Source organism: Heterodontus francisci, unplaced genomic scaffold (genome assembly GCF_036365525.1).
Source record: "Heterodontus francisci isolate sHetFra1 unplaced genomic scaffold, sHetFra1.hap1 HAP1_SCAFFOLD_124, whole genome shotgun sequence".
NCBI classification, from domain to species: domain Eukaryota; kingdom Metazoa; phylum Chordata; class Chondrichthyes; order Heterodontiformes; family Heterodontidae; genus Heterodontus; species Heterodontus francisci.
In genome coordinates, this window is record NW_027140322.1 from 4,070,173 (window position 1) to 4,142,261 (window position 72,089).

The window sequence follows — 72,089 nt, forward strand, 5'->3', positions numbered from 1 at the left end:
TTTTTCCATTTTATGCCCGCCAAAACAACAAACACTTCCTACATTTCAATACTAATTTCTTTAAGTACTTCACAACCCCCCCTCCCTGATCTCTACACCTACATCGTCCATCTCCATGGTGAACACAGTTGAAAAGTAATCCATGAAAGCCGCATCTGCGTCCTCTGCCTGCACATTGCAGACGGTCATTTTGGCTCATACCCGGTCCTAATATTTCCCTAGTTATCCTCTTGCCCTTAATATACTTAAAAAAATGCCTTGGGAGCTCCCTTGATCTTCCTCACCAGTGTTTTCGCATGTCCCCTCTTCGCTCTCCTAATTCATTTTTTAAGTACCCCCTATACTTTCTGTACTCCGCTCGGGAGTCCGCTGTTTATCAGCGCTCTGAATCTGCCATAAGCCTCATTTTTGTTCCTTATCCAATCCTCCATATCCCTTGACATCCACTACATCCCTGGACTTGTTGGTCCTGCCCATCAACTTTACAGGAATATGTTAGCCCTGAACTCTCACTATTTCCCTTTTGAAGGTAAGAGCCCATGGGATCCAGGGCAATTTGACAATTTGTATTCAAAATTGGCTTAGTGGTAGGAAGCAAAGAGTGATGATCTATGATGGAGCTGCATAAAACGCTAGTTAGGCCACAGCTGGAGCACTGTGTACAGTGCTAGGACCTGCACTGGAGGAAGGATGTGATTGCACTGGAGAGGGTGCAGAGGAGATTCACCAGGATGTTGCCTGGGTAGGAGCATTTCAGTTATGAAGCGAGACTGGAAAGGCTAGGGCTGTTTTCTTTAGAGCAGAGAAGGCTGAGGGGAGAACATGATTGAGCTTTACAAAATTATGAAGGGCATTCATAGGTTAGATAGGAAGAAACCTTTTCCCTTTGTGCAGGTGTCAGTAACCAGGGGGCATCGTTTTAAGGTAAGGGGAAGGATATTTAGAGGTGATTTGAGGGGAAAAGTATCACCCAGAGGATGGTTGGGGTCTAGAACATATTGCCTGAAGAGGTGGTAGAGGCAGGAACCCTCACAACATTTCAGAAGTCATTTAGATGAACACTTGAAATGCCATCGCATACAACACGAAAGGCCAAGTGCTGGAAATGGGATTAGAATAGATAGGTGCTTGATGGCCGCCCGAGACACGCTGGACCGAAGGGACTGTTTCTGTCCTGAATACCTCTATTACTCTATGACTCTATGACCTGATCTCCTGCTTGTGATCGTTTGCAAATGACTGCCAGACTAGTGAGGTTACCAGGCTCCAGCTTATCAGCTTTCGGACCGTCTAGTTACAGAGACTGTTCTGGTCGGGTCCTTGGCAGAGACAACAGGCCTATGCTGTCCTAGCTACAGAATCTTTCTTAATAAGCGAGAGAGAGAGGTCTATTTCGATAGGAACTTTATATTATTATGAAAAGTGTCATTTATTAACTGTCCCATTTCTTATAATAAATCAGGAGTGAGATGGATGGGTGAAATATGACTTGAAGCGTTGTTTTGAATGTTGAATCGCCGCTGGTGAATGTAGAATGTCCTATACAAGTATCACTAGTCAAAATAACAGACAGACCCGGTTAGACAGCTCGATATTGGATGCCCAGAGCCGGAATCTGAATGGCTGGAATTGATACCCAATGGATGAAGGAAGATTAACAGTCAAATAAATTGCTGAATGCACAGCCCAAAAAGTTCAATTAAACGTCCTGATCCATTGTTACAATCAGTAAATTCTTTCAGAATTTCATGTGTGATGCGATGAACTCTCATAGTGAATGTGGACACTTCAAATCACTCTCCATTTTAAATGTTACATTTTACTAAATCCAGAGCACATTGAATGGAGAAAATCAGCAAATAAATATTACAATGTGTTTCTAACAAGGCCACTTGACATTCCATAGAAAGCTTCAATGAACGAGAGTTTTGTAAGTATATGACACAATATCTGGGATCTTTTGTTGGATCCGCGGTAATATATGAACCTCACCTCTTCTGATTGACTTTTTCTGTACAACCACCATCAGTGAGATCAACAAACAGATTAACAGGACTCCGAAGAAGACTGCTGCTAGGATGGAAGTAGTTTTATATCCCTGTTCTTAATCACAAAAATACAGAAAGGTTTAACACAGACACAGTCCGTCTTGCATGATAAAATATTTATAATAAGTATTTAATAATTATATCCACTGCTTCTGGGCAATGAGTCGGGCTGAACATTCCACAGTATGTGTGGTGAACATTGCACCAGAGGAAAGTGTGAGGCAATCTAAATTACAGAGACAGTGCCCGCCCCCCCCCATGTTTCTGATGAGTCCAGGACAGTTCAGGTACAGTCAGAAAATGGGATTAGCAGAATTTCAACCAGACCATTTGAAATATGCAGTGAGGAAAAAATGTTCCAGTCAGTGAGAACGTGCTCATAGTATCTTGAGAAAATGACAACAATACAATTTCAACTAATATAAACCCTAACACTAGCTGGAATAGTAATAATGGTAAGTACCTGCAGATGTGGACGGGAAAGCAGTTGGAGGCACATCGAACCCTGTGGAATATATTGTGCAAAACGTTCAGGAGGATGAAATTTCGGCACTTTCCATTTAAATGATAAATACTGTTCTTAGTTTCCCGAACTAATGAGTCAATTTAACAAAACAAGGAACCCTAAACCCAATCTCCAAACCCTGCCACCCTCACCGGAACAAATCACACTGGCATCTTCCTTGTGATCACAGTCAGATTGAGCCAGCGATGAGGAAGGACAGTCGGCCAGAGAAGATTCGCTTCCAGTGCACTTCACCTCATCCAGCCAGATAACACCGTCACCCTGGGAAAAAGTAGCCCCTCCTGGCGCCAATAGAGCGTGACCACAACCCAGCTGTCTGCAGACAACATTGGCATCGGCCATATCCCAGGAGTCATCACACACCGTGCCCCAGCTGTTATTGCACAATATCTCCACTCTCCCGGAGCAGTTGGTGTTACCTCCAAACAGGCGCAACCATTGTCCCAAATCTATCAAAGAGAATCAATGATTACTATTGATGTAGTATAAGTCAGGAGTACAAGTCAGATAGTTGGTATAATAAAGAGGAAGTAGCACCTGGTGAAAGCCCACGTTTACAATCATATTCTCGAATGCAGTCCTCTGATCTATGGAGCTGCTCCTTCGTTACTTTTGCTTCTGTTGAGAAGAGAAACATGCTGACTGTATCAGACACCAATGTTTGAAATGGCACTCAGGCATTGAGAGGTTTGTTGTGTTACCTGAACAAATAACACCAGCATCCTCCCTATGTTCACAGTTGTGTTTACCCCACGGTTCTGTTTGACACTGCCAAAGGAACGATTCGTGTGAAATACACTCTATTCCATCGAGCCAAATGGGTCCGGATCCTGCTCCGAATGACTGAGCGGAATAATCGATAGAACTGAGGGTACCACACTCTAGCTGTTTACAGATCACTTCTGCATCAGGTCTATCAAGTGTATCCGAGCACACTGTTCCCCAGGTGCCATTGTAGAACACTTCCACTCTCCCCTCACAGCGATGCTTCCCATTCACCAGCCGCAGATCTTTGTGCTCTGTCAATGGCACAAGAAATATCCAGATGGTTAGATTGATAACTCGCTGTGTGTTTATACTGCACAGCTCAACACATGCTGCACCGGTTGTGTTCACTGATTTCCAGTAATTATTTCAGAAAAGTGATAGAAAAACACCGACAGCCCAAAATGCAATAAAGAATAATCAACACGGATTTCACAACAGAAGGACAAACAACGTTATTGAATGCTTTGAAGTAATTACAGAAAGATAATGGGGATGATTCAGTCGATGCAGAATGCATGCTCATTTTTCTGTCAAAAGGCCTCTGACAAGGTTGCACATAGTAGGATCATGACTGGGGTCGGAGCATGTGGATTCAAGAGATAAGTGGATAATGGTTGAAAACTAGCTGCAAAGCACACCGTCATTGTTAAAGCTGGTAACCCAGAATGGTGGAAGGTGGCAAGTGGTGTGACACAGGGCTGGGATTATTGCTGCTTAATATTTACATAAACGATGTGGATTTAGACAAGGGAGACATAATTTCAAAATTTAAGATGGCACCAATATGGGGATATAGTTAACACTACGAAAGACAGAGACAAAATATGGGAATACGATAATAAGCAGGTCGAATGGGCATACAATCGCCAAATGAGTTGAATCCAGGTAAGTCTAAGGTGGTCAGTGCTGATAGGAAGAATAAAGAGGCCACGCATTTCTTGCACAATAAGAGTGAAAATGATGTAAAGCGGCAAAGAGATCTCGGGATACAGAGGCACTAAACACTTATAGAGTGACAGAGATTGAAGCTAGCGATTATAAATATAGGATAATCATGAATACATCTAATAAGAAATTCAGGAGAACTTGTTTTTTTTTTACCCAGGGAGTGGTTTGAATTTTGAATTCTGAACACATGCAATGGTTGAGATGATTTGCACTGATGCCTTTAAGGTAAAGCTAAAAAGATACAAGAGGGAGAAATAAGTAGGTGGATATGCAAAAAGGGTTAGATGCAGGAATGTGGGGCGATACACGTGGACAACATAAACACCACATTGAACAGTTAGGGCGAATGGCCAGATTCTGTGCTGTCCATTGTATGTAATTCGATGTCATATCTTCCCTGTGAAGCCACGTGCACAAAACTAAGGAAAATTGGCACATGGAAGCATCCTTACCTGAACACATGATCCTCACATCTTCTTTATGAGAACAGTCATGGTTACCCCACGATGCTGAGGGACATTCCCAGAGAAACGATTCGCTACTGGAACACTTCAGTTCATCCAACCAAACTAGCCCTGTGACTGGTCCACAAGATGCAGGAAGTGCCAGGTCCATTGCCTTTCCACAACCCAGCTGTTTGCAAACCACGTCAGCGTCTGCCAAATCCCAGGCATCATCGCAAACTGAGCCCCAGGTCCCATTGTAATAAATCTCCACTTGGCCAGTACATCGGCTTCCACCGTCTGACAGCCTTAACTGCACGTGGTCTATTGGACAACAGTACAGGAGGATTATACTTCCAATAGACATTCACCTCATCACTCAATACAATCATTGCACCATCACCAGCTTAAAAAAGGTACTCGTTAAATGTGCCTTTGACAGGTAAATAATACTAAACAACGGAATTGTTTACACTTACTTCTTACATTGAATGCAAAGAACATAAATGGTTCAGATAGCCTTCTACATCTGGCTTTGACAAGCTATGGTCTCCAGTTCCCCTTTTATGTGTTAAACACTATGTGTGTTGTTGTGCAGGCAATCGCTCGCACGAGTGACAGTCAATTTATACTCATGTTATATAACTGTATCTGTTCCTGGTACATGTATGTTACCCTTATTTGTTATCTTGTTCAGACATTTCATGCCCTCTCCTATTTCCTTTACTTTGAATAACAAGTGAATTGCATTTATCTAGCGCCGTTGATGTGATAAAACATCCCAAGGCGCGATACAGCAGTGATATCAAAGACATTTTAGTATGGAGCACCAAAAAATACATTGGGTCAGATAACCAAAATCTTAGTCAAAGAGTTAGTTCTTATGGAGCGTCTTAAAGCAGGAAAGAGGAGTTGCCATGCAGAGAGATTTAAGGAAGTAATTCTGCAGCGTGTGACCTCCGCAGCTAAAGGCACGGCCGAAAATGCTGCGCTATTAAAATCAGGAATGCTCAAGAAGCCAGAACTGGGAGCTGTCAGACTGGAGGCGATTGCAAAGACAGGAGCTGTGAAGCGAAGAAGGGATTTGAAAATAGGATGAGAATTTTAAAATCGCGCATTGCTGAACAATGTAGGTCAGCGAGTACAGGGCAGATGGCTGTTTGGCACTTGGTCGAGACAGCAGATTTTGCAGAGCTTGTAATGAGGGAAGCAAGCCAGGAGTGCATTAGAATAATCGAGTCTAGAGGAACAAAGCAATCGACAAGACCAGATAAGGGTAAAGTCGGGTGATGCTATGGAGGTGAAAATAGACAGTGTTCATCATGTGATAGGGAACTCACGTCGGGGTCAAATATAATTCAAAGATCACAAGCAGTCTGCCTGAGTCACACACAGTTGGCATCGAGAGAAATGGGGTTGGTGGCAAGGGAACAGATGTAAGGGGTACTGATGGTTTCTATCTTTTGAACACTGAGTTGGTGGAATTTTCTGCTGATGCAGGACTGAATGTCAGACTGGAATTCTGACAGTGTACAGGCTGTGGATGGATCAAGAGAGTTGGATGGAAGGGAGAGTTGGATACTGTGTGAGATACATGTGGAAACTAAGGTTGTTTTTGCAGATATCACTGAAAGGCCGCATGCAAATGAGAAATGAGGTGTCGAAGGATAGATCCTTCGGTGACACGATAGGTGACTTTGCAGGAGCGGGTAGAGAAGTCATTGCAGGTAACTTTCTGACTATGACTGTGTCGATAAGACTAGAACCAGCTGAGTGTAGTCACACCCAGCCGGGTGATAATGGAGAAGGGTTGGAGCAGAATTTTATGATCATTCATATCAAAAGCTGTTTGCAAGTCAAGAATAAGGAGGAGGCATCATTTAGATTTGTAACAATCAATTAGGATGTCATTAATGACTTTGATAAGAGTTGTTTTGGTCTTGTGGTGTGGCTATAAATCTGATTTGAGGAACTGAAACATGCAGATCCATAAAAGATGAGCATGGATTTGGGAGGCGGCAACACATTCAAGGACTTTGGCGAGGTACGAACAGTTAGATTGAGTTTTTTGACAAGGTGACCAAACAGGTGGATGAGGGTAATGCCGTGGATGTGGTCTATATGGATTTCAGTAAGGCGTTTGATAAAGTTCCCCACGGTAGGCTATTGCAGAAAATACAGAAGTATGGGATTGAAGGTGAATTAGTGCTTTGGATCAGAAATTGGCTAGCTGAATGAAGGCAGAGGGTGGTGGTTGATGGTAAATGTTCATCCTGGAGTATAGTTTCTAGTGGTGTACCGCAAGGATCTGTTTTGGGGCCACTGCTGTTTGTCATTTTTATAAATGACCTGGATGAGGGTGTAGAAGGGTGGGTTAGTAAATTTGCGGATGACACGAAGGTCGGTGGAGTTGTGGATAGTGCCGAAGGATGTTGCAAGTTACAGAGAGACATAGATAGGCTGCAGAGCTGGGCTGAGAGATGGCAAATGGAGTTTAATGCGGAAAAGTGTGAGGTGATTCACTTCAGAAGGAGTAACAGGATTGCAGAATACTGGGCTCATGGGAAGATTCTTGGTAGTGTAGATGAGCAGAGATATCTTGGTGTCCAGGTACATAAATCCCTGAAAGTTGCCACCCAGGTTAATAGAGCTGTTAAGAAGGCATATGGTGTGTTAGCTGTTATTGGTAGGGGGATCGAGTTTCGGAGCCACGAGGTCATGCTGCAGCTGTACAGAACTTTGGTGCGGCCGCACCTCGAGTATTACGTGCAGTTCTGGTCACCGCATTATCGGAAGGATGTGGAAGCTTTGGAAAAGCTGCAGGGAAGATTTACTAGGATGTTACCCGGTATGGAGGGAAGGTCTTACGAGGAAAGGCTGAGGGACTTGAGGTTGTTTTCGTTAGAGAGAAGGAGGATAAGAGGTGACTTATTAGAGACATATAAGATAATCAGAGGGTTGGACAGGGTAATAGTGAGAGCCTTTTTCCTCGGATGGTGATGGCAAACAGGAGGGGACATAGTTTTAACTTGTGGGGTGATAGATATAGGACAGATGTCAGAGGTAGTTTCTTTACACAGAGAGTAGTCGGGGCGTGGAACGCCCTGCCTGCAACAGTAGTAGACTCGCCAACTTTAAGGGCATTTAAGTGGTCAGTGGATAGACATATGGATGAAAATGGAACAGTGTAGGTCAGATGGTTTCACAGGTCGGCGCAACATCGAGGGCTGAAGGGCCTGAACTGCGCTGTAATGTTCTATGTTCTATGTTCTAGATCTGGGACAGTAATTTGCATGGACAGGTGGTCAATGGTTCCGTTCTGAAAAGAGGTGTGTGATGACAGATGATTTGAAGGGGAGGGGGCTGAACCTGAAGAGAGAGAGAGAATCTTTAATATTGTCAGCTAACATGGGAACCAGGAAGAGAATGTGTGCGCTCAGTAGTTTGGTAGAAATAAGATGTAGGCAGCAAGATGTGGATTTCATCAACAGCACAGGTTCAGAGAGAGCTTGAAGTGTCAAGTAGAGAAACAAGAAATGCGAATTCAGGGTGATGGTTTGGAGTGGGGTGGGGAACAGTTAGGAAGTTAGGCCTGGTGGGTTGGGGAAGGAAGGAAAATAGGGCAAGGCGACTGAACAGATATTTTTGAACGTTGGAACAAAAAGTCCACGAGCTCCTCTCACTTATTTTTGGAGTTGAGGGTGGACGAGGCAGGGGAGTGGTTCAGGGTGAAGATTTATGATGGAGAAGATATGCTGTGCATTTTCCTTGCCTTCCTGGATGATCTTCATCTAACGCGTGGTTTTAGTGAAGAAGAGTAGGACCCGATGATGCTTTATGCGATTGATCCATTCAGGATTATATAACCAGACAGATGGCCAGATGTCACCGTGCCTTTCTGTTTTATTTTTAATTCTTGCAGGGGTTGTGGGTGTCACTAGCAAGGCTAGAATTTGTTTAATCTACCCTATTTATTACTTCGGCTTAATAATGGAGAATGTAACCTCCAGATGTACTACTCTTAAACATCAGCTTTGCAATATGCAGTATCTTCGTGTCGAACTATGTTTGAGGATTGTGTTCATTATAACATTATCATAAATCAATTTAATGTTAATTGCATAACAGAATCACTTACATTTGCAAGGATGGGACTCTGTCTTAGACAATGAAGACATTTGAGTAATTTTAGAGATAAAGCACACGTCTGAACAGAGAATATGCAGACCTCTCTGTTCAGACAGGCTGGTGCTATTATGTTCAATGAGCAAACGAAACTTGTGAGGCACATTATCAATTGCTATTGTCTGTAAAAGATCAATGAACTAAACTACTAATTATCAATATATGACTGTTGGACCGGACCAAAGAGGGCAGAAAACAGGATCTCTCTGCAAAATGTTGGACAGGATCAGGAAGTTCCCATGGACAATTGAACTCCAGATGTACAGACCTCCTGGCTGAGCAGGAAACCAGTATTTAAACTGGTGTGGACAAAACTGATTGGACTAATTACGTCAGGCACTTTGCAGAATCAAAATCAGCGATGTGACCCATCAGACAGAGAAGTTGAAGACAAGGAGAAGACACATGGCTTCTGTAGGCGGACATAACTGCTGGGTAGAGCTTAACATTTACCGAACTGAAGAACAAGATGACATACACATACTCTACTCTATCCAGTGACTGAGTGTGTCATAACCATTCGGCACTGTAAACGTCTGACGTGAAATGCTGAAATGTATTGATCACAGATGTTGTAAGTTCTACTCTTTCATATGTAAATAAATGCTCGTTCGAACAACCCCAAAGCACCTGTCCGCACTTGCATTCTGCATAATGCAACATCTCCAGAACATATGCCCGTATTTACATGCTGCACAATGGAACTTTCAAGCATATAGTCCAAAACAACTGTCTACTTTTATGCACAGCCGAATGACACTTACAACAGAACAACTCCCACCCAGTTATCTCCACTTATATACTGTACAATGCAGCTGATTGCAAGCTCGGTGCCGGATTTGATACCAGAGCTGAGATTCCAATTTCATATTCTCTTTATCACAAGGCCGTTATCTTTCACCTCTCTCATCATTCACCCTCCTTCCTGCCTCAGCCCATCTGCTGCTGAAATGTTCACCCATGCTTTGTTGCCTGCAAACCCGAATATTTCAATGTTCTCCTGGGTGATCACCCATCCTGCACCCTCCAGGAACATCAGCTCATCCAAAGTTTTGTTGCCTGCCCCACATGAAGCCTCTCTCAGGAGCGCCACTGCATTCACTGGTTTCCCAGCCACCAATGCCTCGAGTTGTTAGTTATGATCTTCATGTTCAGACACCTTCATGCGCTCCCCCTGGCATCAGTATAACCGCCTCCAGCCTGAATCATTTCAAGAGCTCTGCTTTTCTCTGAATCTACCTTCTTGTACATTACGCACTTCCATCCCCGACAACTTTCAGTCTTGCTTTTAACCATCTAAACCCCAGATCAGAATTTCCACCGGAAACATCTCTGTGTTTGGCTCTGTGTCAGTTTTTTGTCTAATTGCACTCCTGTTAAACTTCTTTTGATGAATGCTTACTGAAAGTTCTGTCAAAAATAGTTCTTGCTGGTTAATTGTGTCCGTGTCCTCTCTCTCTGCACACCACGCCATCCAGCCCCAGCTCCCCCACCGCCCACCATCCTCACCCACTCTCCTCGAGTGAAATGACTGGCTTGAGACACCCAGGAACAAGTAACCTATATTATCACTTTTCTCAGCAGATTAGACATTTCACTTTTATGTTTTTGTAAAAGCAGTGAAGAATTTGTTCACCTGAACACAGGACCCCAACATCCATACTGTCAGTGAGAGTCGAATTCAATGTGAATAAGCTGCAGTTCTGGAGCTGCAATTCGTTTCCTTCACATTGGACATCATTCACCCAGACGGGTCCTTTACTCTCTCCGTCCTTTGAATAGTTATAAGCGGCTGTCGCTTCACCGCAGCCCAGCTGTGTGCAGACCACGTTGGCATCATTCAGGGTCCAGAGTCTATCCTGAAATCTCCACCAGCTGCCGGTGTGGTAAATCTCCACTCGCCCATCACATTGGCTGCCTCCGTTAGTCAGCCTTAGTGACCAATTTTCATCTACAATATTAAACACATTGAGAATGGTGAAATGGAAGCAAAATGTCTCATAATTTACTGCCACCAGAAAAGTTATTAATGTTAATGGTTACTATTTCTGTCATCATTGTACAGAAGGCTTGTCAGAAGATGTTATTCACCATTACCTTTTCTCAGTAAATACATTTTAGTGGCATACCGAGTAGCTTCCGCTGACTAAACTGAGCAAAAAGGGTAAAATTAAGTGGGGTTGAGCGCGGCAAATACTGCCTATAGATAAGTGATGAGATCGAAGGGTGGAATAGGGATTTTAAATGGCTCCTGACAGATGACAGTTCCTTTTAACCAATATGGAGAGAAACAGACAAGTTTAATTTGACACAATGCTTCCGATAACGTCTTAAACTGCCTCACAGGCAATGAAGCACTTTTGATTTGCAGTCACTAATGCAGTAGGTGACAGACCCGCCGGACTGAAGGTTGTCCTCCTCTCCACATGTACTGATATTTCCTGCTCTCGCCCTACACTTGACAATATCATCAACGTTTCTTCCAATTTCTCCTCCTTATCTTCACATGGTCCATCTTCAATTCTTCCATTCCCTTCCTCAACATCTCTGTTTCTGATTCTGGGGATAGGTTATTAACCAATATAAAGGGTAAGCCCAGTGACTCTCACAGTTACCTTGTTTATGATTCCTCACACCCCGTTTCCTCTAATGAATCTATCACATTCTTCCACTTTCTCCACCTGCATTGTATCTGTCTGGTGATGCAACCTTCCATACCAGTGCTTCCAGATATGTCTTCCTTTTCCCTCAACCAAGGACTCTCCTCACCTCCTCATCCACCCACCATAGTTGATTGGGCCTTCAAGCACGTCCATTCCATTTTCCATACTTCTGCTTTCACCCTTTCCCCCCTCCCAGAACCATGAAAGGATTCTGCTTCTTCTCACCTTCCACTCCACCAGCTTCCATATTCAACACATGATCTTCCACCATTTCCACCACCTTCAATGTGATGCCATTACCAAGCACATCTTCCCCTTCCCTCCACTTTTAACATTCTGAAGGGACCATTCGCTCTGTGACATCCTGATGCACTCTGCAATCATTCTCAGCACCCCTTCCCACAGGAGCATTCCATGAAAGCGCGAGAGATGCTGCCACTTCCCAGTTACGTGTACTTTTCTCACACCCAAGCCCCCAAGCACTGCTTCCAAGTGAAACAGCGATTTACTTTTAATGCTTCCTCGTTAGTATCCTGCATTTACTCTGTTGACTAATCATGATGCTATCTCCTTTACATTGGCAGACCAAACACAATTAAGTGATTAGTCTGCAAAACACCTTTGTTCAGTCTGCAAGCTTTACCTTCAGCTTCCAGTTGCCTGTCATTTTCATTCTTTATTCCACTCCAACTCTGACCTCTCCATCCACTTTCCCCTACACATTCCCAATGAAGGTTAACATAAGTTTGTGGAACAGCACTTCATCATTCCACGAGATTCCTTACAACGTTTGTGATTCAACCCTGAGTTCAGCAATTTCAGATCTTATTCCTTACCCCTTTTCCTACTTCCAATGTACACCTATAAATGTGCTTTTTACTTGGCCCATTCCAAATCTATTTGCTTTGCATTGTCCCTTTTGCCATTTAGTCTCTCCTGTCTTCTACCATATCGCAGCCTATTCCTTTTGTTCTTTCCTTGCTTTCCCCTTTCTTTAACAACTGTTAAATCTCTACGTTCAGATTAAAGATCCGCAAAATGAAAGGTTGATATTGTTTCACTCAACATACATGCTGCCAGATCTTCTGAGTATTTCCAGCACTTACTGTTTTTATTACCTATATTTTAAATTGTGAAATGTGGGAGCACTTTTGCATAGAGCAATGTCCCACATACAGTGATCAGATAACTGAGCAGATAATCTGTTATATGAGGGTGCTGGCTGAGAGATAAATGTAATCCTGGAAACTGGCAGAATTGTAATTTACATCAAGTTTGTGAAATAATCCAAGACATAGCACATTGGTGAAATAACGAGTTACTTCACTCACTATAATTTTATTGCACTTGGTGTAATGGAAATTAACATTTATCTTACGCTATTTAGCTGGAATAAAGTTCACAGTGTTTTCTATTGTACAACTGATCTTTGCTGAGAATTCCAGATAATTCATATTTGAACGGCCAACATTGATAACAGTTTCAATGCTCGAGCAACATTTCCATTCTATGGCAGTGGTCCTGGGAGCATCTTGCTGATTCTATAGCCCTTGAATAATGCCCTAGATTTACCCGGAAAGAGGTATTATATGACGATAAGTACTAATAACGAGACATTGTATGCATTCAATGTTTATTGGAGTGAAGCTCTTGGATGCATTTGTAATTTAATTCAGACCAATAAACCCACAAACACATCTCAGAATCTTAGTGTCAAAGGAAACATGGGATCAGCAAAACTAGTGAATCAGCGACCTGTGGAAATAGTCAATGATGCTTGACAGCAGAACATTTGGTGTATTTCAGTTCAATTGACTGAGATGACTCACCCGTACAGATGACACTGGCATCATTTTCATGTGAGCAGCTGAATTGATCCCAGGATGAAACAGGACAATCCCACAATCGCGTCTCGTTTCCCCGACACCTGTAATTTTCCTTCCACATTGGACCGGTTCCTTTCCCAAAGTGAGCTCCTCCTGGGATTGAGTTTACTGTCCCACACTGAAGATGCTCACAGACCACGTTGGCGTCTTCCATATCAAAGTAAAGGTCACACAGCGTCCACCACTGGTCTCTGTGTAGCACCTCCACCCTTCCAGAGCATCTGTTCATCCCATCAACTAATCGGGGTCCATGTTTCCCTGTATTGGAAACAAATCCAGATCCAAATAATTTATAAATCATCCTCCACATAGAAACAGCAAAACGGAAAATAGGTAAAAAGTTGTATCTTATCTACCACGATCATCTATCCATACTTTACACAAATTATCTGTTCAAAACAATTCAAATTACGACAGCAGCTCAAAAGCAAAATACTGCGGATGTTGGAAATCTGAAATAAATCAGAAAATGTTGGAAATACTGAGCAGGTCTCGCAGCATCTGTGGAGTGAGCAAGAGAGTTACGTTTCAGGTCTGTGTCCTTTCATCACAATAATTACTGCAGAACCTCGTTAAGAAGTTGGATGAACACTCAAAAATTAAGAGCTCTTCTTGCAAACGTTAATAGATTGTTGGTCTCTATCTCTTGGGTCTTGCAATATAGAAGTCAGAAGGATGTGATGTTTCTGTTGTATTTGTTGCCGCTTTTGGGCACCGCACTTCACAAAACCATTTGCTTTGGAGGCGGTTCAGGACAGAGTCACCAGAATGACAACAATGCTTAAAGCGTTACATTATGAAGACAAGTTGCATAAACTTTGTTTGTCGTAGATTAAATTTAGATACTTTAGAGCTTATCTAGTTGATGTGTTTAAAATGTTTAAGGAGTTTGACAGATGCGCGATAGAATATTTGGAGAACGAATATCAAACAAGGCCATTTAGGAGCTGCATTTCTTTTTGAGGGATGTGGGCATCACTGGCAGAGGTGGCAGTTATTGCTCAACTCTATTTGCCCTTGAAACCGATGTCAGGACCTTCATTTTGTACTGCAATTGTCTGCAGGGGGAATGTTCTTCTGCAATGCTGTTCGGCAGTTGCAGTTAAGGCAAAGGGAGTAAACAAAAATTGTACCTTTTGCTGCATGTGTTATAAACAGAGTGGGAAGTTTATAATTTGGTAATTAGTGGCTAAGACTGAAATATGGCCTTAACATTTAGAATTTAACTTGAACTTCAAAACAAACTGCAAGGCAGTTCATTGTTAGCAGTTAACAGTGCAATTCAGGTGAGCAGTGAGAAGTCAATCAGCTGTGATTGCCCGAATAGAGGTAAATACTGTAAGCTGGAATCTGTCTAAACTGTGGCAACTTGAATGTGCCCGAAAAGACCGATGTAAGTAAACTTCAGGTACGGTACAGAGCGTAACCACAGTTCAAAATGTTGATTGAATTCATTAGGAACAAAGTGGGAAGTTGGAATTTGCTGAGAGTAAGAAGAGGGGGAACATTCTTTTTTTATTATTTCACAGGGGATGGGGTGTTGTCGAGGCTGGCATTTCCTATCCATCCCTAATTGTCCTGGAAAAGATTGTGGTGAGCCGTCTTCTTGTACCAATGCCGTCCAAGTACTCTCGCTACACCCACAGATCTGTTAGGAAGGGAGATCCAGGATTTTGACCGAGGGACAGTGAAGGAATGATGATATAATTCCAAGTCAGGATGGTGTGTGCCTTGGAGTGGAAATTTCAGGCGGTGATGTTCCCATCCATCTGCTGTCCTTGTCCTACTAGATAGTAGAGGGCGTGTGTTTGGATGGAGGTGCTTTGTTTTGTCTGTTAAGCTTGAGTAAGTGAATGGAGTCACCGATTTAAAACAGAACCACAGCCAGCAGCAGCAGAGTCCATTGGGAGAGGCAGATAACAGGCAAATAGAGGGGAAACTCCTTCAGTGAAGCAATTGTTAGGTCAGAGTATGAGAGGGCGTGGGTAAGTTGCAAATCAGTATTACGTTAATTGGTGAGTGCTTCGTGTTTTGGCTTTAGCTAACCAGTAAAGTAGCTTTCAAACTAAAAAGCAACTGCACATAATTTTACGTCTAAAATAAAGAAAGACTAAGTTCTGGCAAACCAGTTTTTTTTCCGGATATTGGAAATTGTGAGTAACTGAACTGTCCTGAGGGAACATGTCTGTAGCAGATGTCTCTATCTGGAAACTCTGTGGCTCAGGGTCATAGAGCTGGTGTGGGAATTGGAGAAACCCCAATGGGAGCAAGAGGTGCATTGGACAGTTTGCTGCAGATTTCAATCACACCTTGTAGTGAGCTGCAGGATCAGAATGAGTTTGTTGCAGATTATAGTGCACAGTAATGGAAATCCACATGAGATGGAGATCGAGGATATGCAAAAAGTGAATCTATCCAACAGGAACAATGTACTGGCTATTTCTGAGGATAAGGATAAAGTCTGTCAGAAGGACAGCCAGAATGTTGACCTTGTTACCTTGGAATAGGAAGCAGTTCAACGGGAGGAGGAGTGGAGCATAATGTGATACTTTTAAGTGATTCAATAATTAGGGTATTAAGACTCCCACACAGTATTTGCCCAACTTGTGCAAAGTGAGGGATATCTCAAAGCAGATTGCAAGAATGGAGGGGAAATATCCATTCCTTGTGGACCATGTATGGACTGATCGCATGGGAAAGAGGAGGCAAGAGGTTCTTTTCAGAGAGTACCAGGAGCTGAAAGAAAAAAGAAGATCTCAAGGATTATTATACAAGCCGCTTGCACATTGACATAGAAAAAAAGATGAGGGAGATGAACACGTGGTTGAAGGTTATGGTGTTGGAAAGAGGTGTTACGTTTTATGGGACGCAGTCACCTGTACTGGGATATTAAAGAACTATTCTGCTGGAATGTGCTTCACCTGAATCGGGTTGGGATCAGGGTCCCAGAATAAAGGATAAATAGGGTTGTTACAGGAACCTTAAACTGGCAAATGGGTGAGGGGAGGTTGGTGGGAGACGGGGTTAATGGGTAGAGCACAGTTGGAAATGTAGTATATCTAGGTAGTACAGGGAAAGGGATAATTGAAAGATGCAACATTTGAGTAAGACCATTTTACGGTTTTACATCACGTGCATTTGCGCTGAAAATAGCAGTTGCTTTCTTGATAATAGAATTGTTAGAAATATTGGCAGACCTCGACGTTTTGGGCAGTGCACTCTGTCCATTGTCTGGAGAAATAGTTGGATCTGGTGGAACCTGTCCGTTTATATGTAGTGCAGAACGGGAATGTGGACAGGATCTTACTACTGATAGGTTGTTACATGTTCCTGTTCTGGCTGTTATTGGTCTGTTAATTATATTCCCTGGCGGGCAGCCATAAAGGCGGGGCTAAAGTGTGGTGAGTCGAAAAGACTTAGCATTTGGCAGGAAAAAAGACAGAAGCGTAAGGGGAGAGCCAACTGTGAAACAGCCCCGACAAACACATTGTTCTGCAGCACCTGTGCAAGAGCCTGTCACTCTGGAATTGGCCTTTATAGCCAGTCCAGGCGCTGCTCCACACACCGCTGACCACCCCAGGCGCTTATCCGTCGTCTCTCGAGATAAGGAGGCCAAAGAAGAAGATGATAGGTCAGTATATGCTATTGTTCTTGCTGCTGATTGGTCAGCTATTGTGCATCGTGGCAAATCAATCCATACTACTGTTCTGGTGGTGGTATGTTGGTGGCAGAGCAGGTGTTGGTGCGTTTCTTGTGTAGAAAATGCCAGATATTCACTGAGGAACAGGCCACTGTTCGGGGGACAGTATGGTGTTTATTGATCTCCATAGCTTCCCTAATGCAGTGAATGGGACAAGACTGCCATCGTCAAGCAAGCTCAACTCAAAGACCACCGCATTGAATGGTCCAATTCAAAACTCCACCTTGTCTATACTAGACCGGCATGCAAGACACAACAAAATCAAAATCATGCAAAAATTCAAAAAAACAACATTGCTCAGATCCTCGTGAATGGCAGCGATACAAAGAAAAACAAAGGATGACAAAACAGATCACAAGAGCTACAAATTTTGACAATAACTTCAGAAATATATTGTCATTAAGAGCAATGTGGTCTCATTACAATGGCAGTTGTGATATAAATGAAAATAAGGAAATGGCAGGAATTATAATAATTACTGTGCTTCAGTATTTACATGGACAGAACTTTTATTAAGGTTCCTTGTTGCCACACGTGGCCACATGCTGCCCTGACGTCGAGGACAGTCACTCTCATCTCAGTGCAGGAATTTATCTTTCTCATTCATGTTTGTACAAACGGTGCAATGAGGTCTGAAGCTGAGTGGTCCGAGAAAACCCAAACTGAACATCAGTGAGTAATTTATTGGAAAATTCTGCTTGATAGCACTGTAAACAACACCTTCCATCACTTTGTTAATGATTGAGATCAAACTGCTGGGACAGTAATTAGAAAATTGCAATTGTCACACGGCTATTTGAGAAAGGTTAGCGAGGGAAACGAGGACATTATAGATTGGTTAGCCTAACAGCTATTGTCAGGAAATTGCTAGAGTATACGTTTAAAGATGGAGTGTCTGATCACCTTGAAAAGTTACAGCCAATCAGTGAGAGCCAGCATGGATTTGTAAAAGGTAGATCATGCCTGATGAACCTGATCAATTGTTTTGTGAAGGTAACTAAAGTAGAGGACAGGGGAACCTCAATGGATGTTATTCAGATGAACTTCCAGAAAGCACTCAACAAAATCCCTCATAACTGATTGTTGGCTAAAGTTGAAGGTCATTGGATTCAGGGCAAATTATTAACTGCTCAGGAGGCTGACAGCAGGGATAATGGGCAGACAACCTAACTGGCAGGATGTGATAGTGCCGTCCCACAGGAACCTCCACTATTTAGCAATGATTTAGATGGCTGGAAAGAAAGCCACATATCATTGACATATTCAATATTGCCATTGAAAAAAATCAGCCATATTGCAATCATGTATATTTTAAGCATAACTTAACAAAAAAAATCAGTAACTGTGTAAAACTATTTCAAGATTGGCAATTGTGAGGTGTCCAATTTGGACTTTAAAAGGTTACAGAACTTTCTAAATGGTGAAAAGCCGGAAGCAGCACATGGAAAAGAGACTTCAGGCTCATGGGCAAGTACGGGAACGAACATCAAAACAACTAATGGAATGCTGGGATTTATATCTAGAGGATTGGAATACAAGGGGCTAGAAATGATGCTACAGGGGCAAAACAAAAACCCTGGTCTGGCCACATCTGTTGTAGTGTTCAGCTGTGGGCAATACATTGTTAAAAAGGATATATTGACCAGGGAGAGTATGCAGCATAAGAGATACTGGAGTTCTGAAGAAGGATCACTGACCCGAAACGTTAACCCTGCTTCTCTTTTCACAGATGCTGCCAGGCCTGCTGAGCGGGACCAGCATTTCTTGTTTTTATTATACTGGAATGATTCCTTGGCTTCAAGTGTTTCTGTTTTTTTAATCAATCATGAGATGTGGGTGTCGCTGGCAAGGTGAGCATTCGTTGTTCATGCCTAGTTGCCCTTCACAAGTGAGTGGCTTGTTCGGCTATGTCAGAGGAAAATTAAGAACCAACCACATTGCTGTTTTTCTGGAATCACATGTAGGGCAGACCAGTAAGAATGGCAGATTTCCTCCACGAAGGACATTAATGAGCAAGATTTTCTTTTAATGGCAATCGACAATAGTTTCATGGTCACGATTACTGAGACTAGTTTTCAATTCCATATTAATTAACTGAATTTAAATTCCACTAGCTGCGGTGGTGGGAATTGAACCAGTGTCCCCAGCATTAGCCTGGGCCTCTGGATTGATAGTCCAGTGACATTAGCACCACGCCACTGCCTCCTCTCATTATGAAACAGGATTACAGAAACTGTGGGTGGGTTCCCTGAAATGTGTAAGAGCCTTGTCCTTTAATATTCTTAGCCTATGCCGTTCAGCAGCAGGAATGTCTTTGGGAATTCTGCAGGTGAGCTACTTGCCACAGAATACCCATCATCTGACATGCTCCCGTCGCCTCAGCATTTTTCTGAATGGTGAGGTTCCCTGTCACTGACAAAACCCAGCAGGATTTTACAGTGGTAGTGAATTCACTGATTATAATAGCTAGGGGAGGTGTTATTCTCTCTCTTGTCAGAGATAGTAATTACCTGACACGGAGGTGGTGAGTGTGTTACTTTCTACTTATATACCCAAGTCTAAATAATGTCCTGATGTAAGTGGTCATGAACTGTTTCCTTATTCGAGTAATTATGAATGGAACTAAAGATCATGCAATCAGCAGCAATTTGCCCAACTTCTGACATTTTGATGGTGGGCAGGTAACGGACCAAGCACCAGAAGATAGTTGGGCCTCAGAGAACAAACAGGAAAGACATTTTTATATAATTGTAGTGGAAATCTGGAGCATTCCCTAACAACTCCCAAAGTAAAGAGCTGTGGATGTTGCATTCAATCTAAATTTTCAAGACTAATATTGACCGATTTTTGTTAGCTCGGTGTATCAAGGAATCTGGTTCAAAGCCAGGTAAAGAGACTTGAGGAACATATCAAGTATGATCTGATTGAATGCTCGAGTAGGCTGGTGCAACTGACAGCTCTGTACTGATCATGTGGATATGTGTCTGATCCTGTCATATTTAGCATATAAAATGCACACATTCTATAAATTAACTTTGCAATCTTTCAATTCAGGCCTGATTGCACTGAGCAGTGCTAAAGAACAGCCGTTCGTTTATACCCTGTAAGTGTTAACGTGGGCAGGGAGGGTTGAAAGGCTATTGAAATGTCGGATCATTCGTGGTGCTCACATTAAAGTATCTAAATTGGCCAGTGCATGTTAATTTAGTCAACTCCCGACTGTTGCAGCCAATATGCAATTATAGATATACATTCGGTGCAGTGATAAATAAACTTGCGGAAATTCTGCTTCTTGCAGAATAATGTTCGGATTTAGAAACATCTTGTTGATCAACTATTGTGGGTATCTTGAACCACGTTACACCAGACCCACAGCAGTAATGGTAAACTATAATGACTCGTTTAAATATGAACCTTTTAGACAGAAAGACGGCAATGTCACCTTCCTCAGTTTTCCAAATATTAAGCAGGAAGTTGTCTGCTTTTCAGTAAGTCTGTACTCACCGGAACAGATCACACTGGCATCGTTCCGATGGCTGCACTCCTGCTGAGTTCCTTGAAAAAGACGGCAGTCCAATAAACTTGTCTCGTTTCCGATGCATTCAAAGATATCACTCCGTATGAGCCCAATGCCCTCTCCAAAATGAGCATATCTTGGCGCAGACATGGCGACTCCACACTGCAGCTGACTACAGACCACATTAGCGTCTTTCAGATCCCAGTCAAGGTCACACACTGTTCCCCAGTATTCACCATACTGGATCTCCAGTCTGCCTGAGCATGGAGAGTCTCCGGATGTTAGTCTAGGAGATCTGTGATCTGAATAAGCGTATTATATCATAATAAGTATAATACATTAATAATCACAATAATACAAATATTTATATTTCAATACACATCCGATTAATCACAGATCTGGCACTATTCGTTCTCAGATCGTTCCATTCTTTTCAAAACTGATGAATCTGTGTTTTCTGTATCACTACTGCTTATACTGTGACAGGACCATAATGTTTAAAATTTTTATTTATTTATTTATAACTTACCCAGTCGCCGTGACTGTAACTGAGGAACACGCACTGTATCAGCAGTTGGAACTGGGTAAAAAGTATTGTGTGGCAAGAACTGGTACAAGGAGTCCTGTTGCTCATGTTTAACATAAATGGTTCAGACTCGTAAAAGGGAGGTACAATTATAATATTCATCAATGATATTTTCTTGGGACAATAGTTTCATACGAAGGCAGATTGTGATAAAAATACATGACGTTAACGAAATTGCAAATGAATTTCAATGCAGATAAATGTACACTTATGCATTTGGGTAGGAAGACTGAGAACACAGATTCCTTGGACAATGATAATCTAAATTGCATCGAGGAACAATGGGATTCAGAGGTACAGATATAAAAATCAATAAAATAGCAATAACAGGTTAACAAAGCTATAGAAAATACAAAAAAAGATTGATGTTTATTTATGAGAAATACGTTGAAAGGGGAGTCATACCCAGTACAAGGAAGGATTTGCTGTTGATGGGAGTTGTTTGATTGGGTGCTAACTGGTCAGTGTTTCCCTGCTTTTCTCGACAGTATGTAACAGGGCAATTTTCCACCATATCAGTTGAATCCTAGTGTTGTATCTGTACCGGATCAGCTGGTCTAGAGTTGTAGCTTGTTTTAGAGTACTGTTCTTCAGCACTACAGCTATAATGTTATCGGGCCCTAAACCTTTGCTTTGTGCTGTGCGCTCAGCTGCTTCTGAATGTTGTGTGCCGTAATCTTAGGAATGGACCGAAAAATAGAAAGCATTTGCACAGCGATAGACCATTGGCATGGATTCTCACCTTTTGTCAGTCTGAATGACTACCTTTAACCCACACTGTGTTGACTGTTTTGTAGCCATTTTGATACAGTCTGTCATGATCACCTTTCAAAGCTCTTCATGTGCAATTAATTACCTTGAAACCACATTCACAGTTTTAAGTTTAAGAACTGGACAGACAGTTTGTCACCAACAAGATGCAACAATCAGCATACAATCATAGAATGTTTACAACACAGAAGGAGGCCATTCAGCCCGTTGTGTCCATGCTGGTTATCTGCAAGAGCAGCTCAGCTAGTCCTATGCGTCTGCCCTTTCCCCATAGCCAGGAAACGAATTTATCTTCAGGTGCTTGTCCATTTCCGTATTGAAAGCCACAATTGAATCTGTCTCCAACAGACTCGCAGGCAGCACTTTCCAGATCCTGAAAACTCGCTATATAAATAAGTTTTTCCTCATGTCACTGTTGGTTCTTTTGCCATCCACCGCATAACAGTGTCCTCTGGTTATTGACCTTTCTGCCAAGAGGAGCACTTCCTCTCTATCTACTCTGTCTAGACCTCATGATTTTCAACACCTCTATCAATTTTCCTCGCAGCCTTCCCTGTTCTAAGGAGACCAACGACAGTTTCTCGAATCTATCAATGTAAATGAAGTCTTTCATCCTTTGAATCTTCCGTGTAAATGCTTGCTACACCCATTCTAAAGCATTCACATTCTTCTAAAATGCCGTGTCCAGAATTGTCCAGAATACAATACGGCAGTTGAGTTGAAGCCAGTGTTTCACAAACGTTCGTAATAACTTCCTTACTTTTTTACACTATACCACTATTTAAAAAGGCCAACATCCCATTGACTTATTAACCACTTTCTCAACCTGCCCTGCCACCTTCAACGATTTGATCACAAATACTCCCATGTCACTCTTGGCTGCAGCCACTTTATAATTGTACCCTTGAAAAGGGACTGGCAGCTAGCATTAAGAGAAATCACACAGTTTTCTATAGACAGAGAAATAGTAAAAGGGTAGTAAAAGGAGGAGTGGGGCCGATGAGGAATCAGAAAGGTGATTTACATATGAAGGTATTAACTGAATTCTTTGCACCTGTCTCTGCCAAGGGAGAAGATGCACTCCAGGCAATGGTTAAAGAGGAGGTAATTCAAATACTAGAGGGGTTTAAAATTAATAAAGAGGATGTATTAGATATACCCTGTTATATGAGAACATACATATGAATATACGAATTAGGAGCAGTAGTCGGTCACTCAACCCCTCGAGCCTGCTCCACCATTCAATACGTTCATGGCTGAACTGATTACTCCACATTTCCTCCTACCCACGATTACCTGCCACCCCCTTGGTTATCAAGAATCTACCTACCTCTGCCTTAAAAAAATTCAAAGAATCCGCTTCCACTGCCTTTTGAGGAAGAGAATTCCAAAGACTCACGACCCTCTGAAAGAAATAAATTCTTCTCATCGCTGTCTTAAATGGGCGACGCCTTATTTTTAAACAGTGACCCCTCCTTTGAGATTCTCTCACAAGGGGAAACATCTTTTCCACATCCATCCTGTCAAGACCTCTCAGGATTTTATATGCTTCAATCATGTCGCCACTTCCTCTTCTAAATTCCAGAGGATGCAAGCCTAGCCTGTCAAATCCTTCCTCGCATAACAGGTCACCCATTCCAGATATTAGTCTAGTAAACCTTCTCTGTACTGCCTCCAACGCATTTACATCATTCTTTAAATAAGGAGACCAGTACTGTACACAATACTCCAGATGTGGTCTCACCAACACCTTGTATAGCTGTAGCATAACCTCCTTACTTTTGTATTCAATTCCACTTGCGATAAACGATAACAATCTACTGGTTTTCTTTAGTACGTGCTGTACCTGCATACTAATGTTTTGCAATTCATGCACTCGGACACCCAGATCCCTCTGCATCTCAGAGCTCTGCAATCTCTCACCATTTAGATAATATACTTCCCTTCTATTCTTGCTGCCAAAATGGAAAATTTCACACTTTCCCACATTAAACTCCATTTTCCAGGCCTTTGCCCACTCACTTAATCTATCTATATTCCTTTGCAGACTCCTAATGTCCCCTTCACAAGTTACATTCTTACCTATCTTTGTGTCATTAACAAATTTAGCAAGCATACCTTCGGTCTCTGCATTCACATCATTTGTATAACTTGCAAAATGTTGAGGCCCCAGCACAGATCCCTATGGCACACCACACGTTACATCTTGTCAACAAAAAAAAAAGACCCGTTTCTGCCTACTCTCTGTTTCCTGTTAGCTAACCAATCTTCTATCCACGTCAATATGTTACCCCCCACACCATGAGCTTTTATTTTCGGCAATAGCCTTTGATGTGGCACCTTATCAAATGCCTTCTGGAAATCTAAGTACAATACATCTACCAGTTCCCCTTTATCCACAGCACATGTAACTCTTTCAAATAATTCCAATCAATTGTATAAACATGACTTCCCTTTCACAAAGCCATGTTGACTCTGCCTGATTACCTTGAATGTTTCTAAATGCCCTGCTATAAGTTATTTAATAATAGCTTGTAACATTTTCCCTAAGACAGGTGTTAAACTAATTGACATGCAGTTTCCTGATTACTGTTTCCCTCCCTTTCTGACTAAAGGAGTTGCATTCGCTATTTTCCAATCCAAATGAACCTTCCCCGAATCTAGGGACTGTTGGAAAATTAAAATTAACGCATCAACTACCTCACTAGCCACTTCTTTTAGCACCCGAGGATAAAGTCCATCAGGTCCCGGGGACTTGCCAGCCTGCAGCTCCAACAATTTACTCAGTACCTTCGCCCTGGTGCTTGCAATTTTATTGAATTCCTCCCTCCCTTCCTTTTCCTGACTTACAGCTAAAACTGGGATGTTACTTTTATACTCAATAGTGAAGACCGATGCCAAATATATGTTCAATTCATCTGTTATCTCCTTATTTTGCATTATTAATTCCCCAGACTCACATTTTAGAATTTCAACGCTCACTTTGTTGCCTCCTTTCTTTTTTAAATATATATAAACTCTTGCTATCTTCCTTTAAATATCTACATACCATTCTCTCGTACTCTAATGTTACCTGCCTTATCAATCTTTTATTCATTCTTTGCTTCTTTTTAAAAATATTCTGTCCAATCTTTTGACCTGCCTCCCATCTTTGCGTAGTCATAGGCTTCTTCTTTAAGTTTCATACTACTTTTGGCTGTTTTACTTAACCACGGATGGCGGGTCCCACCCTTGGAATGTTTCTTTCTCGTTGAAATGTGTGTATTCTGACATATTCCCTCAAATGTCTGCCACTGCATCTCTATTGACCTATCCCTTAACCTAATTTGCCAGTTCACTTTAGCGAGCTCTGCATTCATACCCTCATAATTGCCCTTATTTAAGATTAAAATATTAGTTTTGGACCCACTCTTCTCTCCTTCAAATTGAATGTAAAATTCAATTATATCATGATCCCTGCTACCTAGGGGCGCCTTAACTGTGAGGTCATTAATTATTCCTATCTCGTTGCACAGTACCAGGTCTAGTATAGCCTACTCTCTGTTTGGCTCCATAACGTATTGTTCCAAGAATTTATCCCGAAAATATTTTATGCAGTCCTCATCTAGGTTACCTCTGCCCAACTGTTTTTTACAGTCTATATGTAGGTGAAAATACCCCTAGAATTATCACTGTACCTTTCTGACAAGCTGCCATTATTTTTTCATTTATACCCCGTCCCACAGCCTGGTTAATGTTAGGTGGCCTGCACACCACTTCTGACAAGTGACTTCTTGCCTTTATGATTTTTCATCTCTACCCGAACACTTTCTACATCCTGGTCTTCTGAACTTAGGTCATCCCTCACTATTGCGCTAATATCATCATTAATTAACAGAGCTACGCCTCCACATAATCGTGGCTTCCTGCCCTTCCTAAATGTGACGTATCCTTCAATATTCTGGTCCCATTCTATATATATAAATGATCCAGACCTTGGTGCACAGGCACAATTTCAAAGTTTGCAGATGATACAAAACTTGGAAGTATTATGAACTGTGAAGAGGATAGTGCAGATCTCCAAAAGGACATTGACAAGTTGGTAGAATGTTGGATGAAGTTCAATGCAGAGAAATATGAAGTGATTCATTTTGGTAGGAAGAACATGGAGATAAAATATAAAATGAAGGGTTCAATTCTAAAAAGGTTACAGGAGCAGAGGGACCTTTGTTTAATAGTGTATAAGTCATTGACGGTGGCAGGCCAGTTTGAGAGAACGTTTAATAAAACATACATTGTCCTGGACTGTATTAATAGGTGCATGGAGGACAAGAGCAAGCAAGTTATGTTGCAATTGTATAAGGCACTAGTCCGGCCTCAGCTGGAGTATTGGATCCAATTCTGGCGCCGCACTTGAGGAAAGATATGAGGGCATAGGACAGAGTACAGAGACTTTTCATGAGAATGTTTCCAGGGATAAAGAATTTCAGTTAGGAAGATAGATTGGAGAAATTAGGACTGTTTTCCTTGGAGAAGAGAAGGCAGAGAGTTGATTTGATAGAGGTTTTCAAAACAATGAGGGTTCTGGGCAGATTCGATAGAGAAAAACTGTTTCCACTGGTGAAAGCATCGAGAAGGAAAGGGTACAGATTTAAAGAATTTGGTAAAATAAGTTAAAGTGACTTGAGGAAAATCTTTTTCATGCAGCGAGTTTTCCAGATCTGGAATGTTTGCCTGAGAACGTGGTGGAGGCAGGTTCAATTGAAGCATTCAAAAGGGAATTAACAGTTATATGAAATGGAAGATTGTGCAGAGTTATGGAGGGAAGGCAGGGGAATAGAACTGAGTGAATTTCTCTTTCAGAGAGCCCATGCAGACATGATGGGCCGAATAGCCCCCTTCAGCACTGTAACAGTTCAGTGACTCTGTGATATTGCCTCTCCTCCTTGTTCCAACCAGAATGTATCAGTTCACACTTCTCTGCATGAAATGTCATCTGCCACGTGTCCGCCCATTTGACCAGCCTCTCTTTGCCCTCTTGAAGTCTATCACTATCCTCCTTACAGAAACCGGCCAGGATTTCAGGAAAACTTGCCAATTTTCTTCCAATAGTTGAACGATGTTGAGTTTGATCGTTCAACTACTTCCTGAACTATCTTAGCTCCTTTTTTTAATATTCTGTGCATTTCACTTCCTCAATATTTCCCAAAATGTAAATGGCAAAGCGTAGGCAGCGATGGGATCTTAACGCGCAGTTTCCTCTTGTGATACCCACAATAACTGCAGACCCATTACTTCGGCTCCCCGAGGCAGAAAAACCTGCCTCCCTCCCTCCCCTGCTCCCCAGTCTCAGCTTCACAATATGTGTAATATATCAGATCCGAGGCCAAGCTCTCACTGCAGGTGGACAGCCGGGCTGACAGTGCATGCCCGGTAGCGGCTGCTGGGTTGATGAATGGAGGGTTTGAGATTGCGAAATTTCCTGCGATTCAGATCATTCACTGCGGAATTAGGGAAAATCTCAATGGAAACTTCTCTGGCTGTATTGTAAATGCGCTGAGTATCAGGTATTTGCTGCTCCTGGTGGAGAACATTTATTAAATATAGTACTAATGATATAATTTTAAACAGTGATCCTAATATTAACATTAAATCTAACCAGAAATTACTGGAATTATTATCATCTGACTTTCCGGGTACCGACCGTCCCGGATTGTTTTACTTTCGCTTCTTCCCAGATTCTATCAGCCGCGGCGGGAGATGAGAGACTGAGCGAGCTTTTTACCTGAGCAGATCACCCCTGCCTCATGGGACTGTAGCCTGGAATAGAGACCCCATTGCTCTGACTTACAGTCCCGGAGAGCGGCCTCGGTCCCGCTGCACTTTACAGCCAACGTCATAATGGTTCTGGACCCTTTCCCAAAGTGAGCTCCACCCGGTGCAGAAACTGCGGACCCGCAGCCCAGCTCCCGACACACAACAGCGGCGTCTGGCAGGTCCCAGAGATAGGAAGCCACAGCCCCCCACTGTCCCCTGTAGTGAACCTCCACTCTCCCAGCGCACCGACTGCCCCCATTCACGAGTCTCAGCTTCACCGTCTCTGTAAAATATCAGAAATATCATCAAGTGGTGATAGTGTGTTAAACCCACATGGTCCTAGCGCACGGACCATACACCTTCACCAGTCTCAGCTTCATCGTCTCTGTAAAATATCAGAAGTACCATCAAGCGGTTATAGTGTGTTAAACCCACAACTTCCCAGCGCACGGACCCTCCCCATTCACCAGGCATGAATCGATAGGAACATCGGAGTAAATATTACACATGAAAAAAAAGGAAAGGTAAATAGTAATAAACGGTGCAAACGAGCAGGGAACCGGGAGGCAGCCGGATATTCCCACCAACACAGCAGCTGCAAAGGGAATGGGGTGGCGACAGGCTCAGAATATATTTAACCTGCAGAAGTAGGGACATGGGCGTGGCTGTAATGATCACATGTTTACGTGCTCAGTACTGATTGGACGAACACAGTGAGATTCCAGAACCAGGAAAGAGGAAATTGCACTCTCACCCACCACAGCCAATAAAGACAGGGCTGGATGTTGATGTGATTTGGATGTCAGTGCAGATTGGTGATGTTGGCCTTTGGATCGGCAGCACTGCCAGTGGAGCTGATCATTCACACTCTGCTCTTCAGAGACCCTTAGTTATTGTCCCGCCACATGAAGACAGCAGCTATCTCTCCGCTAGGTAACAGTGTCAATGGAGCTGATTCTTCACTCTCTGCTGTTCAAAGACTTCAGTTATTATCCCTCTGCATGAAGGCAGCAGCCATCTCTCAGCCAGGTAGCAATGTGAGTGGAGCTGATCTTTCACACTCTGCTCTTCAGGGACCCTCAGTTATTGTCCCTCCAACATGAAGACTGCAGCCTTCTCTCAGCTAGGTAACAGTGTGAGTGGAGCTGATCCTTCACACTCTGCTCTTCAGAGAGCCACAGTTATTGTCCCTCCACATGAAGACAACAGTCATCTCGCAGCTCGGTAACAGTGTCAATGGAGCTGATTCTTCACTCTCTGCTGTTCAGAGACCCTCAGTTACCGTCCTCCGCTTGAAGACAGCAGCCATATCTCAGCTAGAATGAAAGACCTTTACTAACACTACGAGGGACACATTCCCTTTCTGACTGGTAACCGCGCAGCGGGTTAATCCGTGATCAAAAAGGTGCTGAGATTGTTGCCCAAGCTTAATACTTAATGGGATGGATTAGAGCAGACAGACATTAGACAGTGTGAGGATAAAGGGCGATTACCTGACGGGTCAGCCTGACTGTTCCCGGGTCTGCCTGAAATGAGAAGTTAACAATTAAAGTTTACTGGGGCAAAAAATGAACGAAACTGTCAGAAAGAAAAGACACAAATATAACTAACAGCAGGGTCATTATTCCCGTCGCTTTGCAGAAGAAATTATACCAGGATATGTGATTTCATTCCTGAAAACCGAAAATACAGTTTTTGCAACAAATTAATATTGGTAATGGGCCAAAATGTATCCAGAATTGTTTTCACATATACACACACTGACACCCGGATACACTCTCTACTTTTGGTAACGATGGGTGGGTTCCATGTATTACCAGTGTGAAGGTGCTCTGAGAAGGCGGTGGTGATGGTCCTCTCCCTTATAGAATCTTACAATGAAACAGCACAGAGGGACGCCATTCAGCCCATGGTGCCGATGCTGTCTCTTAGTAAGAGCTGTCTAATTAGTCCCACTCCCATTCCCAATCGCTCTTTAAATTTGTGCTGATGGTGCTCTGATCATTGATGACCCGTATGTAGATACCCTGAGAAGCGGTGGTGATGGACCCGCTTTTAAACCCGCTAATGATGGCACTCTCAGTGAATTCAGCATTCAGATCTAAAGTAAGAGAAGGAATGGGAAATGTTAAATTCAATTTAAGATTTTCCGGTCCTGTGGTCGATTTCGATGCCTTTTAAGTAACTGCAAATCCTTCCACCTGCAGCTATCAAAGTTTCTACAAAGGTGTAATTGGGCCTTTCTGCTGTTCAGTAAAATATATGCCTTCTTCAAACAAAACAAAACAAGATGAATGGTCTGTCAGTCTCCTAACTCCGTGCTGACTGTTTATTACTAAGATCCTGCTGTTCTGATTCTCTTGTAACCTGCCCTCGCCGACGTGCCCATTAATGATGTTCGATCAATGGTCCTCCCGTTTACTGGTTAAGCATTTCTGATTTTTAAAAATGCATTCAGTCGGTTGACCTGCACCCAATCTCCCTGATGGCAATGTGTCTTACTGATCTCCAGGTGTTTTTCTATTCTCAACATTTTAAACGATAGACGGTGTGTTCAGCTGACTCCCAATCTCTCTGATCACAATGTGTCTCACAGATCTCCAGGTGTTTTCCAATCACAACATTATATACTATAGATGATATGTCTTCCTGCTCCCAATCCCCTGATCACAATGTGTCTCACAGATCTCCAGGTGTTTTTTCTATTCTCAACATTATATACTATAGACGTTGTGTTGACCTGCTCCCCAACTCCCTGGTGATAATCTCGCTCCCATATTTTGTTATCTCTCTGTACACTCGGCTGATATATTATAGACAACGGGACACCGATTCCTGTCCTCAGCTTTGCCTTCCTAGTAATCTTGAATGAGTTACAGTTCCCCAACTATAATCTCACTGGTTCCTTGATGCTCCTAGTTATGCAATGTAAATAGTGTGTGACTTCCCCCCAGTCTTGGAGCCTTAACATCCCGACCAAATTTCCCTGATAATCGTCAGTTCCTGCAAATTCCCCTTTTCCAGTGACCCAATGAGAGACGAGGGGTATAATCTTTCAGTATTTACTGAAAAACGGTTCCATCTCAGTGCTTCTGTAGAGTCCATGAATATTCTTCAAACCACTCAGTCATGTCCCCTAGCTCTTTATGCATTTATCTTTTCAGACTGTCACCACCCATGTTTTGACTGTTTTTTTTTCCTGATAAACCACTGGTTCAAGGAGAAAGCCCACGAGTACCTTCTTAGGGAATATAGGGATGGACAATATTAGATTAGAGATACAGCACTGAAACAGGCCCTTCGGCCCACCGAGTCTGTGCCGAACATCAGCCACCCATTTATACTAATCCTACACTAATCCCATATTCTTACCAAACATCCCACCTGTTCCTATATTTCCCTACCACCTACCTATCCGAGGGGTAATTTATAATGGCCAATTCACCTATCAACCTGCAAGTCTTTGGCATGTGGGAGGAAACCGGAGCACCCAGAGAAAACCAGCGCAGACACAGGGAGAACTTGCAAACTCCACACAGGCAGTACCAGGAATCGAACCCGGGTCCCTGGAGCTGTGAGGCTGCGGTGCTAATCACTGCGCCACTGTTCCGCCCTACAATACATGGGTGAAGAACAATATCGCCAACATGACGAGAGATTTTCAAGAAAACATCCCGCCATCCTCTCTGCCTAAGTAGTGTTGTTCATTAAATTCCGCCTGGCCGGCTAACTCATATCCCGAAAAGGAATCTAAATAATTTATAACCGAGACTCCCAAGTTTGACTATTCGACAAGTTTATCTGTTACTGTCTCAGATAAATGTTCAGTCGTTCCCTTTTCTCAATCATTACTATTTTTCCATTTATCGACACTACTCCTCATATCTGCTGATTCCTCCATTCACTCTCACATCCTTCCTCACAATGTCTAACAGCTCTCATTGTTGTTCTTGAAAACGTTTGAATGCATTTCTTTGTGAACCGTTATCCAAATCACCTCTATATACAGAAAATATACCCACGATTGTCACACACTTCTGGTGGGCCTCCTCCCCTAGGTAAACGTCAGCTGATCTAAAACTTTGCTGCTGCTGTAATCCTGGTGTGGACAGTCCCGCTCACCCATTTCCCCTGCTCTCACTGACCTGCGCCTCAGAGTTCAGTGGTAGCACCGTTACCTTCCTGATGATTAGACAAATGGTTTGGTGCCAAACTGTTAAGTTATTTTAACATTTTATACTTTCGTTAACTTGCGAATGCACCGTATTACCATAAAGAGTAATAGAGAAATATTAATTATAAGTGACAATAAATTCAAAGCAGGTGAACTGAAACAGGATAAATGTGGGATTTTCAAAGCCCAGAATTTAAACCCTTGAATGAGTTAGAAACCAGGGACAGGGGTGGTTTAGAGGTTACAAAATACAGTCAATACAGAGAGTTTATAAGTACATGCTTCTCACGGCAGTTATTATTAGGTGCATCGATAATCTAAATAATTATATTATATCATACTATTTTAGGTCCAATTTGAACTACTTTTGCAATTAAGTGACCTCTTGTGCATTTCAGAATCAAAGTAATTGATAAAGTTACAGTTATTGTAGGGTACAACCACAAGCAAAGCACCGGACAGAAGGACCTCACAGCAAACAATCCGGATGCTGTGTGTCAAAAGCGTTGTCAGTAACTTTTAACAATCTATCTCCATAACACATGAGCTAGTGCCTGAAGAAACGTTACCACGGTTATAAATAACGAAACATGCATCGAACATTTACAGTACCAAGACAAGTTGTTCTGGGCACTGTCTGTTGAATTTAAATATGCAAACGAATTCAGGATTTGTTCCAAATGGTGAGCAGAGTATGGCACATATGGGAGAACATTAAAGCATTTAACAGGAGTAGGATTAGGCCATACTGCCTACCAAGGCCACTCCGCCATTCAATAAGATCATGGCTGATATATTGCCCCATCTCCACTTTCCCACCTTTCCCCAGAGATTGGGAAACAACCCCGGATCTTTCATTAAACACTGCATCACACGATACAAAAAGTATGGGACATGTGGAAAGAGATTTAGAAACACGTCTGGATATTAAATACTACATCAAATTTATGAAAAATCTAGAAAGAGACTGAGAAACACTAATTATTACACAACACCGTGCACTTAAATGTATGAGGTAGAAAGCATGATTTAATACAAAAAGGCGTAGTTTTGAAGATTGTCGGTGACCAAATAAAACTCTTCATGCACCGAATCCCTTGGAATCAGTAGCATCATTTCTGGAGGGTGGAATTGATAACTCTATTAATAATCAGTACAAACGTAGCAATATTAGTTCCACCTCCAGTTAATATATTATACAATATTTGTTGTCCTTTCTGAACATTCCAAATGCTGCACAAACGATTTAATCTAATTCTCTCCATCACACGACACTTCACTGAGAAATTGCAGGGACAGAAATCACAATGTGGGATGAGTCGGCTCAATGTAGTTCCCAGCATTCTGCAGTTCTGACTCCCATACACTCCATTGTAACACTGAGCACTTTCTAATTCCATGTGTCTCCGTTTTAAACGCATGATTAGAATTTTAACTCCAGTCTGCTGCGTCTGTACGAGAGCCACAGGAAACAACATAAAACCAACTCTTATGGTGTTTATGTTCAATTTTGGTAATTAAACTAAATTTAACTCAAATCTCTCTTGGAAAAGAAATTAAATGTTAATCAGAGCACGAAATACGAGACCCGTTTATGCTGTGAGTGACCAAAATGGATAACAGTTCCCTATTTGAATTTGATGAACTAAAAATCAAACAGGACAAAATGTATTTCATGATAAATTTAGAAATAAAGGAAACTGTTTCAATATTCACTTCATACAATCTCAATAAACACAAATTAAAATAAATATGCACCTTTGCTATAAATTGATTTTGATCAGTGGCCGACTGCTAACAAAAAGATTCAGGGAGTCATCTACATTTCATACTTTCTCTCCGCTCTATGGTTTGCAGAAAATAATCTTAAATTACCTTCAAAATCAGGATTTTACAATTCAATCCCTTTTACAAATACAGAAAAAGATTCATCATGGAATTATTTAATAACACATAGGGAGCGTTTCCCTGTAGTGAACCAGCATTTGTTGTCGATAGACATTAACAAATGTAACCAAATCCGCACTGGAAACAGTGAGAAACTGAATCGAATCATCGACCGAAAAACCCCCCTAAATATCGAGCAGATGGAAGGAGACTATTCATGATATCTCATTAAACACTTCACGATGCGTTACATAAAGGGAGCATGTGGAAGGAGACGTTGTCACATTATTTATTACTTGACGCTGGACATATGAATATGTGAAATAAGTTGCGAATTTGCAATACAAAGTTCTAAAGTTTCAAGGTCATCGTTAAGAAAACAATAATAAATGGAAAATCCTCCGGAGATTTTGGAATATTCAGTAACATTATCTTTTGGAGAGGCACTTCACAATTACACTAATAACGAATGTTAATTGAAATAATATTGGTTCTTCCACTATTTAACATATTATACAATATTTATGGATCATGTGCAACACTCTTAACTTGGAACAAGCTATTTAAATTATTTCAGTTCCACTCAGTATATCACACAGGGTCAGACAGCACTTCTCCTGTGAAATACCTGGGACACAAATGCCTGTTTGGGTTCAGTCAACAGTAGATTTAGCTTTGACTGCAGTTCTATAATCCCTGCATTACCATCGACCCCAGACCCCAAACCCTGAGACCTTCCATTCTCACTGTGATCACGCTGTACAGGTAGATTGCTGTGTTTAAATAATCTGCTTGGAATTTCAACTCCAGTCAGTCGTGTCGGTACAACAGCCGCAGAGGACCACATAAAATAAATTGCCACGTTATTTGTTTTCAATTTTGGATTTAATTGAAAGTTTAGCACATGTCCCACCAGGGAATTGAGAAGACGTGTTAATCAGATGTAAGATATTATTAAAACAATGATTTCTGATCGAGAAAGAATGGATAATTGTTCTTTATTTAATATTGATAGCATGTAAAATCAAGACAACAGCCCAAGATCCTTATTCAATGCGAATTCCACAAATGATATAAACTATTTCAATATTCGCTTCATATGATAGCAATGAAACATTGTTTTATTTGTCAAAAAGCATGCTTGCTTTTCAAAAATCATTCGGAGCAACTCGCGATTGGAGAAAAGGATACAGGGAGTCATGTGCACTTCATTTTCTATCTTTTCAGTGACTTGAATAATTTTTTTTTAAATAATCCACAAACCAGGGTTTTACTCTCCAATTAGTTAATATTCACGGAAATATAATTCGCTAAATACATAAAGTATCGGATAGCACTGGGACTAAGTTCTCCTGTCAGTAAACCAATAAAGTTTCAATAGACAGAGATTAATGAATGTAACCAAACACACAAGGTAAATAGTGAGAAATAGAATTGAATCATCAATGGAATAAAACAACAAATATGCAACATGCATGAGCCGTTGGAGCAATAATAAAGAACATTATCACGAACTCATTACACACTACATGACACTGTGTAAAAATATGTGATTGGGAAAACTGAACTATGTTTAGGTACTGTACATACAAATGGAGGATATAGAATAATGAATTTAATATAAAAGATACTAATTTTGAAGATCATCACTAACTGATCAGTAATACAGAGCAAATTCCCCAACGATTCAGGAACTTTCAGTAACACCATTTTTTGCAGAGTGCACTTGATAATTATACTAACAATGAAAACAAATTGACAAATTTTGGTTCCATCGACATTTGAGAGGAATTATAGGTTGAATATTACACTTCAAAACTGAACAAACGATTTTAAAATATTTAGTCTCATGAACTGTATCACTAGAAGAGCAGACAACATTTGTATTGAAAAATATCTGTGACAGAAATGTGTGTGGCGGTTCATGTCAGCCGTCGAAGCAGTTTTTACTGGTGCTCGACACTCAGTGAGATAACTTACACCCAGACTCAGATACAGTCTATTCAAACAAAGACGGCGCTCGACTTCTAACAGTCTCGCATTAAATAATCAGATTAGAATTTCAATTCCAGCTGGCTGTGTCAGTGTAAAAAACGCAGGGCGGGACGGCAGGGGGAGTGGGGGGTGTTGGGGGGGGGGGGTGGTAATAAAACAAACTGCCTTGGCCTTTGTGCCCAACACAAATTCAACTGGGAATTTAAAATACCCGTTAATTAGATGTAGAATATTCCAAACTCGTTTACTGTCACCAATACAATATTACAGTCAGCAATAACTCAATTGTTAGCACTCTCGCCTCTGAGTCAGGAGATGGTGGGTGCAAGTCTAATTCCAGAGACTTGAGCACAAAATGTGGGCTGCCACTCCAGTGCAGTCCTGAGGGTGTGCTGCACTGTCCAAGATGCTTTCCATAGGAGGAGAAGTTAAACTGAGGCCCCGTCAGCTCTTTCAGATGCAGTATTTGGAGAAAGGGCAGGGGAATTATCCCGAATGCTCTGAGGAATGTTGATCCCTCAATCAACATCACACACACACTAAAAGTATTCTGGCCATTATCACATTGCTGTTTGTCGGAGCTTGCTCTGTGCAACTTGCCTGCCACGTTTCCTACATTACAGTATGGACAACACTACAAAACAGCACTTAATTGACAGTAAAGCTCTTTGGGACGTCCTGACGTCGTGAAATGCGCTACATAAACGCAATTCATTTTTATATATATGGAGGTTTATTCCTATTTGCTGTTGATAGAACTTAAAATGGAAACAATCAATCCCAAATGTGTGTCAAATGAAACTTCTACATATTGTATAAACCTTTCAGTATCCATTTCATATCATCCCAATGAATGACAACTGTAAATAAAATAGATGCGTTTTCTGTAAACTGATCCCAGATACTGACAGATTCTATTCTAACAGCGAAGTGGCTCTTTTTCTAACAGACCCTGCTTAAATAGAACCATTAGATTTTCAACTCCAGTCTGCTCTGTCTGTACGAGCGGCAGGTATAAGGCAATAAACAAGTTCCGATATTTCATTACACTCTAAACAAGAATTTAAATATGTGCAAAGCATTATTTACTTTCTACATCTCCTGAATGTGTTCTGTATTAAAGATGATAATTAGATTAATAATACATATCTTGTAATAATAATCAGTGTATCAGTAAATAACATAATGCATTCAATAATCCGTAACTCACAGTTCAAAAGCTGCAGTAGAGACAGGGTCAGGAAGGACCGCAGCATCGTTCTGGTGCCAGGGACAGCGATGTGAACAGAACATTAACTGAACGCTATTCTCAAAGACTAAGAGCTCCTTCCAGCAACTTCTGAAACTCTGACTGTTGTGGAAATTAATTCTTTGACAGAAGTTTCTACAGAAACCAATGTTTCCTTCCAAATACCCAATAGATTTTGACTTGTGTGAACCGTGAATTACAGTCTGGTAAAATACACCAATGAGATGAAATGTGACCATTAATGGATAAAATGAACCCAGGTTCCAACTACCAGCCTATCCTGCGAGGATAATGACATGTGACAGTGTGAAAAGTAAATGAATCACTGATCTGGCGCCCAGATCATCGAATCATAGATGCACAGGAAAGGCCATTCGGCTACTTTGGTCAGAGTCGTTTAGAAAGAGCTGTCTAATTTATTGTCACATATGTAGCATTTTCTTGTAACCCTGCAAATTATTCCACTGCAAGCACTTGTTTAATTGTCTTTAAAAATTCCTCAGGAATCTGATTTCATCACTCTTTCAGGTCGTGCTTTCCAGATCTTAACAAGCCTCTGTGCAAAATACTGTCTCTTCATTCCCCCTCTAGTTATTCTGCCGGTTCTACAGAAGGCCTTGGCCCCCAGGCGCAGCGCTGGAAGCCCAGAGAAGAGGTAGGTGAGGCGGGGTCACCAGTTACAGTCCGTTAGGCCCCGGTGAGAGAGTAAGGCGGTGTTCTGGTGGTGCAGGAGGAGGGAGGTCCCGGGGAATGAACTGGTTCCTGGTGGAGGTGCTCTGTGGTCCACAAAATACCCACGAACGAGGCAGCGCCCCATCCCACCCGCAAGGCCGCAGGGTGAGTGCTTCGTTTTACAAGGTGTCCTCTCCATGTGGTGGAGGACCTCGCTGCTGGTAAGATCCCAGCGGCGGTGGAATGATCCCATAATTATCCCATAATAGGCCACATAAGATCCTCAATGTGCCACTGGGCGAGAAGGCTGTTGTCGGTCTATCCTGCCCCCAGGATCACTGGACGAGGGGGATGCGTTGGGCTCTGCATCCTGCCATATCCCCTGCCAGCCACCGCTTTTCTCCTTGTCCCCTCCCCAAACCTCCTGGCTTCCAATCATGCCTCTGGGGGCCAGTAAAATCCTTGCCATGATCTCTGATGACAAACGTATTCATGAGAGGAAATAATTTCCAAATGCTTACTCCATCATAACCCCTCATCATTTTGAGTTCTGTTAGATCTGAAATGGCGGGAATGACTTATGAGGAGAGATTGAGTCAGTTAGGACTATATTTTCTGGAGTTCGGAAGAGTGAGGCGGGCGGGGGGGTGGCGGTGGGGGGTCTCATAGAAGCCTACTAAATTCAAACAGGACTTGACAGGGTAGATGCAGGAAGGATGGTGGGGGAGTCCAGAATCAGGGGTCATTGTCTAAGGATACAGGATAAGCCTTTCTGGACCGCGATATCTTCACCCAGAGAGTGCTGAGCCTGTGGAATTCGCGACCACAGAAAGCAGTTGAGGCCAAAACATTGTATGTCTTCAAGAAGGAGTGAGATACAGCTCTTGGGTCTAAAGGGATCAAAGGATATGGGGTGAAAACGACAACAGGTTAATGAGTTGAATGATCAGCCATGATCAGAATGAATGGCACAGCAGGTTCGAAGGACCGAATGGCCTGCTGCTGCTCCTATTTTCTGTATTTCTATCCCACTGAACGTTCTCTGCGCCAATAAGAAAAATCCAAACTCCTGCATTCTATCCATGTAAATGAATTCCCTCATCAGTGGTTACTTCTTGCTAATCCTCCTCTGTACCCTTTCCAGGGCCTTGAAATTCTTCCAAGGTATTCATGCCCAGAATTGCACACAGGACGCCAGCTGAGTCATAACAATTGATTTGTAAAGGATTAGCCTGATGCCTTTTGTGTTTGAATTCAATTACCCCATTTTCAAATCAAGTATCCCATACACTTTCTCAATCAGAACAAAGAACAAAGAAAATTACAGCACAGGAACAGGCCCTTCGGCCCTCCAAGCCTACGCCGATCCAAATCCTCCATCTAAACCTGTCGCCTATTTTCTAAGGGTCTGTATCTCTTTACTTCCTGCCCATTCATGTTTCTGTCTAGATACATCTTAAAAGACGCTATCGTGCCCACGTCTTCCACCTCCGCTAGCAATGCGTTCCATGCACCCACCACCCTCTGTGTAAAGAACTTTCCACGCATATCTCCCCTAAACTTTTCCCCTTTCACTTTGAACTCTTGTCCCCTTGTAATCGAAACCCCCACTCTGGGAAAAAGCTTCTTGCTATCCACCCTGTTTATACCTCTCATGATTTTGTACACCTCAATCAGGTCCCCCCTCAACCTCCGTCTTTCTAATGAAAATAATCCTAATCTACTCAACCTCTCTTCATAGCCAGCTTCTCCACTTGCCCTGCAATCCTCAAAGATGGATGGACTTGCATTTCCCGGGTCCCTCTGTTCTTGTATCCCCTGAAAATGGTACCATTTATACTGTACTGACATGATATTTTCCCATTGAACTTCACTTCTGACTTGACCACAATAAGGTGCATCTACCGTTGATTTGACCATTTCAGCAGACTGTCTACTCTGAAGTCTGCTATGATAATATTCACGATTTACTACAGAGCCATGTTTTTCACCATTCACAAATGTCAAAATTATACCTTCTAACCCCAAGTCTAAGTAATTTGCATGCAGAAAGAAAAAACAGTAGTCTTAAAACGAATCCCCGGGCAACCGCCATGCTCGCCTGTCAGAAGAGCATCCATTCACCACTGTTCTCTGCCTCCTATCTCATAGCCAATCAACTGTTCGAGCTGACATCGTCCCTTTAATAATATGCATTCCTATTGTCTGAATAAGTCTGTTATGAGGTACTTCGTGAACATTGAATGCCCACATACACAAGGCCCACTTCAGTCTCTTATTTGATTAAACAACTCAGTCAGGTTAGTTCCACGTAATTGGCCTTCAACAAATCCGAGATGGTTTTCTCATCTTACCCCATGCTTCTGAAAGTGAGAATTAATTTTGTCCTTGATGGGGGCCTCTAGTAGATCTCTCAACCTTCACTATCGTCACATAGATTAGCTTGTAGTCACAAGGCTTACCCTCTCCTCTCGTTTTGAAAAGGAGTCTAGCATTGACCAAATTCAAGTCCTCTGGCCCCAGTGCGATAAACAAGGAGGATTGAAACATTGTGGTCAGAGCTGATCTTATCTCTAACCCAGCTTCCTTTATCCACCGAGGATGCTTCCCATCTGGAACAGCGGTGCTGTCCACATTGAGTGATAAACTGTTTAGCAACGCCTTCCCATCTATTTTATCCTATGCAAGACCTCTGCTTCCCTCGACTCGATTGCGACATTAATTTCAGCCTCTTCTTTTGTGAAGGCAGTTGCAAATTACTCATTCAGTACCACAGTCATGCCCTCTGCCTCGACAGGAATATTTACTTGTTTCTCCATAATCCGCCCCACCGTTCCTTTAACTATCCCTGTCACTTTTACATGTTTTACAAGATTTGCTGCTGCTAATCTTTTCTATGCTCTCCCTTTGTCCTTCTTGTATTATTTTTCTATTTCTCCCTGTACACTATGCTATCTATCTGGTTTTAGATTATATTCTTGAATTGGATTTTGCAATGAATTTCTTCTTTCTCTTTTCCCTTAACTGACAATTCATTTTTCATCCAAAGAGTGCAGCATTTAATTCCCCACCTTCACCTCTAGACTTGACTATTCCAATACACGTCCTGGCCAGCCTCCCTCTTTGCATCCTCAGTTAACCTGAGGGCATCCAAACCTCGGCGGCCAACGTACAACTCACTCCAGGTCCCGTTCACCCATCACCGCTGCACTCCCATTGGCTTCTGGTTATTCACCTGAACAATATTGAAATTCTCACGCTTATTTTCTAATCTCGCCATGACCTCTTCCCACCCTATCTCTGTAATCTCTTTCAGCCCGATGAGATATTTGTGCTCCTTCAATTCCGGAATCTTGAGCATTCCCAAATTTAAACGCTCCACCGCTGGTGTTCTTGGTGTCATCTGCCAAGATCCTAAATTCTGGAATTCCCTCCATAAACCTCTGCCTCACTATATCTTTTTCCTTCTTTAAGACACTGCTTAAAACTTACCACCTTGACCAGGCATTTGGTCATCTGCCATCATATCTGTCAATGCTGCTCGCTATCAAATTGTGTTTGATAATATGACTTGGATATTTTAACTATGTAAGGGCACTACATAAATAAGAAATTGCAGATCTTGTTTTACACCTTCTCCATTACTATGGTCTGTCCCAGACTATATTATTGTAATTGAAGGTTAAATCATTTTTATCTTTTTCTGAACTTCCCTGACAGAATAAGTCCATAATCTAGTGCTCACTTTTGGGGGTGTATAATAAACACTAGACTATTTAACACCTCATTTTGTGAATGGATTAGTGAATAGATGATTCACTTGTCGAATCCCCCAATATATAATTTTTCTGTTGCAAACATACCCACTTCTGACCTGATGGAGGGAAGGTCATTGATGAAACAGCTGAAGATGGTTGGGCCTACGACACTACCCTGAGGAACCCCTGCCCAGATGTCTTGAGACTGCGAAGATTGACCTCCAACTCCCACAACCCTCTTCCTTTGTGCGAGGTATGATTCCCACAAGTGGAGATTTTTCCCTCTGATTCCCATTGCCTGCAGTTAATCCCAGTTAACGCCTTTCCCAGTAATGGTGCATCGTGGAGCGATGCTTTCATTTTAAATTGACTTCTCCGAGGCAGAAAGGCGAATATGAGATCCATAACCACTCCAGACAGTCGATTCCTGATGCGAGTCCGTCCCATCCCTCTAGTGATCTATTCCAGCTACGCCTCAGCTGGATGGACAATTACATTTGGATAGATCTGGAGTGGCAACATGTCAGTTCACACATTACAACAGCAGTTTATTTAAAATATAAACTATCGTGGTAACTATATGTAACAATGAAATAGTCCTTCATTCCTCATAAATACTGGGATTGATATTCAATGGGCAGAATTATTTCTGTTTTTAGTGCGACTGAAAGGTGCAGCTTGATATTAGTGAGAGGACCGAGAGCTGTGCAGTCACCACATGTTTTCCATGGAACTGCAACTAATTGTTATAAATAGTTGAAGCTGCAATCTACAAGCAAGTGGGAAGTATTCTACCAGCTCCTGACTAGTGCTTTGTAGATGGTGAAATGTCTTTGTGGAACCGGTAGATGAGTTGTTGTCTGTAGTGGACCGAGCATTTGACCGACTCCTGTCGCAACAGTATTTAAATGACTGGTTTAAATTTAAATGGGTGGTTGTTGGTGGGACAGACTCGGTGGGCCGAAGGGCCTGTTTCAGTGCTTTATCTCCAAAAAAAAGAACAAAAAAAAATGCCCTTACCCTCAACTTTCACTCCACCAGCCTCGACATTCAATGAACTATCCTCCATAACTTCTGCCAACTTCACCACAATGCTACCACCAGACATCCTCCTCTTTTTTTCAGCATTCTGAAGGTACAGCTTGACCCAATCTTCCATCACTCGAAACACCCACTACTCTTCCAATGTTACCTTCCCATGCAAGTGTTGGAGATGCATTACCTGCCCTTTCACCTCCTCTCTTTCAACCGTCAAGCCCACAAACAGTGATTTACTTGTAATTTACTTTATTTCATCAATAGTGTTCATTCTTAACAAGTGGCCTCCACACCGTGGAGATGAAGCATACATTCTACAATGGCTTTGCTGAGCAGTCATTAAGTCCCTCAGCTTCCATTCACTTGCCATTATAATTCCCTGTCCCACTGCCAGCTGACCCATCTGTACTCAGCCTCCTACACTGTTTCAATTTTCAAGATCAACATCAACTTCAAAAAGAAAAACACATGGGAACGAGTGCCCCCATTTGTTTTTGACAGCAGGTTCTGGTATTGATTCTTCTCTTCATGTAATCACTCTTGCCTTCCACCCCATCACATTTTCTCTCTTTATCTCCTTCCTCCGTTCCCCCATTCCCAGCCTCTGTGCTTACTGAAACACTGTTACAGCACAACATTTTCCAGTTCTGAAGAAAATTCTCCAGCGGGGAAGGTTATGTCTCGTTCCCTTTCTCAAACTGCTGCCCCGCCGACTAAGTATTTCCAACATCTTCCGTTCATATTTTAGATTTTCAGCATCCGCCGTATTTTGACTTTTTAAGAAAGATGATATCATGGGGAAATGGGGTAAGGCTGCAATTGAATGTAAAGACATACACACAATAGATCAATAACTTTGGAGAGGCTGAGAAAAGAGAATATGATGGGATCAGGAAAGTAATCTCCTTCGGCACACTCTTGGTCCAATATTGCCTTGATACCGAGGGCAGTCACCTCGATTACTATTACCACCATTACCAGCAATACAACAATCACTGCTTGCTGTATTTGCCCACTGCAGAACAGCAGAGTGTTTCTGAGCCATTCCTCTCAAAACTGCTGCACTCCATATAAGGACTGCGCAGCTTTATTGGGAAACCTGCCAAATATTTGACGAAATGTGTTCACTCATTGAGACTGTGAGACACGCAGATCACACAGAGACACTGACTGGTCATCATAAGTTGTGAATTTTCACCATCGTTGAACTATACAGGGAGGGATGTGATGTGTTCCCTCAAAAAAGGTCTCTGTTTTCTGGAAGGTGATCACTTGGAGTCAAGAAAGGCTTTCCAATACCGAAATATGTGAAAAGCAGCTCACAGTCTGCAGAGCCTCAGAACAGTCACTGTGTGTTTTTCTGTTCTACTGAGAGGAAGCACCTGGCGTTGTGGTGATTTCAGTGCTTCTGTTTTTTTTGCCTGCTGCTCTGAATTATCAAGATACTGCAGCAGGATGTTTCAGCTTGGAATTTGAACTTACGTTGTTTAAAATCCAGAAGGACAATGTATCGGGGGAAGCATTTCTGGGCAATATCATTAATTCACTGGAAATATTTGACAGCTTAGTGTCTGCAAATAAACTATATCTCATCACAAGGAGTGAATCACAGTACATAATTACTGTAATCTGTGTACAATTTCCAAATGTATAACACACAATATCAACAGGTCACGATAAATCACTTTGAGTCCAATTCAATCAGCAAAGACAGATACACCAACGCATCAATTCTCGCTGTGGTTTTAATTTAAAATAGAAGATGCCATGAAATGTTGAGGCTGTTTCCTGTATAGGTTAATGAAGCAGGAATACTGTTAAGAATCAAATACAATCAGGAGGATTGAGCCTGTGTTAATGTAAAGTGTTAACTCACTGTGATCCGATTACTGGAAATGCAGCCTGTGTCAATGTCAGTAGTTAACTTGCTGTGATTCAATTCAAAGAGGGGATCTGAAGATTGACAGTTGCTTCAAAATAAACTGTCCACTGTGCCCCAATAAATAAAATGTAATGCCAGCCTGATTTCTCTGGGAGTGAAAGTAGATCTGGGTAATGAAAAGAGTCTGAAGAACTTAAAACAGATCAATAAATGAACACAGCTGAGCTGCCACTGTAAAGTTATAACAGGTAGAAAACCTTCAAATGATTAATTCCCCGGATCGCACATAGAATGAAACAAAAACTCTCCCGAAATGGACATTGAATAAAAGAATTCCACAAACTGTATTATCAATCTAGACAGAAATGATTTGAAACAAGTTAATGCGCCCCATAACACTGCCAGACACTCTTTGGTTTCTGCAGAGGGATCCAGTCTTTCCAAATCAGATAGACTTGTCCCCCTGAGGTGTGTTTTTCAGAGATCACAGACTGACAATTTCAGAATGAGACATGGATGTTGACAGCAACCGGCTGTCAGAGAAACCTGAAGCACACGCACAGAATGGTGGAGATTGAAGATATTTGGGTCAATCTCTTGTATCTGTGAGGAGCTGATCAATCCTGTAAACAGTGGCACTTACACATAAACATACTGAAAATGGTCACACTAACCAAGGAACTTGCAGGAAGCGCTGATACTCAGCAAAGAACCTATATAAATTATGTTCCACATGCAAGATCTCCTCAGAATTTCTCAAGTACTTAAGAGAATGCAGTATGAAAGCAGAAATGTGAGGATCTCTGTGCCAACACTGTCATTTTCTGGGATCCCTGTTAATAATGTAACACTCAGGCAGCACAATAAACACTGACCTTCAATCAGAAAGTGCTGGAAATGCTCAGCAGATCTGACAGCATCTGTGGAGACAGAGTTAGCATTTCCGGTCTGTGACCTTTTGTTAGAAGTGGAAAAGGTTAGAAATGTAATAGTTTTTTTTTAAGTGGAAAGAAGGCGGCAAGAAGAAATAAAATTAATATGTGTGATCGAACAGAGGGCAGGAGAGATTTTTTTATTATTATTCATTTATGGGGATTGGGCGTCCCTGGTTAAACCAGCATTTATTGACCATCCTTGATTGTATTTGAGATGGTGTGAGCTACCTTCTTTAACTGCTGCAGGCCATGGGGTGTCGGTACACCCACAGTGCTGTCAGGATTTGTGTGCCAGAATTTCAATCCAGCGACAATGAAGGAACCACAGTATTGTTCTTAGTCAGGATGGTGAATGGCTTGGAGGGGAATTCTAAGGTGCTGGTGTTCAAGTACATCTGCTGCCATTGTTCTTCTAGGTAGTAAGGGTAGCGGCTTTGGTATATGCTTGGTGTGTTGCCGCAGTGTACCTTGTTCTTGACACACGCTGCTTCCACTGTGCGTCGGTGGTAAAGGGAGTGAATGTTGAAGGTTATGAATGGGGTGCCAATCAAACGGGCTGCTTTCCTGGATGGTGTCGAGCTTCTTGTGTGTTGTTGGAACAGCACCCATCCAGGCAAGTGGAGAGTAATCCATCATACTCCTGACATGTGCCTTGTAGATGGTGGACAGGCACTGGGGAGACAGGGGATGAGTTACTTGAGACAGAATTCCTAACATCTGACCTGCGCCTGTAGCCACAGTGTTTACCTGGCTGGTCCAGTTCAGTTTCTGGTTAACGGTCACCCACTGGATATTGATAGTGTTGGATTCAACAATTCTAATACCAGTGAACGTCAAGGGGAGATGGTTAGATTACCTCTTGTTTGAAATGGTCACTGACTAGCACTTGTCTGGTACGAATATTACTTGCAACCTATTAGCACAAGGCTTGATGTTCTCCATGTCTTGCTGCATATGAACACAGGCTGCTTTAGTATATTCTGATTCACAAATGGTGTTGAACATTGTGCAATCAGCAGCGCGCATCCCACTTTCGTCTTACAATGGAGGGAAGGTTATTGATGAAGCAGCTGAATATGGTTGTGCCGAGCACACTGCCCTGATGTCCTATAGCTGAGATAATTGACCTCCAACAACCACAACCAACTTCCTTTGTGCCAGGTACTACTCCAACAAGTGGAGAGCTTTCCCTCTGAAGCCCTTTGATTCCAGTTTTTCTCGGGCCTCTTAATGCCATGCTCAGTCTACTGTTACCATGATGTCAAGAGCAGTCACGCTCCCCTCACATCTAGCGTTGTGCTCTTTAGCCCATGTTTGGACCAAGGCTGTAATGAGGTCAAGATCTAAGTGCCAGTGAGCAGGTTATTGCTGAACAAGAGCTGCTTGAAAGCATGGTTGATCACCCTCCCATCACGTTGCTGATGATCGAGAGTAGACTGATAAGGCAGTAATTAGCAAGGTTGGGTTTGTCCTGTTTTTTGTGGAGAGGCCATACCTGTGCAATTTCCCACATTTCCAGTTAGATGTCAGTGTTGTCGCCTTACTGGAGCAGCCTGGCTCAACGTATGGTTAGCTCTGGAACACAAGTTATCAGTACTATTGCCGGAATACTGTCAGGGCCCAGAGCATTTGCAGTATCCGGTGCCTTCACTATTTCTTGATATTTCGTGTAGTGAATAAGATTGGCTGAAGACTGACATCTGCGATGCTGGGGACCTCATTGGGAGGCCGAGATGGATCATCCACTCTGCACTTCTGGCTGAAGATGGATGTAAATATTGCAGCCTCGTCTTTTGCACTGATGTGCTGGGCTCCACTATTAGTCAGGATGTGGATAGTTGTGGAACTTCTTCCTTCTGTTGGTTGATCATTTGTCCACCACCATTCGTGACTGGATGTGGCAGGCTGCACATCTGTTTCAGTGTTATTGGACCTGCACTCATCCAGGCAAGTGAGTGGGGACAGTATGAAGAAAGATTTTTCAACTGTGAGATTCTGGGTTTAAGAGATTACACAAAGCTTGTGGGATGGGAGAGGAGGAGTTTTATATGAACTGTGGGAAAATTGAGTTCATCGACCACATGACTTACTTCTTTTCTCAACAAGTTATTTTATCTGGTGTGTCATGAGGCTGGAGCCTTGCTTGATTCAACAGGCTGAATTTTTCAAGCATTTTGGAGATGGTCTGGGATTCAGGACGGCTGGCAATACTGGTGGGGAAGACATCGAGTTGGGAGCTGATCTGTGTGTTGTGGAATTGTTTACCTCTGTCTATCACATGTTGCTTCCACTGTTGGGTAGGCAAGTAGTCCTGTGTTGTAACTTCACCAGGCTGACACCTCATTTTTAGGTATGCTTGGTGCTGCTCCTGGGAAGCCTTCCTACACTCTCATTGAACCAGGGTTGATCCCGCGGTTTGATGCTAATGGTAAAGGGGGGATATGCCGTGCCATGAAGTTACACATTATGGCTGAATACAATTCTGCTGTTGCTTCTGTTGCCTATGGCACAAAGAGTCTGGTGGATACCCAGTTTAGAGTTGCTAGATCTGTTTGCAATCTACGCCATTTAGCATGGTGACAGTGCCACACACTGCAATGGTGAGTATACCTCAAAGTAAAGACAGGACCTTGGCTCCAGACGGACTGTGCGGTGGTCAATCAGAGAGCCATAGAGTAATGCAGCACAGAAACAGGCCCTTTGGCCCAACGTGTCTGTGCTGGCCATCAAGCACCTAACTATTCTAATCCCATTTTCCAGTACTTGCACCGGACCATTGTATGCTATGGCGTTTCAAATGTTCATCTACATAATTTTTAAATGTCCTGAGGGTTCCCGCCTCTACCACATCTTTAGACAGTGCGTTCCAGACTCCAACGACCCTCTGGGTTCAAATTATTTTCCTCAAATCCCCTCGAAACTCCCTGCCCCTTACTTTAAATCTATGCCCCCTGGTTATTTGTCCCTCAGCTAAAGGAATAAGTTTCTTCCTATCTAACCTATAAATGCGCTCAGAATATTGTATACCTCAATCACGTCCCCCTCAGCCTTCTCTGCTCTATGGAAAACAACCCTTGCCATTTCAGTCTCTCTTCATATCTGAAATGCTCCAGCACATGCGACATCCTGGTGAAACCCCTCTGCAATCTCTCCAGTACTATCACATCCTTCCTATCAGGTGGAGGCTAGAGCTGTACACAGCAATCTACCTGTGGCCTAACTTACATTTTACACAGTTCCATCATAACCACCCTGCTCTTATATTCTATGCTTCAGCTAAAAAAGGAAAGTATCCCATGTGCCTTCCTAACCACCTTATCTACCTTTGCTGCTGCCTTCAATGATCTATGGACAAGTACACCAAGGTCCCTCTGACCCTCTATTTCCTAGGGTCCTACCATCCATTTTATGGTTCCTTGCCTTGTTAGCCCTCCTATGCATCACCTTTTCAGGATTAACCTCTATTTGCCACTGCTCCGCCCATCTCACCAGCACATCTATATCGTCCTGTAATCTAAGGCTTTCCTCCTTCACCATTAACAATATCATCAATTTTAGTGCCATTTGCAATTTACAAATCATACTTCCTATATTCACGTCTGAATCATTAATGTACACTACAAACAGCATATGTCCCAGCACCGATCCCTGCGGTACAACACTGGTCACACGTCTGCACTCCCAAGAACAACCCTTGGCCATCAGCTTCTACCTCCTGCCACTCAGCCAAATTTGGATCCAATTTGCCAAATTACCCTGGATCCCATGGGCTCTTACCTCCTTAACCAATCTCCCATGCGGGGCCTTAGCAAAAGCCTTAGTGAAGTTCGTGTAGACTACATAATCCAATTTACCCTCATCTGCACATCTAGTCACCTCCTCGAAAAATATCAATCAAGTTTGTTAGACAGGATCTTCCCCTGACAAAGCCATGCCGATTATCGCTGATTAATCACTGCCTCTCCAAGTGAAGATTAATCCTGTCCCTCTGAATTTTTTCCCAATAGTTTCCATACCACTGATGTAATTATCTGTCAGATCCCTGTTCACCTTCTTGAATAATGGTACCACATTCAGTGGCCTCCAGTCCTCTGGTAACTCTCCTGTTTCCAGAGAGGATTTTAAAATTTGAGTCAGGGCCCCTGCTATCTCATCCCTTGCCTTAAATAACAGCCTGGGATGTATCTCGTCAGGGCCTGGGGATTTATCCACGTTAAATCCCACGAAAACAGCTAATACTTCCTCCGCTTCAATGATAATTTGTGCAAGTATATCACAACCCCCTCCCTGATCTCTATGCCTACATCCTCCTTCTCCATCTTCAAAGCAGATGAAAAGTAATCATTTAAAACCATACCTCTGTCTTCCGGCTCTACACACAGATTGACACTTTGGTCCCTAATGGGCCCTACTCTTTCCCTGGTTATCCTCTCGCCCTTAATATACTTAGAAAACGCCTTGGGACTTTCTGTTATCTTGCCCACCAGTGTTTTATATGTCCCATCTTCGCTCTCCTAATTACATGTTTTCAGTACCCCACCCCCTCCCCACCCCTCTACACATTCTACAGGCTCTAGGGGCAGAATAGCCTACTCCTGCTCCTATTTTCGATGTTTCTATTCTCCTCTATGGCCTCCACTGTTTTCAGTGCTCGAAATATGCCGCATGCCCCCTTCTTTTCCTGATCCAATCCTCGAGATCCTTTAACATCCAGAGTTCCCTGGACTTGTTGGACCTACCCTTCACCTTTACAGGTACATGCTGGCTCTGAACTCCCACTATTTCCTCCTTGAATGACTCCCAATGGCCTGATGTAGACTTTCCTTCAAGTAGGTGCTCCCAGTCCACTTTAGCCAGATCCTGTTTTTCATATTGATATTGACCTTCCCCCAATTCGGTACTTTTATTTCCGGTCCCTCCGGGTCCTTTTCCATACTTACCTTAAATCTTACAGAGTTATGACTACTAAGCCCGAAATGCTCCCCCACTGATACTTTTATTACTTGTCCAGCTTCATTCCCTCGGATTAGGTCCAGGACTGCCCTTTGTCTTGTTGGACGTTCTACCTACTGGCTCAAAAATCTCTCCTATATGCATTTTAAGAATTCCGCCCCCATTAAGCCTTTTGCACAAAGAATGTCCCAGCTAATTTTGGGGAACATGAACTCCCGTACTATAGCCCTATCAGTGTTACACCTGCCTCAGATTTGCCTACGTATCTGCTCCTCTATCTCTCCCTGACTGTTTGGAGGCCTGTAGTACAGTCCCAGCCAAGTGATTGCCCCTTTTTTTGTTTTGAAGTTCTACCCATAAGCCCTCATTTGAGGATCCCTCTCAGATATTATCCCTTCTTACTGCAGTAATTGACTCCTTAATCAACAGTGCAATGCCACCTCCTCTTGTACCCCCTCGTCTGTCTCGCCTGAAGATTCTATACCCTTGAATACTGAGCTGCCAGTCCTGCCCTTCCCAAAAATATGTTTCTGTAATAGCATTAATATCATAATCCCATTAATGCCCTCAAATAATTTGCCTTCTTGTAAGACTCCTCGCATTAATAAAATAGATGCAATCCTTGCATTATTCGCTCGTGCCTGAACAGGTCTGTATTTGCTCTGCCTTCCAAACTGACTTAGATTTTCTTCTTTATTTGACTGTGCATCACCCCGACTGTACCTCCAGTCTGATACCAATGTGCTGCCAAATTAATTTCACCCCCAATAGCCCCCCTCCCACCCCAACAGCACTAGCAAATCTACCAGCAAGGATGTTGATAAAACACACATACAGGCACACACACCGATCAGACCCCAGGCACTGAGCGAGACAGATATACAACCACATACACAGACAGATAAAGAGAATCACACACACACACACCGATCATACCCCAGGTCGTGAACCAGTCAGATATAGAAACACAAACACACACACACACAAACACACACACACACACACACACACACACACACACACACACACACACACACACACACACACACACACACACACACACACACACACACACACACACGGTGGGATGGGAACCTTTGCAAAGAGTCAGAGGAGGCACGATCAAAGACAAGGGCAAAAGACAGTCAGGTGAATAGGAAAAGTGAAAGGCAGAGAAAACAAGGGCCAGAATCAAACAAGGCCGCAGTGAAAACTAGTGGGAAGGGACCAAATAATGTTAAAAAGACAAGCTGTAAGGCTATGTGCCTTAAAGCGTCGTGCATTCACAATAAAGTGGATGAATTAATCGCGCAAATAGATATAAACGAGTGTGATACAGTCGGGATTACAGAGACATGGCTGCAAGTTGACCAGGGATGGGAAATGAACATCCGGGGTATTCAGTATTTTGGAAGGACAGACAAAAAGCAAAAGGCAGCGGAGTTGCATTGCTGGTTAAAGAGGTTTTTAATGCAGTAATGAGGAAGGATATTAGTTCTGACGATGTGGGATATGTATGGGTAAAGCTGAGAAACACAAAGGGGCAGAAAAGGTTAGTGGAGGTTGTATATAGACCCTCCAAGCAGTATTGGTGATGTTCAGAATGGCACTAAACAGGAAATTAGAGACACATGCAATACAGTAACATTTGTATTTTCGGGTGTCTTTAATCAGCCGATAGATTGGGCAAATCAAATTAATCACAATACTGTAGAGGAGGATGTCTTGGAGTATATACGGGATGGTTTTCTGGACCAATACGTTGAGGAACCAATTAGAGAAGAGGCCATCCGAGACTGGGTATTGTGCAATGACAGAGGAATAATTGACAATCTGGTTGTGCGATACCCCATGGGGAAGAACGACCATAATATGATAGAATTCTTCATCAAGATGGGGAGTGACACAGTTGATTCTGAGACCAGGGTCCTGAATCTTAGTAAAGTAAAGTATGAAGGTATAAGGCGCGAATTGTCTATGATGGGCTGGGAAACGTTACTTAAAGGGACGACGGTGGAAAAGCAATGGCAAACATTCAAAGTGTGCATGGATGGACTGAAACAAATGTTTATTTCTGCCTGGCGCAAAAGTAAAACAGGAAAGGTAGCCAATCTATGACTTACAAGGGAAATTAGAGAAGCATTAGATCCAAGGAAGATGCATATAAATTCGCTAGAAAAAAAGCAACAAACTTTAGGATTAGGAGCAGTTTAGAATTCAGCAAAGGAGGACCAAGGGATTGATTAAGAAGGGGAACATAGAGAATGAGAGCAAGCTTGTGGGGAACTTAAAAACTGACTGTAAAGGTTTATATAGATATGTAAAGATAAAAAGATTAGTGAAGACAAATGTAGGTCCCTTACAGTCAGAAACAGGGAATTTATTATGGGGAACACAGAGATGGCTGACCAACTAATTGTATACTTTGGTTCTGTCTTCACAAAGGAGAACACAAATATCATACCAGAAATGTTGTGGAACACAGGGCTAAGTCAGAGATGGGAACTGAAGGAAATCAATATTAGTAGAGAAATGGTGTTGGGAAATTGGTGTGATTGAAGGCTGATAAATTCCCAAGGCCAGATGGTCTGAATCCCAGAGTACTTAAGGAAGTGCCTAGAAATGGTGGATGCATTGGTGCTCATCTTCCAAGATTATATCGACTCTGGAACAGTTCCTACAAATTGGTGGGTAGCTAATGGAACCCCACGATTTAAAATGGGAGGTAGCGAGAAAGCAGGGAATTATAGACCAGTAAGCCTGACGTCGGCAGTGGGGAAAATTCTAGAGTCCATTATCAAAGATTTTATAGCATAGCACTTGGAGGACAGTGGTAGAATCGGCTGGAGTCAGCATGGATTTACGAAAGGGAAATCATGCTTGGCAAATCAACTGGAATCTTTTGAGGATGTAACTAGGAGAGATGATGAGGGGGAGCCAGTGCATGTGGTTTATTTGGACTTTCAGAAGGCATTTGAAAAATTCCTACCGAAGAGATTAGCATGTAGAATTACAACGCATGGGACTGGGGGTACTCTATTGCGATGGATAGAAAATTGTTTGGCAGACAGGAAAAAAGGAGTGGGGATAAATGGGTCTTTTTCCGAATGGCAGGCAGTAACGAGTAGGATACCACAGGGATCGGTGCTTGGACCCCAGCTATTCACAATATATATTTAAGATTTAGATGAGGGAACTAAATGTAATATCTCCAAATTTGCAGAAGACACAAAACTGGGTGAGAGGATGAGTTGTGAGGAGGATGCAGAGAGGCTTCAGGGTGATTTGGACAAGTTGAGTGAGTCGGCAAATTAACGGCGGATGCAGTATAATGTGGACAGATGTGAGGTTATCCAGTCTGGCAGCAAACACAGGAAGGCTGATTATTATCTGAACGGCTATAAACTGAGAAAGGGAAGTATGAAATGAGTCCTGTGTGTTCTCATACATCAGTCGCTGAAGGTAAGCCAGCAGGTCCAACATGTACAGGAGCAGGGATGTCTTGCTGCAATTATACAGGGCCTTGGTGAGGCCACACCAGAAATATTGTGTGCAGTCTTGGTCTCTGAGGAAGAATGCTCTTGCTATCGAGGGAGTGCAGCGAAGGTTTGCCAGATTGATTCCTGGGATGGCGGGACTGACGTATGTGGGGATATTGAGTGGGTTCAGATTATATTCTCTGGAGTTCAGAAGAGTGAGGGGGATCTCATAGAAACCTATAAAATTCCAACAGGGCTTGACAGGGTTGATGCAGGAATGATGTTAACGATGGTGGGGTGGTCCAGAATCAGGGGTCATAGTCTAAGTATACGGGGTTAACCATTCAGGACTGAGATGAGGAGAAATGTCTTCACCCAGTGAGTGGTGAGCCTGTGGAATTCGCTACCACAGAAAGCAATTGAGGCCAAAACATTGTATGTTTTCAAGAAGGAGTTAGATATAGCTCTTGGGTTTAAGGGGATCAAAGGATATGGGGCGAAAGCGGGAACAGGTTACTGAGTTAGGTGATCAGCCATGATCATAATGAATGACGGAGCAGGCCGAATGGCATACTCCTGCTCCTACAGACATACAAACACCGATCACACCACAAGCACTGAGCCAGACAGATTATACGCACACACACATGCACTGATCAGACTCCAGGCACTGAGCTCGAGCGATATACACACACACACTCACAGAGAGACAGACACAAACACACAGCACACACACATACATGAACACTCACACACACGCACATGCACACACCGATCAGACCACAAGCATTGAGCCAGACAGGTATGCATACAAACACATACACACACAAGCACTGATCAGACCCCAGGCACTGAGCTGGAGTGATATACAAATAATTGCTCACAAACAGAGACAGACACTACACACCCACAGACACACACCAATCAGACCCCCGGCACTGAGGCAGACAGTTATACAAACACAGAGTCACAAACAGAGACAGACACAAACACACACACACCGATCAGAACACAGGCACTGAAACGGACATATGTACAAACACAAACTCACAAAGAGAGACAGACAGGCACACACACAAACACACACGCGCACACAAACACAGATCAGACCACAGGCACTGAGCCAGACCGATATACAAGCACATGCAGTCAAACACAGACACACACCACACACCCACAAATTCACACCGATCAGACCTCAGACACTGAGCCTGACAGATATACAAAGACACAGACAGAGCCACACACACACACACACACACACACACACACACACACACATCAGACACCGGGCATTGAGTCAGACCGATATACAAACACACACGCACACACACAAAGATACATCAACTCACACAGGCCAGCTTTGATTAAAGCCCAAACTGCTGCTGTTGGGACACTGGTTCCCACAATCCCTTCCAGCCTCGAAAAGTAGAGAGGCAGCATTGAGAGATTCAGTGGTTCGAATGGAGAGGAGCTTTGGTCGGATCACTGATGTCCTTTAGATTTCTCTCATGCAGATCAGTGAGTTATAATGTACAGCCCCATGGGAGCAGACTGGTGCTATGGGAGCTGCAGGCGGTGTCCCCTCTCAAAAGGGAAGTGCATCTGCGCCCTTGACAGACCCTCGTTCGAAGCCCATGCAGGCACCACCAAGTTAGTCGAGATGCTCCAACCAGAAGTCAGTCCCACTCTCGGTCGCACTGCCGAAAGTTCCGGTTGTAAATATCTGCGGTGCCATTTTTACGACTGCAGTTAGCGTCCAAAACACCGAGGTCAAAGTGGCAGCTCTAGAATTAGAAAACACACAGCCTTCAAGGAAACACTATTGGGTGGCACATGAATGAATATTAATTTGAGTGCAATTTGTGAATGTAATATTAGTTAAACGTTTATCCGTGTCAACCTGTGCAGATTGTTTTGCTAATAACTTTAGTTGCTTCACAGTGTATGGGCATGTGAATGCCTCATGGAGGGATTTTCTCTGTCCAGGTGCAGTGGAGATCTGAGCTAAATGTAAGAGAAGAATGATGTTCGTGGATCTCTGGGTGCAGGGGTGGGAGGAAGGGGTATGGGCAGCATTTCAATGCATCCGATGTTTAATCACTTGTTCTCAGACTTCTCATGTTACTCGCTGCATCACCGTGCCATGCCAGGCACCACATGGTCAGCTTTCGGTGTGGTCTCCAATTCTGCCTGCACGATGACAGTGCAGTGACTGGCATGACAGAGCCATCTCTCAGTATGGGTTCCAGGTCTGGCTGCTGATACAGCGCAGTGGGAGGGAAATATAAAATATTTGTCAAAGGGGAGAAGTGCTTTTGTCATCCCCGAATGTTAGCTACCTGTTTCACTGCAGTTACTATCCCCCTCTCACCATCGCCATCTGCTGGTGTCGCTGTCTCACTGCAGTTGCTGTCTCCTTTCTCACTATTTCCATCTGCTGGTGTCCCTGTCTCACTGCAGTTACTGTCCCCTCTCACCGTCTCCATCAAGACTCTGCCACATCCTCCTTGGTTTTAGTTTTAGTTTAGAGATACAGCACTGAAACAGGCCCTTCAGGCCACCGAGTCTGTGCCCACCATCAACCACCCATTTATACTAATCCTACACTAATTCCATATTCCTACCACATCCCCACCTGCCCCTAAATTTCCCTACCACCTTCCTATACTGGGGGCAATTTATAATGGCCAATTAACCTATCAACCAGCAAGTCTTTGGCATGTGGGAGGAAACCGGAGCACCCGGAGGAAACCCACGCAGACACTGGGAGAACTTGCAAACTCCACACAGACAGTAACCGGGTCGCTGGAGCTGTGAGGCTGCGGTGCTAACCACTGCGCCACTGTATATCTGCAGGTGTATCCGGTCCTTTCTCAATCTGATAAACACCTCCCCCTGAGGTGTGTTTTGCAGATATCACAGACTGACAATTTCAGTATGAGACATGGGTGATGACAGCAACCGGTTGTCAGAGAAACTTGAAGCACACGCACAGAATGGTGTAGGTTTAAGATACTTGGGTCAATTCCTTGTGTCTGCGAGGAACTGATCAATCCTGTAAACAGTGGCACTTACACATGAACATACTTAAAATTGTAATGCTAACCAAGGAAATTGCAGTAAGCACTGATACTCAGCAAATAACTTACATAAATTATGTTACACATGCAAGATCTCCTCCGAATTTCGCTTAAGGGGATGTCGTATGAAAATAGAGATCTGTGGATCTGTCTGCCAACACTGTCATTTTCTGGGATCCCTATTAATAATCTGACACTGGGGCAAACCAATAAACACTGACCTTAAATCAGAAAGTGTGGGAAATACTCAACAGATCTGACAACATCTGAGGAGACAAAATTAGCATTTCAGGTCTGTGAACTTTCAGCAGAACAGGGAAAGATGAGAAATGTCATAGTTTATTTTTTGAAAGTAAAAAAAGGGGTCAAGAAGAAATAAATTTAAGATGTATGATAGGACGTAGGGCAGGAGAGATTATGTTTTTATTATTATTCATTTATGGGGAGTGGGCGCCCCTGAGGAGACCAGCATTTATTGACCATCCTTGATTGCTTTTGAGATAGTTTGAGTTGCCTTCTTTAACTGCTGCTGTCCTGGGAGTGTAGGTGCACCCATAGTGCTGTAAGGAAGGGAGTGCAATAATGTTAACCCTCCTGCACTCTCATTGAACCAGGGTTGATCCCACGGCTTGCTGGTCATGGCAGAGTGAGAGATATGCCGTGCCATGAAGTTACACAGTGTGGTCGAATATAATTCTGCTGTTACTGAAGGCCCATAGCGCCTCAGTTTGGAGTTGCTAGATCTGTTTTGCAATCCTTTCGGCATGTTGGCAGTGCCACACAGCACAATGGTGAATATACCTCAATGTAAAGACAGGACTTCGTCTCCACAATGACTGTGTAGTGGTCACTCCTACCAATTTGCTATTGACAGATTCATCTGCATCAGGTGGAATGGTAAAGACGAGTTCAAGTAGGTTTTTCCCTCTTGTTGGTCCCCTCAGCAGCTGCCACAGACGCAGTCTCGATGTTGTGCGCTTTAGGACTCAACCAGCTTGGTCAGCAGTGGTACTACCTAGCCACTCTTGCTGATTGGCATTGAAGTCTCCCACCCAGAGTACATATTATGCCCTTGCTGCGCTAATCGTTTCTTCCAATTGGTATTCAATATGGATAAGCACTGATTCTTCAGCCAAGGCGTGGGGGGAGGGGGCATGCAGGCGAGGTGGCAATCAGCGGGAGGTTTCCTTGTCCATGTTTGATCTGATGCAATCAGACTTCATGGGGTCCAGAGTCAATGTTGAGGGCTTCCAAGGCAACTGCATCCTGACTGTCTACCGCTACGCCACCAGAGTCGGTGGACATGTCCTGACATTGTGACAGGACATATCTGGGGATGATGATGGTGGTGTCTGCGACATTGTCCGTTATGTATGATTCCATAAGTATGACCAAGTCCGGCTGTTGCTTGCATAGCATGTGGGACATCCCTTCCAATTTTGGCACCTGCCCCCAGATGATACGAAGGAGGATTTTGCAGAGTCGACAGGGCTGTGTTTCCAGAGCCTAGGTCAATGTTGGATGGTTCTTCTGGATTCATTCCATCCCTTAGGCTTGTTAGTGGTTTGCTACAACTGAATGGCTTGCCAGACTAGCTCAGAGGACATTTTCTGAGTCAACCACATTGCTGTGGGTCTGGATTCTACTGTAGGCCAGACCGGGTAAGGACAGCAGATTTCCTTTTGGAAAGGACTTGAGTGAACCAGATGGATTTTTTTCAACAATCGACAATCCGTTCACGGTCACCATTACACTAACTTTTAATTCCAGATGTGTGAAATAACAGAGATAACACGGAATAAAAGGAAAAGGGAGTGCTAAGAGAGTAGTAGAAAGACATATTATTACTCCAGAGAGGGTATGAATTGCAGTGCAATTCTCTGTCCAAAAGCAAAATCACCTCACACGTTTCTGCATTAAACTCCATTTGCCATCTCTCAGCCCAGCTCTGCAGCCTATCTATGTCTCTCTGTACCCTACAACATCCTTCGGCACTATCCACAACTCCACCGACCTTAGTGTCATCTGCAAATTTACTAACCCACCCTTCTACACCCTCTTCCAGGTCATTTATAAAAATGACAAACAGCAGTGGCCCCAAAACAGATCCTTGCGGTACACCACTAGTAACTAAACTCCAGGATGAACATTTGCCATCAACCACCACCCTCTGTCTTCTTTCAGCTAGCCAATTTCTGATCCAAAGCTCTAAATCACCTTCAACCCCATACTTCCGTATTTTCTGCAATAGCCTACCGTGGGGAACCTTATCAAACGCCTTACTGAAATCCATATACACCACATCCACTGCTTTACCCTCATCCACCTGTTTGGTCACCTTCTCGAAAAACTCAATAAGTTTTGTGAGGCACGACCTCCCCGTCACAAAACCGTGCTGACGATCTCGAATGTACTTATTCTTTTCAAGCTGATTATAAATCCTATCTCTTATAACCTTTTCCAACATTTTACCCACAACCGAAGTAAGGCTCACAGGTCTATAATTACCAGGGCTGTCTCTACTCCCCTTCTTCAACAAGGCGACAACATTTGCAATCCTCCAGTCTTCCGGCACTATTCCTGTCGACAATGACGACATAAAGATCAAGGACAAAGGCTCTGCAATCTCCTCCCTTGCTTCCCAGAGAATCCTAGGATAAATCCCATCTGGCCCAGGGGACTTATCTATTTTCACTCTTTCCAAAATTGCTAACACCTCCTCCTTGTGAACCTCAATCCCATCTAGCCTAGTAGCCTGAATTTCAGTATTCTCCTCGACAACATTTTCTTTCTCTACTGTAAATACTGACGAAAAATATTCATTTACCGCTTCCCCTATCTCCTCTGATTCCATACACAAATTCCCACTACTATCCTTGATTGGCCCTAATCTAACTCTAGTCATTCTTTTATTCCTGATATACCTATAGAAAGCCTTAGGGTTTTCCCTGATCCGATCCACCAATGACTTCTCGTGTCCTCTCCTTGCTCTTCTTAGCTCTCCCTTGAGATCCTTCCTGGCAAGCTTGTAGCTCTCAAGCGCCATAACTGAGCCTTCACGTCTCATCCTAACATAAGCCTTCTTCTTCCTCTTGACAAGCGCTTCAACTTCTTTAGTAAACCACGGCTCACTCGCACGACAACTTCCTCCCTGCCTCACAGGTACATACTTATCAAGGACACGCAGTAGCTGCTCCTTGAATAAGCTCCACATTTCGATTGTTCCCATCCCCTGCAGTTTCCTTCCCCATCCTACGCATCCTAAATCTTGCCTAATCGCATCATAATTTCCTTTCCCCCAGTTATAATTCTTGCCCTGCGGTATATACCTGTCCTTGCCCATCGCGAAGGTAAACCGAACCGAATTGTGATCTCTATCACCAAAGTGCTCACCTACATCTAAATCTAACACCTGGCCGGGTTCATTTCCCAGTACCAAATCCAATGTGGCATCGCCCCTGGTTGGCCTGTCTACATACTGTGTCAGAAAACCCTCCTGCACACACTGGACAAAAACTGACCCATCTAAAGTACTCGAACTATAGTATTTCCAGTCGATATTTGGAAAGTTAAAGTCCCCCATAACAACTACCCTGTTACTCTCACCCCTGTCGAGAATCATCTTCGCTATCCTTTCCTCTACATGGGAACCGGACTTGTAATCCAGGGACCAGTGGGTCCACTCAGAAAGACAAAGAGTGTAGTGAGGTATTGGGGAAGGTAGCACTGTCACAGAGGACAGATGGGCACGGAGAAGGGTTAAAGTGCGTATACTTCAACGCAAGAAGCATCAGGAATAAGGTGAGTGAATTGAAGGCGTGGATGGGCACTTGGGACTACGATGTTGTGGCCATCACTGAAACGTGGATAGGTGAGGGGGAGGAATGGTTTTTGGAGGTACCTGGTTATAGATGTTTTCATAAGATTAGGAATGGTGGTAAAAGAGGTGGGGGGGTGGCATTGTTAGTTAGAAATAGTGTAACAACTGCTGAAAGAATTTTCGAGGAGGATCTGCCGACTGAGGCACTGTGGGTTGAGGTCAGGAACAGGAAAGGAGCAGTCACCTTGATGGGAGTTTTCTATAGGCCCCCCAATAGCAGCAGGGAGGTGGAAGAGCAGATTGGGAAACAGATTTTGGAAAGGAGCAGAAGTCACAGGGTAGTAATTATGGGGGATTTCAACTTCCCAAATATTGATTGGCAACTCTTTAGATCGAATAGTTTGGATGGGGTAGTGTTTGTGCAGTATGTCCAGGAAGCTTTTCTGACTCAGTATGTAGATTGCCCGACCAGAGGGGAGGCAATATTGGATTTGGTACTAGGTAATGAACCAGGGCAAGTGATAGAGCTGTTGGTGGGCGAGCACTTTGGAGATAGTGATCACAATTCTGTAGCATTCACTGTGGTAATGGAGAGGGATAGGTATGTGCAACAGGGCAAGGTTTACAATTGGGGGAAGGGTAGATATGATGCTGTCAGGCAGGAACTGAGGAGCATAAGTTGGGAGCATATGCTGGCAGGGAAGGGCACGGTCGAAATGTGGAACTTTTTCAAGGAGCAGATAGTAGGGGCCATTGATAAGCATGTCCCTGTCAGACAGGGAAGGGATGGTCATGTGAGGGAACCGTGGTTGACAAGAGAGGTTGAGAGTCTTGTTAGGAAGAAGAAGGATGCGTATATAAAGTTGAGGAAAAAGGGCACAGGCATAGCTCTGGAGGGATACAAGATGGCCAGGAAGGATCTGAAGAAAGGGATTAGGAGAGCTAAGAGAGGGCATGAAAAATGCTTGGCGGGTAGGATAAAAGAAAACCCCAAGGCCTTTTACGCGTATGTCAGAAATATGAGGATGACTAGGGGGACCGTAGGTCCGGTCAAGGACAATAGCGGGAGACTGTGTGTTGAGCCGGAAGAGATAAGTGAGGTTTTGAATGAGTACTTCTCTTCGGTATTTACGAATGAGAAGGGGTGTATTACTGAAGAGGACGGTGTGAAACAGACTGGTAAGCTCGAGGAAGTGCTCGTTAGGAGGGAAGATGTGTTGGGGTTTTTGAATAACTTGAAGATAGACAAGTCTCCCGGGCCTGACGGGGTATATCCAAGGATGTTATGGGAAGCAAGGGATGTAATTGCAGAGCCGCTGGCAATGATCTTTTCATCTTCTCTGCTGACGGGGGTGGTACCAGGTGATTGGAGGGTGGCAAATGTTGTGCCCCTGTTCAAGAAAGGGAATAGGAACAACCCTGGGAATTACAGGCCAGTTAGTCTTACTTCGGTGGTAGGCAAGTTGATGGAAAAGGTGCTGAGGGATAGGATTTCTGAGCATCTGGAAAGACACTGCTTGATTCGGGACAGTCAGCACGGTTTTGTGAGGGGTAGGTCTTGCCTCACAAGCCTGATTGAATTCTTTGAGCAGGTGACCAAGCAAGTGGATGAGGGTAAACCAGTGGATGTGGTGTACATGGATTTTAGTAAGGCATTTGATAAGGTCCCCCATGGTAGACTTATGGAGAAAGTCAGGAGGCATGGGATAGTGGGGAATGTGGCCAGTTGGATTAAGAATTGGCTAACTGATAGAAGGCAGAGAGTGGTCTTAGATGGTAAATACTCAGCCTGGAGCCCAGTTACCAGTGGCGTGCCGCAGGGATCAGTTCTGGGTCCTCTCCTGTTTGTGATTTTTATTAACGACTTGGATGAGGAAGTCGAAGGGTGGGTCAGTAAATTTGCAGATGATACAAAGGTTGGTGGAGTTGTGGATACCGAGGAGGGCTATTGTCGTCTGCAAAGGGACTTGGATAGGTTGCAGTGCTGGGCTGAAAAGTGGCAGATGGAGTTTAACCCTGAAAAGTGTGAGGTCGTCCATTTTGGAAGGACAAACATGAATGCAAAATACTGGGTTAACGGTAGGGTTCTTGGGCATGTGGAGGAGCAGAGAGACCTTGGGGTCTATGTGCATAGATCATTGAAAGTTGCAACTCAAGTGGATAGGGCTGTGAAGAAGGCATATGGGGTGTTAGCGTTCATTAGCAGAGGGATTGAATTTAAGAGCCGTGAGGTGATGATGCAGCTGTACAGGACCTTGGTAAGGCCTCATTTGGAGTACTGTGTGCAGTTCTGGTCGCCTCATTTTAGGAAGGATGTGGAAGCCTTGGAGAGGGTGCAGAGGAGATTTACCAGGATGTTGCCTGGAATGGAGAATAAGTCTTACGAGGAAAGGCTGAACATTCTAGGCCTCTTCTCATTAGAAAGGAGAAGGATGAGGGGTGACATGATAGAGGTTTATAAGATGATCAGGGGAATAGATAGGGTAGACAGTCAGAAACTTTTTCCCCGGGTGGAGCAAAGCGTTACAAGGGGTCATAAATTTAAGGTGAAGGGTGGGAGATATAAGGGGGATGTCAGGGGAAGGTTCTTTACCCAGAGAGTGGTCGAGGCATGGAATGCCTTGCCCGGGGAAGTTGTTGAGTCAGAAACTTTAGGGACTTTCAAAAGGCTTTTGGATAGGTATATGGATAAAGGAGAATGATGGGGTATAGATTAAATTGTCCTTGACAGAGGACAAAGGATCGGCACGACATTGTGGGCCGAAGGGCCTGTTCTGTGCTGTATGTTCTATGTTCTATGTTCTATGTTACCAGGAACGCCAATTACAGCAAGGATCACGTAGAATATTTTCCTGACCCATTGAATTGGTCCGTGCATTTGCTGCTTGGAGTGATCGGTCTGTTCGCGCTGCAGGTAATATCTCTGAAATACATTCTGAGGTGACACATTCCCAGTGCATTAACTTTATACCCTCCCGGATCTCTATGGGGATACATAGGTTGCAAAATTTTTCGAACAGTTTTTCTTAATCTTTGAACAAACAGATTACGACAGTTGTGCTAATTCCCTGTTGATGGAATATATTTTCCACTAAAATTGAATTGGAGCCATCCCCATCCCCACCCCCAAGTCTGGACAAATCTGATCACAATAAACAACTAATCATAACTGGAAGCTGTGTTCAACAGAAATAAAGGAAGTCCGAGAAAAATCATGAGTCCCATCTGTGGATGTCATGTTATTTTAGTGATTGCCTGCGCTCTGCATGACTATTCAGAAATTAAATTCCTAACGTCGGAGAAGCCTGTAACGGATGTTCGTCAAGACTTTGGATGCTCTCTTTATCTGTGCAATTCCGTTCAACAATTCATATATTCAAACAAAAAGGAGTATAGAATGGTTGCAACATAGCAGTTGGCCATTAGGTCTGTCTTGACCATGTCAGCTCTCTGCACGGGCAGCTCAGCTAATCTCACTCCAACATCTCCTCCTCACTGACCTGCATTGTTTTTCTCTTCAGTTGTTCATTCACTTCGCTTCTGATTGATTCTGTCTTCACCACTCTCTCAGGCGTTCATTTCATATCCTAAACACGTGCTTTGGAAACATACGTTTTCCCTCATGTCGCCATTGATTCTTTTGCCATTCCCTTAAACCTGTGTCCATTGCTTTTCGCCAGTTTTGCCAATGAGAGCAGTTTCTCTCTGTCTACTCTGTTTAAACAACATATGGTTTGGAACAAGTCTATCAAACTCTCTCTCAATTTCCTCTTCAAGGAGAAAAACCTTGATTCTCTATTCTGTCGGCATAAAACATCTGTCACCCCTGTAATTTTCACTTGAACATTTTCTACACCTGCTCTAAAACCTCAAAGTGTGGTCCCTCGAACTGGACACAATGGCAGAATTTTCAATATTGCTCTCTCCCTCACACGGTCCGAACTACTCCGTTTCCCTTTTCAACCTCTTTATGCGATACATCGATCATTGTGGCTGTGTCAAACCCTTGTTCACATCGAGCTCCAAAATTTAATCAAATTTGCATTGAAACATTTGTGCCTCTCGCGCCTGAAAACGGTCCATCTGTGACTCCTTACATCTCTTCCACGAATTTCCTCCCTCAATATAGGTGTACAGACTCTGCATCAATATTTACTATGATCCACCAACTTCCACAGTTATCTTGACCACACTTCCTCAAACTCCACTTTGCATAAATAATAACTTCGATTTTCTTAGTTTCCTCATCGCCTTTTGTATGTTTAAACGATTACATTTTCCATACCAGTCCTTCTGTAGTCTTTTCATTTCACATTAACCGTGCATTCCTCACATTAGTTTTTCAGAGGCCTCAGCTTTATCTGTTCCATCACCCGAGTGACTGTCCTCACCTCCTTCCCTACCTTCCAGAACCATGATATTAATTCACGTATTCTCACTATCCACTCCAACCGCCTCCACCTTCAACACATCATCCTCCTCCATTTCCACCATGTCCAACTAAAATCGCGAACAAAATATCTGTATTCACTCTTCCGTCACATCAAAGATGAGGTTTGCTTGCCCGCAGCTCCTTTCTATGCAAGTGCAAGAGATGCAACAGATTTCCTCTCACCTAAGGTCATTAGAAATAAAAGAGAGCGTAGGCCATTCAGCCCATCGATCATGTTCTGCCATTCTATACCATAATGGCTTATCTGACCATGGCCGTAATTCCAATTTGCTGCCAGACAACAGTAAGTCTTCAGTCCCACGTAAATGAAAAGTCAGTCTAAACCAGCCTTGAATATATTCAATGACCCAGACTCCACTGACGTCTGCGTAAGTGAATTCTAAATGCGATTGAACTTCAAGAGAAGAAATTCCTCCTCATCACCATTTTAACTGGGAGACCGCCTATTCATAAACGGTAGAGAATGTGCTGAGCTCGGAACCAGGCAGGGTATCAATGTAACACACATCTGGTCTTAGACTGAGGCAGCAAGGTGAAGGCTTCTTGCTCCTTGGATGTGGGCATTGCTGGCGAGGCTGAGATTTGTTATCCACCTTTAGTTTCTCTTGGGGACGTGGTGGAGAGCCACCTTCTTGAAACGCTGGACTCCATCTGCTTTAGCTACACCCGCAGTACAATGAGAAAGGAGGTTCCAGGATTTTGACCCAGCAATTGTGAAGAAATGAGGATGTCGTTCCAACTCAGGATGTCTGTGGTTGGAGGGAACTTTCAGGTGTTCATGTTTCCATGCGTCTGCCACCCTTATCCTTTTAGGTGTTAGCGGTCTCGTGCTTGAAATGAGCTGTCGAAATAAATTTAGTAACTTCCTGCGGTGTGATGTTATATATGGTGCACACGGCAGCCACTGTGTGCTGGTGGTGGAATGAATTAAGTGTTAGTATGGTGCATCGGAGGCACATCAACCAAGTCCATTTGCTTGGATCCTGCTGAGGCGCTTGAGTTTTGTTGGCGGCGGCACAGATCCAGAAAAGTGTAGTATATTCCATTATTCCTGACTTATGCCTTGTAGATTGTTGATGGAAAAGTCAGTGAGTCATTTATTGCATAAATCCCAGCGTCTGATCTTCTCTTGAGCAACAACATTTATTTGGCCGGCCCAGTTAAAATTCTGATCAAAGGTAACGCCTATGATATTGATAATGTCGTAATTGGGGACTGACAACGACGATTAATATCAAGGGGAGGTGGTTAGATTCTCTCCTGTTGGACAAGGCCATTTCATGGCAAATGTGTGATGTGATTTTTAGTTGCCTATCAGCTGCCCAAATCTGATGCAAACAATGCAAAAATGCCGTGTTTTTTGTGGGAGTGAAAGAAGACAGTTTCAGTTTGTCCGTCATTCATCCAGAGTAAATGTCTTCTCATCTTGGCCTCAATCTTTGACCGAATGATTGAAAGAGGCAAATCACAGGGTAGTTGGGGGATGGACAAACTGTCGTTGGTCTATTTGTTGAAACAAGCCATTAGCTTCATGATTGGCTGTGATAATTTCGAAAAGATACATTGTAATGATCAAGAGAACATGGAAAATACGCAGGTTTGCGTCATATATGGACAAGAGGAGGGGTCATTGGATCTGATACAGGCTGTTCAATTCCCCATAAATGTTTAGTTACATGTTTTAAATGGGAGGTCACAATATGGATAGTTAAGATGCTGTGGATCGAACCTTGGGGCATTCAAGGCTTAATCTTGGGAATTATATGAACCATCACTTCCCACAACATGGCGGGCCATCGTAGTAACAGGGGGGATTGCAGAATGGGTGTGCGAGGGTTCGGGCTAATGGGAGGGCCAACCTTGCCTTCTTGTTGATGGAACTGTAGCACGAGTGTCCAGGTGGTAGGTGATGGAGGAAGCTGTTAGCAGCACAGCTCTGACTCAGAGTTCTGGAAGTGATTGACAACAGATTGCAGAGTTACACGGAATATAAGTAATACAATTCCGGCCCCCAGGATATCATTTTATCTTCTGGGTTACCTAAACACAGCAGCAAGAAGCCTTTACCCCTGAGGACTATGTCAGTTGGCTGTAAAGGCAAAGCTGCCACAGGTTTCACATTTGTAACAATAAGAATCCAAAGATGTGGATTCACTGATGAATCAGATTCAATTCTTTGTCAGTTGAAAAATCTTCCTATTTCAATAATTTCGTTTCCTTTCTCAAGAAGGTCTATTTTCCCTCGTAATTTTACATGTTGTTCCAAATATTTATGTGATTTTATGTTCGATTTCGCACAATTTCAGGATGGATCAATTTTACACTTACTAACTTGGCATTCAACAAACCCCCTAAAAAATCTTCAAGGCAAACCTGCCAGCAAAAGCAAGCCCACATCCTTCTGCGTCTCCCACACATGAATTACAATTATTGCAGATTTTTTACTTTGTGGTGAGTTGGTTCCTTGTTGATTTGAATTACCCTGAGGGAGGGACTCATAGCCTCATAGAATATTTAGTTCACCTGCACTGCACTGCCTGAAGTCAGGCAAATCCCATGCCCTGACAGAGATCAACAAAGGAACATGAAACATCCCAATTACAAGATCTGATCCTGGGTAGGCGCAAAATGTAAATTTCTTAAACATGCATCTGTCAAAGGATAAAGCAGGAGCCAGTCTTACTTCCACATAGGTTTATTCACAATAATCCATACCGCATAAGTGCCGACAGCATTTCTCTTCTCCAGACCGTACCCCTCCCCAGGTGGAAACTGGTTATTCCATATGCACCCTGATCTTTCCACAATTAGTATCAGCTGCGCTTAGTCACAATTAGAGCATGCAGCTATACATACTCAATTGATAAATTACTTGCAACATTGGTTCATTAGCAGCATTTTGCTATCAGTCCATGAATGTGTCCATTGTACATTCTTATTTGTCTTGTGATTCCTGTTCGAATATTCAAGCTATATGTGAGAATTTCAGATCCTGTTTGAAGAACAGAACTGCTCTTCACATGTCCTGCATCGCATGAATTCACACGCTCTGGACTGTTCTTTCAACACTCCCCACGAAATCTAACACTATCGCACTCACTCACACAGCGACGTACACAAACACACTTAAGGAAAGTACAGTTGAAAAGAATAGTGCACTTTTACAGCTTATAATCAAAATAATAGTTCATAATTCACATGGCTCACAGTCGAAAAGACACGTTGCTGACCTTATGAAAAAGACCTTCACTCCTGAAGTGTAGCTTAGCTAAGTTCAACAGCCAGAGTCACGTTCTGAATGGCTTTCAGGATTCTCTTGACGGGACAGTATTTCTGCAGGCCACAAACCTGGTTGCTTTCAGTCTCGTTACCACGAGGCCACTTTGCAGTATTGGTGGGTTCGAAATAGAACAGGTTTGGAGACGTCACCATGCTGCCGTGTCCAATTATTTCGGCATAGATTTTTCTGCCCTTTTTGCTGTTGCTGTTGTGACTTTCTTCAGATAGCAGTTAAAGAATAAAACTAAACCAACATGGTTAGCTGACCATGTGCATTATCACATTTCCCTTTCTCAAATATGGTGTTGGAATTAGGGTGATTATTCATTATCTGGCTTATTGCTTGATTACTGTCTTTGTTTCAGAAAGACCCATTCTGTTCAGGATTGCCTCTTGGATTGTCTCAGGATACGTGGAGTTGCCACTTCTTAGTCTGGAATGTATCATTTTGTCCTTGCGAGACAGTATGGCTGTTTAGAAATTCACTGATCAGGTCAGATAACCTTTGGTGGCCATTATTTGCGGCTCGTGTGGTCCATTTTAAAAGAAAAGTCAGTTACAAAATCTTACACACTCAGTGCAAATCTGTGTAAAAAGATCTGGATTTGAAATGGCTCTACTGGGCATGGCAATAATATTAAATTAATTGTGTCAAATGATGTTAGTGCTCAAATATCTTCTTTGGCCTCCTTCTCTGGAGTGGCAATGAGTGAGCGTCTGGAGGTGGCCAGTGGTGTGTGGAGCAGCGCCTGGAGTGGCTATACAGGCCAATTCTATTTATTTATTTATATTTATTTATTTAGAGATACAGCACTGAAACAGGCCCTTCGGCCTACCGAGTCTGTGCCGACCAACAACCACCCATTTATACTAACACTACCGTAATGCCATATCCCCTACCACCTACCTACACCAGGGGCAATTTACAATGGCCAATTTACCTATCACCTGCGACTGCTGGATAGGTTTGTCCCGATGAGGCAGGGAAGGGATGGTAGGGTGAAGGAACCTTGGATGACAATAGATGTGGAACAGCGAGTCAAGAGGAAGAAGGAAGCTTACTTAATTATTTATTTTTTTTATTTAGAGATACAACACTGAAACAGGCCCTTCGGCCCACCGAGTCTGTGCCGACCATCAACCACCCATCTGTACTAATCCTACACTAATTTCATATTCTTACCATTTCCCCACATTTCCCTACCATCTACCTATACTAGGGGCAATTTATAATGGCCAATTTAACTATCAACCTGCAAGTCTTTGGCATGTGTGAGAAAACCGGAGCGCACGGAAGAAACCTACGCAGACACAGGGAGCACTTGCTAACTCCACACAGGCAGTACCCAGAAATGATCCCGGGTCGCTAGAGCTGTGAGGCTGCGGTGCGAACCACTACGCCAGTGTGCCGCCCGACGCTAAGGTTGAGAAAGGAAGGATCAGACAGAGCTCTAGAGGGTTACAAGGTAGCCAGGAAGGAACGGAAGAATGGACTTAGGAGAGCTAGAAGTGGACATGAGAAAGTCTTGGCGGGTAGGATTAAGGAAAATCCCTCGGCGTTCCACACTTATGTGAGGAACAAGAGGATGGCCAGCGTGAGGGTAGGGCCTATCAGGGATAGTGGAGGGAACTTGTGCCTGGAGTCGGAGGAGGCAGGGGAGGTCCTAAATGAATACTTTGCTTCAGTATTCACTAGTGAGAGGGACCGGGTCGTTTGTGAGGACAACGTGAAACAGGCTGACAAGCTCGAACAGGTTGATTTTAAGAGGGAAGATGTGGTGGAAATTTTGAATGATTTGAGGACAGATAATTCCCTTGTTCAAGTAAGGGAATAGGGATAACGCTGGGAATAATAGACCAGTCAGTCTCGCGTCGGTCGTGGAAATATTATTGGAGAGGATTCTGAGATATAGGATTTATGATTACTTGGAAAAACATTGTTTGATTAGAGACAGTCAGCATGGCTTTGTGAGGGGCAGGTCATGCCACACAATCCTTATTGAATTCTTTGAAGATGTGACAAAACATATTGATGAAGGAAGAGCAGTGGATGTGGTGTATATGGATTTTAGCAAGGCGCTTGATAAGGTTCCCCATGGTAGGCTCATTCAGAAAGTAAGGAGGCATGGGATACAGGGAATGTTGACTGTCTGGATCTAACATTGGCTGGCCCATAGAAGACAGAGGGTGGTAATAGATAGAAAGTATTCAGCAGGGAGCTCGGGGACCAATGGTGTTCAGCAAGGATCTGTTCTGAGAGCTCTGCTCTTTGTGATTTTTATAAATGACTTGGATGAGGAAGTGGAAGGCTGGGTTCGCAAGTTTGCCGATGACACGAAGATTTCTGGAGTTCTGGATAGTGTGGAAGGCTGTTGTAGGTTGCAACGGGACATTGACAGGATGCAGAGCAGGGCTGAGAAGTGGCAGATGGAGTTCAACCTGGAAAAGTGTGAAGTGATTCATTTTGGAAGGTCGAATTTGAATGCAGAATACAGACTTAAAGACAGGATTCTTGGTAGTGTGGAGGAACAGAGGGATCTTGGGGCCCATGTCCATAGATCGCTCAAAGTTGCCACCCAAGTTGATAAGGTTGTGAAGAAGGCGTATGGTGTGTTGGCTTTCATTAACAGGGGGATTGAGTTTAAGAGCCGCGAGGTTATGCTGCATCTTTATAAAGCCCTGGTTAGACCACACTTGGAATATTGTGTTCAGTTCTGGTCGCTCATTATAGGAAGGATGTTGAAGCTTTCGAGAGGGTGCAGAAGAGATTTACCAGGATGCTGTCTGGACTGGAGGGCATGTCTTACGAAGAAAGCTTGAGGGAGCTAGGGCTTTTCTCGGAGCGAAGAAGGATGAGAGGTGACTTGATAGAGGGGGACAAGATGATGAGAGGCAAAGATAGAGTGGATAGCCAGAGACTTTTTCCCAGGGCGGAAAGAGCTATCACCAGGGGGCATAATTTTAAGGTGATTGGAGGAAGGTTTCGGGGAGATGTCAGAGGTAGGTTCTTTACACAGAGAGCGGTGGGTGCGTGGAATGCGCTGCCAGCGGTGATAGTGGAAGCAGATACATTAGGGGCAATTAATCGACCCTTGGATAGGTACATGGATGACAGTAGAATGAAGGGTATGGAGGTAGTTTGATCTTAGAGTAGGTTAAAGGTTCGGCACCACATCGTGGGCCGAAGGGCCTGTACTGTGCTGTACTGTTCAATGTCTATGTACTTTGGCTGTGGGAGAAAATCGGAGCACCCGGCAAATACCCACGCGGACACAAGGAGAACTTGCAAACTCCGCACAGGCAGGACCCAGAATCAAACTCGGGTCCCTCGACTTGTTAGGCTGCGATTGTAACCACTGGGGCAAAAATTCCAGAGCGACAGGCTCTTCCACAAGTGCTGCAGAAAAATGTGTTTGTCGGGGCTGTTGCACAGTTGGCTCTCCCCTTGCGCTTCAGTCTTTTTTCCTGACAACTGCTAAGTCTCTTCGACTCGCCACAATTTAGCCCCGCCTTTATGGCTGCCCGCCAGCTCTGGCGAATGCTGGCAACAGACTCCCACGGCTTGTGATCAATGTCGCAGGAATTCATGTCACGT

General features: G+C 43.2%; 2 protein-coding genes across 2 annotated transcripts; both read right to left on the reverse strand.

The window, feature by feature from the left end:
• Positions 1 to 1,579: 1,579 nt before the first annotated feature.
• On the reverse strand, positions 1,580 to 4,905 carry LOC137359234 (scavenger receptor cysteine-rich type 1 protein M130-like). The gene is made up of 7 exons (XM_068025294.1): positions 4,743 to 4,905; positions 3,276 to 3,593; positions 3,112 to 3,192; positions 2,958 to 3,023; positions 2,512 to 2,553; positions 1,993 to 2,103; positions 1,580 to 1,623 (listed from the first exon to the last, which is right to left on the reverse strand). Exons 1-7 carry the CDS (start codon positions 4,903 to 4,905, stop codon positions 1,580 to 1,582), a joined length of 825 nt encoding a protein of 274 aa, XP_067881395.1.
• A 5,779-nt stretch (positions 4,906 to 10,684) lies between these two features.
• On the reverse strand, positions 10,685 to 28,326 carry LOC137359249 (scavenger receptor cysteine-rich type 1 protein M130-like; the record flags this gene model as incomplete). The annotated part of the gene is made up of 5 exons (XM_068025308.1): positions 28,243 to 28,326; positions 27,806 to 28,120; positions 20,672 to 20,986; positions 13,411 to 13,725; positions 10,685 to 10,869 (listed from the first exon to the last, which is right to left on the reverse strand). Coding segments are annotated over exons 2-5 (930 nt in total), but the record flags the coding sequence as incomplete, so codon positions are not given.
• Between the last annotated feature and the right edge of the window lie 43,763 nt (positions 28,327 to 72,089).

Excerpts from the sequence above, each read along its gene's own strand:
- LOC137359234 (XM_068025294.1), bottom strand. The coding sequence starts at position 4,905 with ATGGACCTGGCACTTCCTGCATCTTGTGGACCAGTCACAGGGCTAGTT. Across the intron at positions 3,024-3,111 it reads TAAACGTGGGCTTTCACCAG|ATTTGGGACAATGGTTGCGC; the intron begins GTGCTACTTCCT and ends TCTCTTTGATAG. Across the intron at positions 2,554-2,957 it reads CGGGAGAGTGGAGATATTGT|GGTTCGATGTGCCTCCAACT; the intron begins GCAATAACAGCT and ends TATATTCCACAG.